Below are 56192 nucleotides of genomic sequence, written 5' to 3' on the forward strand. Positions count from 1 at the left end.
GATGTGAAACCAGGGATGGCCACCTTGTGCCAGGTGAGTTAAGTTTACCTGGCAGGTAGACCGCAGAGCTCCTGAGAAGCAAGGGTTGGAATTTTTCCCCTGGGTGCCCCTTAGGTTCTGTGACTTGACTAATTGTGAGTCATGTTTCGGGAAAGACCTGGTCACAGGAAAAGGGTGGGAATAGAGTGATTTGGGGAGCAGCTAACAGCATTCATCACGGCTCAGGGCCTGAATGAATTTTAAAGAAACAGGAAAACAAATGCTTCTCATGGAATCAGAGAATGTGAGGGCTGGACAATCCCACAAAATGAGGAGCACCCGTTCCATTTTCCAGATGAGGAAACAGAGGCCCAGCAAGGTGAAATCCCTTACCCAAGTTGCACCCGTCTCTCCTCCCCACTGCATGGTTCATGAAAGCAGGACTCTTCCCGTCTTGATCACTGCTGAACCCCAAAAAGGGTCAGGTATCTAGCAGCTTCTCCAAAATTTTGGTTGACTGTAGGAGCAATGCTATTTCTTTCTTTCTCACTCTTATTCAGGATTGTGCCAAGAACTCCCCAGTTTTCAATGTAATTCGATAAATGTAAATATGAATTGAGTTTTGTTGTGATGAGGACTTAGGCTTTGAAGGTAACAGACTTGGTTCAGATCCTGGTTCTGCCACTCAATAGCTGTTTGGCTTTGGGAAAATTACAAAACCTCTCTGAGCTTATTTCCTCCTTTGTAAAGTGGGGTTAAACTATCTGAGCCAGCAGAGCACCTGCATGAGAGATGTGGACTAAATATTCGTCTTTCTCACTCTACCATGCCATCTCTATGTTCTTCCCAGAGAAGTTGTACAGAAGGATATAGTACTTTAAAAAAATAATAATTAATTAATTTTTGGCTGCGTTGCGTCTTCGTTGCTATAAGCGGGCTTTCTCTAGTTGTGGCAAGCGGGGGCTACTCTTTGTTGCGGTGCGCGGGCTTCTCATTGTGGTGGCTTCTTTTGCTGCGCTTGCTGTGGAGCACCGGCTCTAGGCGAGCAGGCTTCAGTAGTTGTGGCCTGCAGGCTCAGTAGGTGTGGCACGTGGGCATACCTGCTCCTCGGCATGTGGGAACTTCCCTGACCTGGGCTCGAACCCATGTTCCCTGCGTTGGCAGGGAGATTCTTAACCACTGCACCACCAGGGAAGTCCGGTATAGAACTTTATAAAGAGGGGTTTTACTTTATGTCAGATAGTGTACATGTTTCTTGTAGAAAAGATTATTCCACTATAGAAACATTAACACGCCATACGACTACAAATGCAGTATTCTATGGGCTAGATCTTATCAGTAAATTTCATAAGTAATTGGGCAAATGACAAAGTACTAGGTACTAGGGAGTAAGAAGACTCAAATCTGGGGTTCCCCCACCCCAATTTAAAGAGCAGGGTGTGTTTTTCAAATTCATGTTTCATCTGGTCTTTGTTTCTCATCCATTCTCGGTGTCTGCCTTTCTCAAGAAGGCTCAGATCCTCCGCTTTCACACCTTCCTGGCTGGCTGTGCCCCAGCTCCCGTCCTGGACCCTCTGCATGCCTGGGTGTGCCTGCTCTCCCTGTGCATCACCAGCTTTGCCAGGGAGCTGCTGTATCGTGCACTGCTTGCTGCACCCCAGGGTACCTAGACCCTTCTGGTACATGAAGTACACCCTCATCACCATGAGTGCACGCCCATCCCCTTACCTTATATCCTGCCTCTAAGCCAGGCTTGGGGGTGACTACAGTGTGCATTCAGCTATGTGAGCTGCTGGGATAAAAGCGAAGTTCCCAACTTTAGAAGTTGCAGGCTTGAGGGGCACACAGTGATTTAAAGTCGGGTCACCTGACTTAAAGGGGGGGCTGATTGATTTAAAGCCAAGGCAGCTGACTTAAAGCCTGCGTCCCTCAGCTGCAGGAAGAGACCAACTTTGGGGGTGCTCGGGTTCGCTCCAAGCCAGCACTGCTGTTCAGGAAGAGCTTCCAGTAGCGTCTTAGTGCATGGGAACTTGGTGCCTTGTCTTGCCCCTGCCCTCAGAGGGGGGCCACCTCCTCTTCTGGAGGAGAATCAGGGAGGGGAAAGTGCAGAGTCCTGGCTGGAGTTGCGGCACCCCTTGTCTGATGGCAGGGAAGCGGGGGCGGGGCTGTGTGGTGTCCTGGGCTTGGACTCACCAGGTCGACTCAGCGTCTCAGCCTCCTAACCTCCCCACACACACCCCACAAAAGTTTCCAATAATATGTAATTGTGCCTTAGGTTCTCGGTTTTCAAACTCATACCCAGGCTCCCAGGTCCCTTGATTCATCCAATTCCTCTGTGCTCTTTCTTCTACTAGATACAGTCCGAGAGGGAGGGGCTGGGGGATGGGACTGGAGGGTCCCCGGCAGCACTGGCCTCAGCTGACTAAAGAGATCTGGGGCCTGTGCTCTCACATGTGTCCGAGGACCCTTAAGGCGGAATCGAGGGGGCCAGTTAGAGGCAGTCTTTGCTGCCTCAAGTGAGTATGGATCACCGTCCGTTAGGGAGCACGCTGACCCCTGAGAAGTACTGTTAGGAGGATGTGTTCCTCCCTCGGCTTCAAGGACGTGGGTGGACTTCAGGGCTTCAGTTCCCCTCCAGGCCTCCAGGTCCGACTGCACCCCAGCGGCCTTGCAGATCTGGCTTCCTGTCCCAGAACTTTCCAGGCTCCAGGAAGAATCCAGACTGCAGAGATGGTGCCTGAGGGCTCCCGCTTAAGAAGTGCTGCCCCTGGGGACCCAACAGTGGAGGGAGGAAGGCTGAAAGGAGTGTGGGGGTGGGGTAGGGAGGGGTGGCTGACCTGGGAGTTGTTGAGAGAGAAATATTGCCTGCCACACCCCATGCCCCCTGCAGCTGACCCACTGATGCCATAGGATCTCAGGGCCGTTTAGTCAGAGATGCCTCTGCTTCTTTACTCCTGTGTTCAAAACTACGCAAAACCAACTCTTTATCCTCTTGCTGCCTTGCCAGGACTTTTAAAGTACTGTTCTTTTGAAGCACTCATTCCCTAAACTGCAGTTTGGAGCTGTCCCAGCTATTTAAAAGTGTTCTCCTTAAACTGAGACTAAATCCTACTCTTTTGGAAAAACGACCTTCACTTCAGAGGAGATCATCTTTTCTGCCCATTCCTTCTTTCTACTTCCCTCTTAAGCACCCCTGTGCTCAAAGAGCTTGGTGATTTATTTTCTGCTTGATGCCAAAAAGAAACCTTCCTCATGCACCCCAAAAAGCTTTCCTTGAACATAGGTGTTTCAAAACCATGACAGTGTTTTGCAGTTAGTATACACTGGGTAGACTGCCTAGCAATCCCTCCAAGAGCCAGAGGTGAGTGACACCTTTACTTATTTGATTGGCTGTCCTTCAAGTTTAGGAAGGTCCCATTCTTATGCCCCAGCAGATAAGAGAGAGCCCTGGATGGCTGTGGCTGTGATTAGATAACTTCTGATGATTTTATTTCCCTTGCTGAGCTGCTGCTTCTAGGTTAAATTCATTTTATTACCTGTCCTTTTTTTTTTTTTTTTTGCAGTACGCGGGCCTCTCATTGTTGTGGTCTCTCCCGTTGTGGAGCACAGGCTCCGGACGCGCAGGCTCAGCGGCCATGGCTCACGGGCCTAGCCGCTCCACGGCATGTGGCATCATCCCGGACCGGGGCACGAACCCGTGTCCCCTGCATTGGCAGGCGGACTCTCAACCACTGCGCCACCTGGGAAGCCCTACCTGTCCATTTTTAAAGAAAGGCTGACAAAGTCACTGTAATAGGTCAGGAGTCTAAGCTCAGGGTTGGTCAAAGGTACTCACAGGGAAGAAGGTGGTTAAAAATAGGTGGGTAAAATAGGAGGGTTGGCAAGTACAGCCAGGACAGCCGTGTTCACCGTGCATACTAATAAAGGCCAGAATCTCCTCATTTATCTCTGGTGGGAAGTTCTGATGGTTTCACAGGATCAAACTCAAATCATATTCAAACTAGGGGGCTTCCCTGGTGGCGCAGTGGTTGGGAATCTGCCTGCCGATGGAGGGGATGCGGGTTCGTGCCCCGGTCCGGGAAGATCCCACATGCCGCGGAGCGGCTGGGCCCGTGAGCCATGGCCACTGAGCCTGCGCGTCCGGAGCCTGTGCTCCGCAACGGGAGAGGCCACAACAGTGAGAGGCCTGCATACTGCAAATAAAAATACAAACTAGGGTATTTCCCCTGAGCATAAAAGTAAGTATCCACCCCTTGCAGGAGTCGCTACTGAGGAATAAAGAAGCAGATGTAGAGAACGAACTTGAGGACACAGAGAGGGGGAAGGGTAAGCTGAGATGAAGTGAGAGAGTGGCATAGACATGTATACAGTACCAAAGGTGAAATAGATAGCTAGTGGGAAGCAGCTGCATATAGCACAGGGAGATCAGGTCAGTGCTTTGTGACCACCTAGAGGTGGGATAGGGAGGATGGGAGGGAGGCGCAAGATGTGGGAGATATGGGGGTGTATGTATACGAATAGCTGATTCACTTTGTTATACAGCAGAAGCTAACACAACATGGTAAAGCAATTATACTCCAATAAAGATGTTAACAACAACAGCAAAAACCCCCAAAAAACTAAGTCAGTCAAGCCAAGGGAGACATTGTATGTGTTTACAGTTCAGGAAATCTAGAAGAGAATCCTTTACTCTGTATGTAATGAATGGTCCATTTGAAAAGAAAAAAACTTTCTGAAATGTTGTTTTTCCATTTATTGTTCAGAACATCATTTTTATACCTCTGCATTTCTTACTATTCAAAGCCAAGTCACGTGAGTTACAGGGAAGCAGCTGATTGATTTAAAGTTGGGTCATGTGATTTAAAAAGCAGTGGCAGTTGATTGATTTAAATCCCGGTCATGTGACGTGAGGAGGGAGTGCTAAAAACTGCTTTTTCATCTCTGGCTCAGAATATCATATTTACCTTGGTTTTTCTTATGATTTAGAAAACTTGAGCTGTCTCTCCTTGGAATCATCAGGAGAAAAATACAGTATTTCAGGTTCATTCTTGAAACCAACTTCTTACGGTTAAGGCGTATTGACTAAAAGATCTTCCTTCCAGAGATTCCGAACCTCTGTAGGACACTTCATTGTAATTGGGGAAAAAGGAGAATGAAATCAGGCCAGCGGCTGCAGAGGGCAAGGCAGCCCCCAGGACTAGGGAAGGAGGAGGAGGAAGGGCTGAGAGTTGCCATTAGAGAAGACAAGGTCCAGAGGGCGCTGAAGCACCGGCAGAGCCCACCTGCACTCCCACTTTGGCACTCCAGGATCAGAGTTGTGTTTGGAGATGGGGTTGTTGTAACCCCAAGGAGGTGAGCAGAGAGGAGGAGTTGATTACCGGTCTCCTCTGACTCTCTGGCCCACATTACCTGGCTTCACAGGGGGGACAGAGTTTTGCTTTCAGCAACTGAGGGGGCACTTCTAGGCTGGTGGGGTTGCCCAGTGGCCCGACAGCCTGACAGGCTGACTGCGGTGTGACCGCCCTTTGTTTCTCCAGAATCTGTACATCAGGAGGTGCATAGCTGCGGGAGCCCATTCACCACCCTCCCCCCAAGGGGGATGGCACCTTCCCTGGCTGTACCCTATGATCACCAGGTAGTTGAAATGAATGCAAGTGTTTTGACTTCAAGGAAGAGCTCACATAACCCCTTCTGCCTCATAATGTGTGGGATTTACTATAATGGAAGGACATTATAAAGAACAGATAGAAAACTCACCTGTTGGTCTCCACGTAGGAGTTTATTTTGCACGAATCCCTCCTACACGAGTAGATAGCAGAGGTTTATTTTTGTTCCTGTGTGTGTAGTTGTGGCAGAGTATGTAGGTATGGTGATTTGAAGCCCTGAAAGAAATATTCTCAGAATTCTCAAGACTTCTCTTGATTGGAATCGAGAGAGACCTGGAAAAGGAGGAAAAGAAAAGGAGGAGGGAGAACGAACGACTGTTTCTCAGTAAATTCACCTGCTTGGTTGATTGTTCTGTCTTCTCATTTCTTTTAAATTCTATGTATGTCTAATGGAATAATGTAGAAAGGCTGATTTTTATGGTTTAAAAGATTTTACATCACACACTAGAAGTGGCTAACAGAACTTATTCTAATCAATGTTACATAGAGACTTTGATATTAAATTTGTATACTAAAATTGGTTAATCCAAATTTTCTGTTTCTTTTTGAGTGAATATTTGGAACATATTTTTGTAGATAATAATTTATCTTAGGTGTACAGAATGGTGAGAATGGGTACCATTTTTTACCACTTAAATGATTTCTTTTAAATGAATAGATCGTACACTTTAAATGCCAATGTTGTGTCTTACATGTTGTTTTTTAATTCCTTGATTTCCAAAACTTGTGCTTATTTAATTGATTTCTATCTAACAATCTCCTCTTTATTGTTTCTTTATATTTTATTGATCTATAGTTAATTTACATTATTATATTAGTTTCAGAGGTACAACATAGTGATTCATAAATGTTTAGCTTGTTCTCCATTTATGCTTATTATAAAAGAGTGGCTCTATCCCCCATGCTATACAGTACGTCACTGTAGATTATTGATTTTATACATAGTGGATTCTTCCTCAGAATCTCCTACCACTATTTTGCTCCTCCACCCTGTCTCTCCCTGCTGGTAACCACTAGTCTGTTGTTTAATCTGGGAGTCTGTTTTGTTGTTGTTGTTGTTGTATTCAATTTTTTAGATGCCACATGTAAGTGATAACCTACCAGGCTTTTCTCTGCAGCTTATTTTACTAAGCATAATACCCTCCAGGTCCATCCATGTTCTTGCAAATGGCAAAATTTCATCTTTTGCTGAAGTCATCATAGAAAATCGTTTTTATCCCCTAACGTATTGATGAACACTTAGTTTGACTCTGTATCTTAGCTATGGCAAATAACACTTTTACGAACATTGGTGTGCAGTTATGTTTTTGAAATAGTGTTTTTGTCTTCTTGTTATATACCCAAGAGTGAAATTGCAGGATATTATGGTAATTCTGTTTTTAGTTTTTTGTGGAACCTCCATTCTGCTTTCCACAGTAGCTGCACTACTTCACATTCACGTCAAGAGTGTACAAGAGCTTCCTTTTCTCCACATCCTCACTAATCTTTGTAATTTGTGACCTTTTTGATGACAGCCATTCTGACAAGCCTGAGGTGATATATCTCATTGTTTTTTGTTTTTTTTGCGGTACGCGGGCCTCTCACTGTTGTGGCCTCTCCCGCTGCGGAGCACAGGCTCCAGACGCGCAGCCCCAGCGGCCATGGCTCACGGGCCCAGCCGCTCCGCGGCACGTGGGATCCTCCCGGACCGGGGCACGAACCCGTGTCCCCTGCATCGGCAGGCGGACCCTCAACCACTGCGCCACCAGGGAAGCCCCTATCTCATTGTTTTGATTCGCATTTTATTGCTGGAATAGCTATGTTTAGCATCTTTGTGAGTTCTGGCTGTCTCTCTGTATTTTTTCCTTGGAAAAATGTCTATTTAGGTCTTCTCATATTTTTAAAAAAGATTTTGGGTGTTGTTCTGATATTGAGTTTTATGTGCTGTTTCTGTAGTTTAGATATGAACCCTCCTTGGTCATCTTTTTGGTGTTAACCTCTTATCATGTGCAAATATTGTCTCTCCTTCAGCAGGTGGTCTTTTCATTTTGTTTTTGGTTTCCTTTGCTGTGCAAAATCTTTTAAGTTTAGTGAAGTCCCATTTGTTTATTCTTGCTTTTGTTTCATTTGCCTTAGTAGACTGAACCCAAAACTGTTGCAATCATTTATGTTGAAGAATGTTCTGTATTTTCCTCTAGGGGTTTTATGGACCTATATTTAAGTCTTTATTCAGTTTTGCGTTTATTTTATATATGGTGTGCTAAAATACTCTAATTTTATTATTTTCCATGTAGCTGACCAGTTTTCCCAGTACCACTTATTGAAGAGACAGTTTTTTCTCCATATTGCCTGCTTTGGCATAAATCAATTAAATATAAGTGTGTGGGCTTCCTTCTGGGATCTCTTCTATTCCAGTGATCTTTGTGTCTGTTTTTGCTCCGGTCCAGTTCTCTGATTACTGTCGCTTTGCAGTATAACCTGAAGTCAAGGTGCGTGATGCCTCCAGCTCTGTTCTTTTTCAAGATTGTTTGGCTATTTGGGGTCTTTGTGTTTCTATACATATTTTAAAATTACTTTTTCAAGTTCTGTGAAAATGCTTTGGTATTCCGATAGGGATTGCATTAAATCTGTAGGTTGTCTTTGGTAGTATGGTTATTTTAACAGTATTAATTCTTCCAGTCCATGCACCTGCTATATTTTCCCATCTTTTTCTGTTGCCTTCAACTTCTTTCACCAATGGCTGGTAGATTTCTGAGCACGTCTTTTACCTGCTTAGGGGTGTTTATTCCTAAGTATCTTATTCTTTTTGGTGTGATTGCATATGGCATTGTTTTCTTAATTTTTTTCTTTCTGACAGCTTTGAGTTTTGTTTTTTCTTCTTTTTCTAATTCCTTCAGGTGTAATGTTAAGTTGTTTATTTGATATTTTTCTTGTTTCCTAAGAATAAGCTTGTATCACTATAACTTCCCCCTGTGAACTGCGTTGGCTGTGTCCCATAGATTTTGGATCATTGTGTGTTCATTTTCATTTGTCTTGGGTATTTTTAGAATCCCTCTTTAATTTCTTCAGTGTTTCTTTCTTCCCCTTTTATTCCCTTCATCTGTGATGTGAGGACTATCTTTAATATTATGTTTGGATTTCTTTCAGGGGTGTGTGTGTGTGTGTGTGTGTGTGATTATTTAAGTTGCTGAGCTCTTAATTTCACATGGAGACTAACAACCCTGCACTGTTACACTCCTCCCCCACAGTTACTGAATTTGACCTTATATTTTACATCTGCTTGTTTTGTGTGTCCCTGAACTTCTTATTGTGAATATAGATGATTTTATCAGTGTTTTCTTTCATCCTTCCCATTAGCTATGTACATGGTTGATTTCCTGCCTTTGTTGAATATTGGCCGTATCCAATAAGGTTTTTCCTTTAGTAAGTTTCCTTTCCTAATTTTTAGGTTTCAGTCATGGCCTTTCCTTTTTTACTGAGAAAAGCCCCTTTAAGATTTCTCATAAAGCTGGTTTGGTGTTGCTGAGCTCTTTTAGTTTTGCTTCTCTGTAAAACTTTAGATCTCACCATCAAATCTGAAGGAGAGCCTTGCTGGGTAGAGTATTTTTGGTTATAGGCTTTTCCCTTTCATGACTTTAAACATACCATGCCACTCCTTTCTGGCATGCAGAGGTTATCCTGAAAAGTCAGCTGATAACTTTATGCAAGTTCCCATGTTTGTAACTTGTTGCTTTTCCTTTGCTGCTTTTAATAGTGTCTTTTTATCTTTATTTTTTTTGCCATTTTAATTACAGTGAGTCTTGGTGTGGTCCTATTTGGGTTGATCCTGTTTTGGCCTTACTGTGTTTACTGGACATGGATTTTTGTTTTCTTTCCCAGGTTATGGAAGTTTTCAGCTCTATGTCTTCAGGTATGTTCTACACTGCTTTCTCTTTACTTTTTTGCTCTGGGACCAGTATATTGCAAATATTAGTACACTTGATGTTGTTTCACAAGTCTGTTCAACGTTCCTCATTTCATTTTTTTTGTTTGTTTGTTTGTTTGTTTTCGTTTTGTTGCGTTACGCGGGCCTCTCACTGTTGTGGCCTCTCCTGTTGCGGAGAACAGGCTCCGGACGCGCAGGCTCAGCGACCATGGCTCACGGGCCCAGCCACTCTGCGGCATGTGGGATCTTCCCAGACCGGGGCACGAACCCGTGTCCCCTGCATCAGCAGGCGGACTCTCAACCACTGCGCCACCAGGGAAGCCCCCTCATTTCATTTTAATCTATTGTTTTACCATTCATCTTCAGTGATTGCCAGTACTCTGTCCTCAGTTTTCTGATTCATTCCTCTGTATCATTTAGTCTACAGTAGTTTCCTTTTAGTGTATTTTTCATTTCAGTTATTGTATTCCTCATCTCTCTTTTGTTGTTCTTTAATGGTCTAACTCTTTTTAAAAAAATTCTAACTTCTTGCTCTGGTTGTCGGTTCTTCTCCTGAGTTCTTTGATCATCTTTATAGTCATTACCTTGAACTCTTTGTTGAGGAGATTGGCTATCTCCACTTCACTTAGAAGTTCTTCTGAGTTCTTATCTCATTCCTCCATTTGGATCTTGTTTCTGTGTCACCTCATTTTTCTTAACTTGCTGTTTTTATTGCTATGTATGTAGTAGGCTTGTTACACTTGCTGACCTTGGAGAGGTGGCCTTTTGTAGGAGAGGTCCTATGTGTCCCAGCAGCCCACTGTCCCCTGGTCACTAGAACTGTATGTTCTAGGTGTACCCCCTATGTGGGCTGCTTGGGCTCTTCTGTTGTGGTGGGCTGACTACTGTGGGTGTTCTGGTAGGCTTGGCTGCCCCCAGAGTGCATGTTTGCCAGACTCTGCCTAGTATGGAGGCTGTCTGTGCTGCGTGGTGAGGCTAAATCATAAGGCAGCTGGCTGCACAACTTTGGGGGACACCACATCTAGTGCTGGATCATTTATGGGTTGAATTGCAGTCCAGGTGATATCAGGGCTAGTGCCCAGTCACTGGTCCTGGGGCTATGCTGGCTACTGGGAGTAAGACACAGGTCCTGAGTCTGGCTGCAGGACCCAGGAGTCACAGAGTTGGTGTTGGATCACTGTCCCTGACACAACTATCTGCAGGGTCTGGGGTATCCCTAATCTTGTATTGGCATTCTGATGGGCAGGGTCAGGACCCAGCTGAGTCCATGGCTGCTTCTGGCCTGCAAATGAGTGTTCTGGTCACACAGGCTGCTGGACGGTGGTATTCCTGAAGCTGGTGTGTGCCTGTTGGTGTATGAGGCTGATCCCACTGCTAGAGCAGGTTTGCTGTTGGGTAGGTCCAAGCTCCATCCGGTCCCTGTTCAGTAATCACCTGCTGATGGTGAGGCTGATTCCAAGGCCAGAGCAGTTAATCTGGTGATCCCGTGGAGCATGTTTTAGAAAGGGAGAGGGTAGAGATGGAAACAGCAGTCAGAAGACAGTTATACCGATCTAGGTGAAATGAGAGACTAAGCTGGAATCAATGGAAATAAGATAGTCAGCTATCGTCAAGAGTAGGTATTTTCGAATAAAAGTCAATATGATAGAAAGTGTAATCCTGGATTAACGTTACATATTAATGATAGGAGTAACATCCTTTCAAGTTTTGTGAAAAGGTATCTTTATTTCTTCCGGTAATGAATTGGCCTAGAGAAACGGAACTATACTGGGAAATGTGTAAATATAAGAATATTCCTTCTAATATTAGAAATTATGATATATAGAGATAAAAACGTTGAGCTCATAATCTAGAATTTGATAAGGTCACAAAAGTTGGAATCTAATCAATGCCTCTGCTCTCAGGAAAGATTACCTCCAAAATCTATAAAGATCTATAGTTGTATATTTAATTTATAAAGATCCTGAAGGTGAGACTCTTAAGAGAGATAAAGTCAGGGTTAGGGGCTCTGGAAGGTTCAAATAGTAATTCGTAAGGTTTGGAGATTAGAACGAAGCTTCTTATTTATTATTATCATTCTAACTTCTACTAGTTATTCCTACTAATTAGATATCTAATAGCTAATTGAGGCAATATTTTCCTCTTACCTTTCCTAGAGATTTATCCTGCAATAAAATACCGTCTATCAAAAAACATACATGTGAACCAATGCCTTTTTGGCAGTTTATGTAAGTTACAAATATAACTTCATTATATTTGGAATTTTTATAAAGCTTAATTTTTTATAAAATTAATTTGTTACTCATTTTGAAATATGATTAAAAATATTACTAAAATTATGTAGCAAATCCTTTTTGTCTCTAGCAAAGATTAGTGTGAGAATTATTACACAGATCAGAGGAATCTTTATGGAGCAGTGGTTCTCAACCCGGGTGATTTTTGCTCACAGGTGACATTTGGTAGTGTCTGGAGATATTTTTCCCTGTCAGAACTGTATATGCTACTGGCATCTAGTGGACAGAGGCCAGAGATGCTACTAAACATCCAACTGTTCAGGAGAGCCTCCCACAGCAAAGAATTATCCAGCCCAAAATGCCAAGAGTGCTACCTTTCTAGAGAAATAAAGATCACTTAACACAAGTATTTAATGAACATTTACTATTTTCTATCTAATGCACCACATATATAATCATGAAAGTATAAATCATAATATCTTCCACAGTGAGATTTCTTTAGTGTATATGGAGGGAGTAGTGATGTTATGTTTCATCATATATAAATTAGAATGATTGCCAAAGGATAAATGTTCTGAAAGAATACATATTTTTCTTCTTCTTTTGCTTGTGTCCTTTTTTGTAGAAATCTTGGTTGCAGTTTACTCACAGAACTGAGCTTTGGAACATCCAGGCCCGGCATGGAATGCAGTTTTTCCACAAGTAGTAAGTGAAATAGAAGATGAATACATGTAAGAAACTGTGTGTAAAAGCATCATGCAGTTATTGATTAGCTGGGTGTAAGGCCAGTATGAATTCTGGAAAACATGTCTTGAGAGCCATTTATTTTATTTTTTCAAATGAGGAAACTAGGGAACAAAGAGGCCAAGAGACTTGTATAAGTCATATATATGAAACGCTCTGCTTTCCATAGTACTGATCTTTGGCATGGGCAATAAAAGGCACCAAGCAAAAACGGTCAAATTAGCATTGTCATGGAAACCCACTGATGCCTCTCCAATATGCGAATGGTCCATGAAGTTCCACTTTTGAATTTAACTTTGAATCCTCCTCATGTGCGAAGTTCCTAACTGCTTAAAATGTATGCAACACAGAGCTGCAAAGAACTAAGTTTAGCACCGAATTCGTCAGGGAGCGAATGGTGTGGGTGCTTCCCCAAGCATTATTAGCTCTTTTAAATGGTAAGGCAGAAAGAATTCCTGAACACCCACCACAGGGATCTCTCCAGGCAACCAGAACATTATTTTTCAAAAAGCATATATCTCTGAAGTGAATTATCTGTGGCCAATGGGAACCTTTGAGGTATGGAAAAACACGTTGTTTGTGTTCAGCTGTAGTGTGAAAAATATAAAGAAAATAAATACATTGCTGTAGCCTAATTCAGTATACTTTCTTTGCTGACTACTCTTCAATAAGAAGTGTGGGTTTTACACCCCTTCAGCTCAAAAATTCTGTGATTTCTCATGACACAAATAAATGATAGAGGATATGTTCAATGGACCGAAGGTGATTTCAGACTCAAGGTAAAAACGAGCTCTTCTACACCTGGCTTTGAAAAAGACTCTCTTACCTGCCTTGTGGTTTAGAAATCCAGTTTCACACAGTTCACACATTTTGGGTGAATGAAGGTGTTGAGGCTGTGTCTGGAGCTGGATTAGCAATTCCTGCAGATGCCTATCTTTAGCGCCCTCCTTCCTTTCCCTTGTTAGTTCGCTGATGCCTACCTTGGGGAGATAGCACCAAGGGTCAGTTTTTCTTTTCCAGCACACCGGAGAGCAGGCTCATGAGGTCCCTTCACCAGGAAGTTTTAGTAGCGACAATACAACGTCTTAAACTCACCACCTTTCCTAAACATCCTATAACACCAAGAGTTCATTATAAGAATCAGAGTTTCACTATAGTTATGTAGGCAACACGGGAAAATACATTGTGGTAATAAATAAATAAATAAATCACAGTTTAAAAATTAATGAATTCATTCAAAAACATTCACTGAGTGCCATGCCCACTGTGTGTCAGCACTGTACTAAGTGCTGGGGATACAAAGGGCAGGGACCTGCTCCCCAAGAAACTTTCATACTGAAAGGAGAAAGATGGATGTTGATGGGAAAACATATGTGAGAGCTATTCGAGCATCTATGCAGCAAGGTAACAAGGTGAGGGATGGGGGTGATGAAGTAGAAAATGCGTGGTAGGTTAGAAAAGGTTTGTAATGGAAGAGGCACCAACTTGTTCCTTTTGAATTTGTGTTCCTCTTAAATGACAGAAAAAGGTAATGAAAGAATCAGATCTATCTGGTGTTGGAAATAAATTAGTACTGTACTCCTAAAACTCGTTCACAGTTACTTTCAAAAGATTGTCACAGTATAGTAAGTCTTTGTTTTGGGATAAGTCTTTCTAATACACAAAGCTAATTTGATTCAGGAAACATTTGCCATGGTGAGTTATAAACTTTATTGCATCTCTTTCCAAAGGCTAGCCACCAAGGGAAGATGCCACCCTCGAGTTAAGTCATTTTACTACCTATAATGACATATTACTGGGGTGTTTATAAGTTTCCTGCATTAAATAAGTTTGGGAAAGGGCCCCAGCTGAGGTGGATTTATCATGAATTCAATGAAGCTTAGGCTTCAGGGCTCCTGGCTTGCAGAGGTTCCTTCCAAGGTCTTGAGAAGGGTCCTAGCGATTTTTGTATTTACAATTTTGCATGTTTTTATTTGATAGGATTTTCCAAAGTAGATGAGCTTCAGGCCCCACAAAACCTTGATTCATCACTGGGCTGCAGGTAATTATAAGTCAGTAGATTACTGGAATGAAGCCTCTCTGTTATTGATAAATATCAGGTGAAGTAGTTAGCAGTGTCGTAGTCTATTTTATATCTGAAATCAACCTCAAAAATGAGCCAAGAGCTTATTAATTAATAAAGTACCACTTTTTGAATGTTGGTAGTAATCATATCTCTTTCAGATAAAATCAGGAATGAAATATATTATGGAAAAGGAGCAGTGGTTGATAATCCTAAATGTTAAGTATACTTTTTCTTTCTGACTTTATAGTGTTTCTCCTTCATTCACCTATGAAGGTCCAGACTGATGGCTTATTTTTAAAAATTCTTTTAGTCACTTCATTGGTTCTAACAATACAAGCTCCATGATTTTAGAAACTGTAGGACTCTACGATGTAGAAAGTCTATATAACTTAACCAGACAGAGCATATTCACATGCTGACTTCTCTGTGGTACATTAATATGGTACCAAGGGCTTCCCTGGTGGTGCAGTGGTTGAGAGTCTGCCTGCTGATGCGGGGGACGCGGGTTCGTGCCCCGGTCCGGGAGGATCCCGCATGCCGCGGAGCGGCTGGGCCCGTGGGACATGGTCCGGAGCCTGTGCTCTGCAGCGGGAGAGGCCGCAACAACGAGAGGCCCGCGTACCGCAAAAAAAAAAAAAAAAAGTAAAAATAATATGGTACCAAGAACATAAGCACTAAGAGAGAATAAGGGGAAAATCAAAGCCTTATCCCTATTGAATTATTTACCTCATTGTTGAGAATATCAATAAGGGAGTGTGGCCACACTATGAAGGCAAATTGAGCTGCGGTCACAGAGCCGCCCTAACGCTCCCCCAGTCAACTAGCGTTGGTTTCCTTTAGATAGCTATGTACACACAAAAGTTTATACACTTCAGGGTGCTGTCATCACTTTTTGCTATGTACTAGAATCCTGGCACCTTCTCAGATTTAGAAAAGCATTAACACTAAAACCAAAAATAACTTGGGTCTGCTCTTTGGGGTGATTCAGGGTGGCTGTTTTATTTGTAATAGTTCAAAATTTTGAGATTGTCACACCTAGCAACCACTATGCTTTTCTTCTCCCAACTGCCTCTTATTCTTCCCAACTGTAGTATTTTCTCCCATTCTATATGTTTTTTCACTTGCTTGATAGTGTCCTTTGAAGCACAAACTTTTTAATTTTTATAAAATCCCATTCATCTATTTTTCCTTTGGTTGTTTGTACTTCTGGTATCATATCTAAGAAACTATTGTCTAATGCAAGGTCATAAAGATTTACTCCTGTGTTTTCTTCTAAGAGTTTTATAGCCTTAGCTCTTACATTTGGATATTTGATCCATTGGGAGTTTATTTTCATATATGGTGTGAAGTGTAGGAGTCCAGCTTCATTATTTTGTGTCTGGATGTACAGTTGTCCCAGTATCATTTGAAAAGACTGTTCTTTCCACATTGAATTGTTTTGGTACGCTTGTTGAAAATCAATAGACCAAAAATATGAGGGTTTATTTCTATACTGTCATTTCTGTTCCATTGATATACATGTCTGTTCTTATTCCAGTACCACACTGTGATTGCAGTAGCTTTGAAGTATTGAAACCAGGATGTGTGAGTCCTCCCACTTTGTTCTTTACCAACATTGTTTTGGTTATTCTGTTTCCTTGAATTGCCATATGAATTTTGGAATTACTGGCAATTTCTGGAAAGATATCAGCTCAGATTTTGATAGGAATTGCAATGGAACCATAGGTCGATTTGGGAAGTAGTGACATTTTAATAAGATTATCTTCCCGTCCATGAATCCAGCATGTCTTTATATTTATTTAGATCTTCTTCAATTTCTTTCAACAGTTTTGTACTTTTCAGTGTGAATCTTGGACTTACTTGATTAAGTTTTTCCCTAAGTATTTTTTTTCTTGTGGTGCTGTTAACACATGGAATTGTTTCTTTTCTTAATTTCATTTTTGGATTACTCATTGCTGGTGTGTAGAAATAATATTGATCTTATATCCTACAACCTTGATGAATTCTTTTATTAATGCTAACAGTTATTTTCCTAGATTCCCAGGAATATGTCTTGTGGTCTTCCAGTTTCCCAGGAATACATTGGCACATTTCAAAGTCTCTGTGGACTTCTCATTCCTCAGCTTTTCTTTTTAAGCTTTTCGGTTGGGCTGTTTATTGCCCCAAACTGTTATCCATTGCCTCATGCAACCGCCATGTTAAAATATTTGCTTGAAAACGTTTTCCAGAAATGCAACCTGAGGAATGGCTTTTCTCACTAGACAGCTCTCAGTCAGGTCAAAGGGCAAGCCTTGCAAGTGATGTCTTCCAGGGGACCACCAGACATGTTAAACAATGACAGTTCTTTGGGAATGAGGCTTTGAAGGACCTCCCAGTCCATGCTGCTTCTTCTGGTACCAGGGATGTGGGCTGTTTTTCAAGACTACCACTGGCATGGAGAGCAAAGGTCAAGGACAAGTTCAAGCAACACAGATCTCATTGTTCTTACAGAAATTAATTTGTTTTCCTTGAATAAATTGCTCCCCAATGTGCAGTAAGCCTGTTGGTTAAATCTCCAGAGTTCAGAAGAAGTTGATTCTGACCATTTTTGCCAGTTTTGTTGTTGTTGCTGTTGTTACTGGTATTGTTGCTTCTATGGAGGGATGAATTTTCAGATGTCCTTCCTCCATCATTTTTACTGATTTTCCTGCAATATTTTTTTAAAAGTCTCTAAAGTCACAATGACCATAGACTAATTAAATATTTGTCATGGGAGATGATTAAGGAAAAAATAAATTAAAAGATAAATACTAACTAAAAAGAGAAAATATAATTCTCATAGAGGCTTTCCCAGATGGGTAGATGAAGACTGAAAAGGTATTTCTATATTTAGTGCTCTGAAAATTAAGGTTAAATTAACATATGTTTAACACACCCCCACTTTTTTTTCATTCAGGTTAAACACAGGCTTTACAGTCAGAAGTGAGGTCAAATTCCAGCTCTGCTTCCTACTAACTTGATGACTTAGGACAAGTTATGTAACTTCTCTGTGCCTCAGTTTCCTCATTCGTACAATGGGGTAATATATCTATCACATAAAGGTTACTGTGAGGATTGACTGTTAAATGCTGATCACAGATGCCTGGCAACCCAAAAGATACTAGTTTTGGTAATTATCTTTATAAGATTCTTCAAAAATACGCTAATAATTCTTGAGTAGAGTTAACCTAAAGTTAGATATTCTTTTCTTTCTTCCTGTGTCTTTTGGTCTTTTTTCCCCTATTTGTTTTAAAGAAGTAAGAAGAAAAAAAAAAAGAGAGAAGGAACTAAGAAGAAAATGTATTCCAGCATTTTGGAATACAATTTTGTTCCCCCAAATTTATTTGTTTATTTTATTGATATATAAACAAAATTTTATTTATTTATTCAGCAAACATTTATGAAATACCTAGTAAATATTAGGCACTGTGTCAGGCAGAGGAATAATAATGACAATAAAGTGTGGTCCCTGCTCTCAAGTTGCTGACTATCTAGGGGACTGACAAGTAAACAGGTGATTACATACACAGTAACAAAGGCTGTGATAGAAGAATACACATGGTACTATGTGATGGGAGTATGGCTTTTACCAGTTCCTATTGGATTTATCTCTCCTTCTTTCGCTCCAGAACCAAGGAATTAGCCCTATTTTTGTCTTTAACTGGGTAGTTTAAATCATGAAATTTTTAAAAATTTGTAGAGATGAAAGAAAAACCCCTTGAATTATGGAGGACACTAGGAATAGTACTTTTTACAGAGCAAGGGCTTCCTACCAGCATAGTCACTTCTTGGGTTTTGAACCTGAAAAGTTCTTTGGCATATTTTTTCTTTGCTAGCTACTTTTTGTTTTCTATTTTTTTGTTTCTTTCTCTTCTCCACTTTATCATCTAGAGACCTGGGTAGTTCCCAATGAAAGAGTGTTGTACAGATTTTTAGAGTGATTTATAGGTAAAAATAGAAAATGATTTTTTTTTAACCTTCAAGTTCCATACCAAAAAAAATGAATATAAGCTTTCATGGAAGTAATTGAAAATGCAGATAATTTTCATTCCATTCCATTTTTCAGAATTCTCAATCGTAATCCTTTGACAACAGGTGAAGATTCTTACCTTTTTAAATTGCCAGCATTAAAATATTTGTAAGTATTGCAACAGTTTCAGGCTCATGAGATAATTTCTGCTCTTTTTTGCTTTCGTCAAAGATTGAGTACTTTGGCTGAAAAGTCATAATTTAGATTTTAACTGGGTTATTGAAAATAAGAGTTATTGGCAAAGAAAAGGATTAAGGAAGAATATATACGGGTAAGACAGCCAGCAGAGAATGAGAACAGTGTTGAGGAACACATATAGTTATGAAGATGTAGATGCATGTAGGAATATTATTTATCCCAGAAAGCAAAAAGTAATAAGGGGTACATTATTTTATTAAAAAGAGTGATCAAAGAGGTAGATGCAATTGAAAATGAAAAGTTAGGATAATAAAGAATGATTGTGCTGTTCAGCACCAAGGTCATTCATTTGATGATGCAAATTTAAATTTCTTCAATGAGAGCTTTTTGGAATTACCATCTATGGCAAGTAAGAAGCCAGAATTGAAGTAATCACATGTTAAGTATCTTTTTATGTCTAGAATTTTTGTCTTTGGCTTTTATATCATGCATGTTTGGGCTTCTCCTTCAGAGACATGGGAACAACACAAGTGTCACTTACAACTATTGAAAGCATGCTCATGATGACCCTTGAATTGGAAAAAACTGTAAATTGATTTTTCTTACATTTATTTTCACTCAATTGTTTTTCTTTAGTTTTCTTTTATTATTTTCTTAAGTCAGGTTTATTTATGTATAATTTTCATTTCACAAAATTCACTATTTATAAATATACATTGTGATGTATTTTGACAAACTTATAATTCTGTAGCCACCACATTTGAGGTAAAGAAATCTTCTGAAATCCCAAAAGACCCCTCATGTCCCTTTGTAGTCAATCCATCCTCCTCCCACTACCAGCCCCTGGCAACCAACAATCTGATTTTTGTCCGTATAATGTTGCCTTTTCCAGAATATCTTATAACTGAAATCATGTGGTATGTAGCCATTTGTTTTTGGCTTCTTTCTCTTACCAGTCTCTTTGGAGACTCATCTGTTTTGTTGCACCTGTCAGTAGTTCATTCTTTTTATTGCTGAGTAGTATTCTACTTGTGTGGAAACACAGTTTGTTTACACATTCATCGTTTGATGAACATTTGAGTTTTTTCTAGTTTTCTGGCTATTATGAACAAAGCCTCTGAAAACACTCACATGTGTGTGTGAACATATGTTTTGTGCGAGCATATGTTTTCATTTCTTTGGGGTAAAATCCCTAAGGGTTGCATTGCATCATCATATGCTAAGTGCATATTTAACGTTTTGAGCAACTGCTGAACAGTTTTCTAAAGTGCCTGTACCATTTTGGTGTCCCACTAGCAGTCTATGAGAGTTGCAGTTGATCCACATCGTCACCTGATCATTATATTTGTTTTTAAAACAAATTTAGCCTTTCTCGTAGGTGTGTAGTTGCATCTCGTGGTTTTTGCCACATTTTGCATTTCTGTAATAGCTGATGATGTTGAGTATCTATTCATGTGCAAGTATCTTTTTAAATGAAGTGTCTGTTAAAATCCATTTTTAATTGGATATTTATATTGAGTTTTAAGAGGGCTTTATATAAAAAGCAATGGAAAAAGTCCTTTCTTTCAGATATGTGTTTAGTAAATATCTTCTCCCAGATTGTGACTTATCTTCATTGTATTAAAGTTTCTCTGAATACTAGAAGTTTTAAATGTTTGATGAACTCTAATTTAGCAATTTTTTTCATATTGATTTAATTTATTTATTTGGTTGTGCTGGGTCTTAGTTGCAGCAGATGGACTCCTTAGTTGCGGCTCATGGTCTTCTTAGTTGTGGCATGTGAACTCTTAGTTGCGGCATGCATGTGGGAACTACTTCCCTGACCAGGGATCGAACCTGGGCCCCCTGCATTGGGAACTGGGAGTCTTAACCACCAGGGAAGGCCCTTAGCAATTTTTCTTAGATGGTTTGTGCTTTTTTGTGTCTTATCTAAGAAATCTTTTTCTGAGACCCCATTGTGTAATCCAAAATCATAAAGATTTTCTCCTATGTTTTCTTCCGGAAGTTGTATAGTTCCATTTAGGTCTATGATTCATTTTGAGTTAATTTTCATATATGTTTTGAGGGAAGGGTCAAGTTTCTTTTTTTTTTTCCGTTAAAAAATATCTATTTCTGTAGGACCCTATTGTGACAGTTCATTACACAGCTTACTGCACCCTAAATTGTACCATCGCCCCTCCAGTATGGCAAGCTAATAGAAAGTTTCTGTTATGCCAAGGCTAGGTGAGGGGATTGCATGAGATTAGTATGCGGAAAGAACCCTGCATTTAGCAGTCTGTTCCAACCATCTTTGTCAGGTCAGCTGACAAATGACTGTCTTCACCACGCCATCACACATCGGTCACTGCTCTAGCCTCATCTTCCTCAGCCTCCAACAGCATCTGCCACAATTGTGATCCCTCTCTTGTCAGCTAGATGTCCTCCTCTCTGGATATTAAAAATTATTTCCCGGGGCTTCCTTGGTGGCGCAGTGGTTGAGAGTCCGCCTGCCGATGCAGGGGAGGCGGGTTTGTACCCCGGCCCGGGAAAGATCCCACATGCCGTGGAGCGGCTGGGCCCGTGAGCCATGGTCGCTGGGCCTGCGCATCCGGAGCCTGTGCTCCACAACGGGAGAGGCCACAACAGTGAGAGGCCTGCGTATGGCAAAAAAAAAAAAAAAATTTATTTCCCTATGTAACTACAATACTGTTAACACACAGTATTGGAGAAATTAAATTCCTGCACAATAATATTACCTAATAAAGAGTTACTATTCAATTTTCCCCAATTCTCTCTCATACAATATCATTTCTTTTAACAGCTTTTTGAGGTATAATTGACAGAGTAATCTGTGTTCACATACACACATACATACACACCATGAAGACATCACCACAATCAAAATGTCCATCACCTCAGAAAGTTTCTTAACGTTTCTTCGTAATTATTGCTTCCAGTCGTTCCTTGCCCTTTCCAGTCGCCATGCAACCATTGATGTGCTTTCTGTTTGCATTTTCTAGAATTTTATGTAAATACAATCATGCAGTGTATACTTTTTTTAACTGGCTTCTAAGCTCAGCATGATTATTTTAATCTTCATCCATATTTTTTTATATATCAGTAATTCATTTGTTTGTTGTTGTATAGTATTCCATTATACGGATGTACCCCAATTTATCTATTCACCATTAATGGACATATGAGTTGTTTCAGTCTTTGTCTATTACAGATAAGTTGGTATGAATATTTGTGTACAAGTCTTTGTATGGATATATACTTCCATTTCTCTTGGGTAAATACCTACAAGTAGAATGGCTGGATAATTGGTAAATGTATGTTTAAGTTTTTAAAAAATACCTATTTTCCATAGTGGCTTGATCATTTTACATCTCTACCAGCAGTGTATGAGAGTTGCATCTTCTTCACGTTGAGGCCAACACTTGCTATGCTCAGTATTTTTAATTTTTGATAGTTTAATAGGTGTGCAATTTTTTCTCACTCTAGCATCCCTAATGATTAATCTTGTCAAACATCTTTTCATATGCTTATTTTCCATATGTATATCTTTGAATCTTTCTATATTTTTCTGGAGTTTTGAGAGTTCTTTATATATTCTTGAAATTAGTCCTTTATCCAATGTGTAAGTTGCTAAGTATTTTCTCCCATTCTGGGACTCATCTTTTCATTCTCTCAGTAGTGTCTTTTCTAGGGCAGAAATTCTTAATTTTGATGGTGGCTTATGTATCTTTTTTTTTTTATGGATTATGCTTTTGGTGTTGTATCTAAGAAATCTTGCCTAACTCAAGGCCATAAAATTTTTCACTTGTTTTGCTCTAGAAGTTTTATAGTTTTATGTTATACATTTAGACCTTTGAACCAATTTGAGTTCATTTCTGTATATGGTTTGGATGGAAGTTGTTGTTTTTTTTTTTTGAACTGGATATTCAGTTGTTCCAGCATCATTTGTTGAAAAGACTATCGTTTCTCCTCTCAAATGCCTCTGAACCTGAAAGTCAGTTGTCCACATCTCTGTACTTCTGAACTTTCTATTCTGTTCCTTTGATTTTTTGTGTATCTTTACACTACTATCACAATGTCTTGAAAGTGTAGCTTCATAACCCTTGAAATCAGTTACTGTTCTTCAACTTTGTTATTTTTCAACGTTGTTTTAGTTATTCTGAATTTTATTTCCAGATAAAATTTAGAATTAGCTTGCCTATTTCTACAGAAAAGCCTACTGTGATTTTGATCTATAAATCAATTTGGGGAGAATTGATATCTTATCAATATTGAATCTTCAGATCCATGAATACGTTATATCTCTCCATTTATTTAGGTCTTCCTTAATTTCCCACAGCAATATTTTACAGTCTTCAGTGTGCAAGTCTTTTACATATTTTATCAGATTTATTCTAAGTATTTTATATGTTTGATTCTATTATAAGTAGTATTTTAAAAGTTTGATCTCTGATTGTTTGTTGAGATAAATTAATCTTTTTGTATGTTGATCTTGCACCCTGCAAACTTGATACACTCATTTATTAGTTCCAGTAGCAATTTTGTAGATTCTATCAGGTTTTCTACATAATCATGTTATCTGCAAATAAAGATAGTTCCACTTCTTCCTTTCCATTCTGAATATGGCTTATTTTTTGTTGCCCTATTGCACTGGCTAGAACCTTCAGTGCAATGTCAAATAGAAGTAATGAGAGTAGACATCCTTGCTTTTGTCCTGATCCTGGAAAGAAAGTACTTTGTCCTTCACCATTAAATATGATGTTTGGTGTTTTGTAGAAGTCATTTATCAGGTTGAGGAAGTCTCCTTCCATTCCTAGTCTACTGAGGGCTGTTTTTTTCTTTAATCAGGAATGGATGTTAGATTCTTTTCATTGTTTTCCTGCATCTATTGCAATGATTATGTCATTTTTCCCTTCTTTTCTTTTCTTAATTTGTTTATTTATTTTTGCCTGCTTTGGGTCTTCATTGCTGCATGCAGGCTTTCTCTAGTTGTGGCGAGCAGGGACTACTCTTCATTGCAGTATGCAGGCTTCTCATTGCGGTGGCTTCTCTTGTTGCAGGGCACAAACTCTAGGTGAATGGACTTCACTAGTTGTGGCACATGGGCTCAGTAGTTGTGTCTCACAGGCTCTAGAGCACAGGTTCATTAGTTGTGGTGCACGGGCTTAGTTGCTCCGTGGCATGCGGGATCTTCCCGGACCAGGGCTGAAACCCATGTCCCCTGCACTGGCAGGTGGATTCTTAACCACTGCCCCATCAGAGATGTCCTGATTTTTCTTTTTTAGTGTACTAAGTTGGGTAAATTGATTTTCAAATATTAAACCAACCTTTCATTCTTGAGATAAACCCAATTGGACATGATGTATCATCTTTTTATATAATACTGGATTTGATATGCTAAAATTTTGTTAAGAATTTTTGCCTCTGTATTCATGAGAGATACTGGTCTATAGTTTTCTTGCAATGTCATTGTCTAATCTTGATACGGTGAAAGTTGGCCTTATAAATAAGTTGGGAAATATTCCCTTCTCTTCAACTTTCTGGTAGAGTTTGTGTAGAATTGACATTATTTTATTCCTTAAATGTTTGGTAGAATTTATCAGCTAAGCCACCTGGACTTGAAGCTTTCTTTGTTGGAAGGTTCTAAACTGCACATCCAATTTCTTTAATAGCTGTATTCAATTTTTTTTTTTTTTTTGCGGGGCCTACTCTTCATTGTGGTACACCCGCTTCTCACTGGATGTCTTCTCTTGTTGCAGAGCACAGGCTCTAGGTTCATGGGCTTCAGTAGTTGTGGCACACAGGCTCTTGAGTGCAGGCTCAGTAGTTGTGAGGTACAGGCTTAGTTGCTCCGTGGCATGTGGAATCTTCCCGAAACAGGGACCGAACCCATGACCCCTGCATTGGCAGGCAGATTTTTAAACACTGAACAACCAGGGAAGTCCCTATTCCTGTATTCTTAATCTTTTATGTAGATCCATATTCCAATCTGATGTCATTTTTCTTCTGCTTGAAAATACTTCTTTTAACATTTCTTAAAGTGAAAGTCCACTAGTAATGAATTCTTTCAGCTTTTGTATGTCTGAGACAGTCTTTATTTTGCTTTTGTTTTGACATATTTGGGTATAGAATTCTAGCTTGATAGAATTCAATTCACTACTTTAAAGATGTTATTCCACTGAGTTCTCATTTACATTGTTTCCAACAAAAATTCTGCTGTCATTGTTATCTTTGTTCCTCTGTATGTAGTGTATAGTTTTTTCCTCTTGCTGCTTTTAAATTTTTCTATTTATTGCTGGTTTTGAGCAATTTGATTATTTTTTGTGCCTTGGTGTAGTTTTGTCCATGTTTCTTATGCTTAAAGTTCATTGATCTTCTTGACTTTGTGGCTTTATAGTGTTTACCATTTTGGAAACATTTTGGCTATTATTTCTTCAAATGTCTGCATTTCTCCTCTCCTTCATGGACTCTAAGTACACATGTATTAGGCCACTTGAAGTTGTTGCACAGCTCACTGATGCTCTATTAAGTTTTGTTGATGTTTAGTTTTGTTACTCTTTTTGTTTCATTTTGGATAGTTTCTCCTACTATGCCTTAATGTTCAGTGACCCTTTCTTCTGCAGTGTCTAATCAGCCATTAACCTTTCAATATCTTTTTCATTTAGACATTGCTTTTAATCTCTAGAAGCTCAATTTTGGTCTGTTTTACCTTTTCCATGCCTGTACTTAACATTTTCAGTTTTTAGTCTAGGTTTTTTCACATATGAAATACAGTTATAATAACTTTACTTCAGGTATAATAACTTTTTAAATGTTCTTTTCTGCGAATTCTAACATCTATATAGGTTATGGGTTAGTTCTCCTCACCATGGGGCATATTTTTCTACTTCTTTGCATGCTTGGCAATTTTTCATATGATCCCAGATATTGTGAGTTTTAGTTTATTGTGTGATATATATATTTATATTCCTATAAAATGCTTGGGCTTTGTTTTGGGTGAAATTAAGTTACTCAAAACAATTTTATTCTTTTAGGTCTAGCTTTTAAGATTCGTTGGGTAGGAGTCCAAGTAGCCTTTAGTCTGGCGCACATTATTTGCAACTACTGAGACAGGTCTTTTCTGAGTATCATGAGGTTTTCCAGTCTGACTTGTAAGAACAGGTACTATTCCTACAACCTTGTGTGATATCCAGTTATTCTTATTATTAATCCTTTCATGTGGTCCTTTTCCTGGCATCAAGTAATTCCTCCCACAAATGTACTGACAAATACTTTGTTGAATTCTCAAGAGATCCCTCTGCATATCTGCAGACTTCTTTGTGCACTTCTTTTGTCTCTGATACTCTGCTTTTTTTTTTTTTTTTTTTTTTGCGGTACACGGGCCTCTCACTGTTGTGGCCTCTCCCGTTGCGGAGCACAGGCTCCGGACGTGCAGGCTCAGCGGCCATGGCTCACGGGCCCAGCCCGGCATGTGGGATCTTCCCAGATCGAGGCATGAACCGTGTCCCCTGCCTTAGCAGGTGGACTCTCAACCACCGTGCCACCAGGAAAGCCCTGATACTCTGCTTTTTGAACTCTAGTTACCTTGGTTTTCCCAGACTGTCAGCTCCATTTTGTCAGTTCGGGAGTCCACCAGTCTCTGCCTGGACTTCTCTTCCCTGTACCATGACCTGGAAACTCTCTCAGAGAAGTAAGTTAGGGCAATTATAGGGATCACTTCATTTATTTCCCAACTCATGAGGATTACTGAACTTTATTGCCTGAGGTCCAGTTTCTTGAAAAGTGTTTTTTCATATGTTCTGTCTTATTTTTTCATTGCTTCAGGTGCAAGGTTAAATTGGTCCTTGTTACTTCATCTTGGCCAGAATCCAATAACATTCCTTAAATGTGTTTTGCTTTGATACAGGGTCCAAATAAGATTAGGCATTGCATGTCTTGTCTTTGTTTCCTTTAATCTACAATATTTCCCTGCTATTTTTTTTCTTGGTCTTTTATGACATTGGCATTTTTGAAGAGGCTAAGCCAGTTTTCTTATAAATTGCCCAACAATCTGGATTTGTCTATTTCCTCATTAGATTCAAAGTAAACTTTTTGGGGAAGAATACTATATAGGTGATGTAACCTTCATACTTCATCACTTCAGGTGGCCCAGTGCTAAGTTTGATCACTTGATTAAGGTGATATCTTCCATATCTCTCCATTGTAAAGTTATTTTTCCCCTTGGTAATTGAAAAATAATATGTGGGGTGAAAGTTTGGGATCAGTGAAGATCCTACTTTCAAACAACTCTTCACATAAATGTGCATCAATGATAATCCTTGTCTGAATCGATTATTACATTGATAGTTGCCAAATGACACTTTCCTAATTCTATCTTTCCTTTTCCATTTATTAGCTGACATTATTCTATAATGAAGAGCCCCCCCCCACTTTCATTTTGAGTATCATTATGAACTCATGTGCATTTTTTTAAGTTAAGTATGTTATAACTTATTATAATGATAATGTTATTCTTTGGAATGTTCCTTTTGTCCAGATTTGGCCAAAGCGACCTCTGTTATTGTTTAACCACACGATGCTTTTCTATTACTACTTTTCTATTACTAGAATAATTTCTAATATATTACTACTCACAAATAGGACCTGAGAAAGGGACTCCAGAAGGTGCGGTCTTATTCAGACTCTTCTTAGAAGTGTGCCTTCTTCCTGTGTACTCTCAACCCAAAGTGAGGCTTTCGGGTTGGAAAGAGATACTTCGGATTTAAACTACAGATCAGTGTCACCCAATTCTAATCCCTATTCCCTTTTTTCTAGGCATACCATACCTACTGCCATCCTAATCCTTCTGTTGGGCACCTCTCTCCTCCTCTATATTTATTTACAACAGTCAAGAGCAGCAATTGGCCAACCGGCCCCTATCCAGTTCTGCAGTCCATATGCCCCAAGAACTTCTTTTTGCACTGGTCTGTGGTGGCCTTGGCCTACCTCTTCTACCTTCTCAAGTAACTCTTTTACCACGAATTTAATTACCTGTGTTTCCATTTATAGGATCTTACCTAGCCGTATGGCCTGCTGCCTCTGCCAATTTAAAAATACCATTGAGGTTGTCTGAAAGACAGTCAAGCTGCGTTGTGACAGTGAATGCCTGACAGACGTCACACGTTGTGGTGAGTCTCAATTGTGGGATAATGAATTTTTAATTATTTAATATTTTTATTTTTAATCAATGATGATAAATGTTAAAATTCATGATGTAATTGCATTATTTCAATTCATACTTTCAGAGTTCCAGCTCCCTAAGTTTCTAAGAACTACCCCTTTGCTAAAAATCAGATTCTTGGTTACATTATTAAGCTAATAATAGCTCAGTGACATTGTCAGCTTAATAATGTAACTGATCCGCATACATAAAGGGACAAGAGAAAGGAATGGATGAGGGAAGGGAATTAACATTAATGGCCTCATATCCTATGCTGTGCTCTGTGCAAATGAGAACTTATTGATATAGTACATCACAGTTTGTAAACTGATTTTATATACATTAGGTCTCAAGTACCCTTTGTCTTACAGGACAGGTGTAAATATATTTTTGTTTGTTTCTGCAATTTTATAAAGAGTACAAGTGATGCTGTTTTATGTCCTCTTTGGAGCCTGAGAGTTTCTGGTTCCATAACCAGAAGCTGCTACCTAGCCCTTCTAATGGAATGGAGAGCTAGTTTATTCTTTGGCTGTCAAGCTCTGAACTTGCTCTGAATCTCACGCTTTTCTATCCACAAAACACTCAGGGGCTTTCAACTCTTTTTCTATATATTAGATTTATTGGCACTAAGTATTTGAAAAGCGCGTGTGCGCATGTGCAAGCGTAGTCCGCTTGCGCCCCGAGCAGCGCACGTGCGGTGACGGTGGATTGGTGCAATTGGTACTTTTTGCGCTTCCCATCGGGGGTGACAAAACCTTGCTGGTGTGGGAGCTGAGCTCTGGACCCACCCCCGAGGCTTTGCAATTGAGCCGAGCCGGAGGGGAGGGAAGGGTGGAGGAGGCCGCCCCGCGCCCCAGTAACTGGGCTCCCCGGGGTACTGCTTCAGTACCTCATCTGCCTGTGGTCTCCGCTGAGAGGAATCTTAGTTCTAGAGACGACCTGAGCAGTCAGCTCGCCCCCATAGATTTTTGAGAGTTAGTCCCCAACAGAAGGCATTGCCTCCTAATGCATCTCGAAGCTTAGGATTTCAGAGGGAACTTGTTCATGAAATGATAAGTGTTTGGAGTAGCAGGCTCATCACAGTTACCTGTGACGAAGGGCTGGGGGAATATAAGGGAATGGGCGGTTTGGTTTCCTGGGCCTGAAATTTACTGCACTTTCTTAGTGTGAGACCACCCTAGAGCATTCTCTCTTCACAGTCTTCTCCTGGTTTGGCCTTCTGTATTCTGTCTGAGTCTTCCCAAACGCAGCAGTGGGTGGTCCTGGGTTCTCTGCCATCATCAAGTTTTATTCAGCAAGGGATGCCCACAGAGCCCAAAAGGCATGGGACCAGAAGCAGCTTTTTCACACATCTCCAGTGAAGGTGGGTCCAAATGTGGAATTCCTCGCTCTACTGGGATGAAGTGCTGAATTTAAAACTAATAGGCCATCTGGAAATCCCTGGTGGTCCAGTGGTTAGGACTCTGCACTTTCACTGCTGAGGGCCCGGGTTGAATCCCTGGTCTGGGAACTAAGATCCCAAGGGGAAAGAAAAAAAAAAAAAAAAACGACTAGCATTTGTACAGCACTGCGGTGTACAGAATGCTCTCACATGCACTGCTCCACTGATCCCCCAGTTCCCCAGTTGTTTTTTTCTTTTATTTTAGATGAAGAAACTCGAACTCAGGATGGTTAAGTGACTTACTTAAGGTTCATGACAGTAAATGTGGAAACTAGAGGCCAAACCCTAACTTAACTGATGTTAAACCCTATGTCATTTTATGCTGCCCCTTAATTTAAGAAATCTTCACAAAAATCTTCCTTATATATACATTTATGTGGAATTTAAATGTGTGAGGTTGACAAAAATTTTTTAAATTAATTAATAAATTTATTTATTTATTTTTGGCTGCGTTGGGTCTTGTTGCTGCACGCCAGCTTTCTCTATTTGCGGCAAGCAGAGTTTGCTCTTCGTTGCGGTGCGTGGGCTTCTCATCGCGACGGCCTCTCTTGTTGCGGAGCACGGGTTCTAGGCATGCGGGCTTCAGTAGTTGTGCCTCACGAGCTCTAGAGCACAGGCTCAGTAGTTGTGGCACACGGGATTAGTTGCTCTGCGGCATGTGGGATCTTCACGGACAAAGATCGAACCCTTGTCCCCTGCGTTGGCACCCAGACTCTTAACCAGTGTGCCAACAGCGAAGTCCCGAGCTTGACAAACTTTTGTCAGATGTAAGATAAAGGAGGCTTCATCATCCTCATCACTCTCAAACTGCCTATTAAGAACTCACTTCAGATTCCAGAAAATGGTTAAATATTCTTTAATGCATTGTAGAAACCTTATTCCATATTAACATGCCATCCAATTTTAGTTCCCCAGAATTAACATTTCATTATGTTAAGGACCTTTTCAATTCCTCTGAATAAGTGAGTGAGGCTTAGATTTCCCAGACCTTTCCCTGTATAATTGTGTGTCTTCTCTGATTGGCTTCTTGTTCTGGCTACTTCCTACTGACCTTGCTGCCTCTTCTCATCCATATTTCTTTACTCACTGATTTCACCTTTATTGAATCTGAGAACTCTCCTCAGCTGGGACTCCAGGTACACTACCTCCCACTTCTGTACCCTGTTTAACACCCTCTTCAATCCTGGCTCTAGTCCCTGGGATTGAAATGATTTTGTGTCAGACATTCTTTAATTTGCGGACCCTGCTACCATTTCACGTACCACTCAGATATTACAGATGGTCCTGGAAAGATTATGAAAGAGTTACTTGGTATCAATTGTGAGTAATGAGTTCTTTTCTTATATTGGACATTAAGACCATTCCATAAGTGTAGGTTGTGAGGTTTTCACAGCATAAAGCCCGTCACTGATAGAGTTATGAAGAAAAGGTTCTCCAAGTCACTATAGAGTTGAGAGGAAAGGGCATTCGTATTAGATTTCTTTATTTAATGCAGAGCTTTAGTTTACTACCCACAACCCCAAAATTTTTCCCTACTTTACTTATGCGTTCTTTTTCAATTTTATTTATTTATTTATTTATTTGGTTGCACCGGGTCTCAGTTGCAGCAGGTGGTCTCCTTGGTTGCGGCTCAAGGGCTCCCCAGTTGTGGCATGTGGGCTCCCCATTTGCAGCAGGCAGGCTCCTTTAGTTGTGGCTTGCAGGCTTCTTAGATGTGGCATGCGAACTCTTAGTTGCAGCATGCATGTGAGACCTAGTTCCCTAACTGGGGATTGAACCTGGGCCCCCTACATTGGGATAACGGAATCTTAACCACTGCACCAGCACGGAAGTTCCAATTATGTGTTCTCTTATTCATTGGCAGGTATCTTCCTATCTTTTTCTCCTGTGTTTTTTATAAATACAGAAAAGAGAATAACATCTTAAAATAAAATGAAGGAAAGGCCTAATGTATTTGAGTTTTTCTCAGTAGCACGAAGGGAAAGGTTTGCCAGCAAGAACTGTGGCAAGGTTATCCGAGATGTCAACTGTCTCTACTACCCAGTGGCTCAGAGCCCTTCTGAAGACTCCTAATTGTCCAGGACAGCTCCATTATGACTCACCGCACAGGACATAGCCTCCCATGTGACACTCAACATTTAAAAATTAGTCTTCATTTCTCCTTCCCTGCAGGCAGCTTCAGTTGGAGAAAGTAACTTCATGTTCTTATGTACTCATTCCTTCACTCAGTCAACAGACCATCACTCCTCTATTATATGCCAATATGTATTCTTCTTTCTGGTAACAAGGAAAGAATAATATATGGTTCCTTCAAGCACTTAAGGAGCTCATAAACTAGTGACTGAGGAAGATGCAGAAACAAATCAATAATGAATTAACAGTGCTTTGACTTTATTTGTATTATTTGAATTTTTATGACTAAATTTATAGACTACACCCTGTTCAAAATGGAAATGGACCTTTAAGAAAGAAGTAGTGATGTAAAAAATCCACAGTAATATGTAAGTTATTTAGAGAGTTAAGACTGGAAATATTTGCACTCTCAAAGAAGCTTGTTAATGCAGATGAACCTCTAATTCTTTTCGTTGCTTCATTTACATTTATAAAGGTACACATATTCCCTCTTCTAACAGGGGTTAGTAACTTGGAGAGGGGGTGCTACAGGTTCAGGTCCTAATTCAGTGACAGGTCCGTCTTATCTCCTCTTCAGGTCATATTCTCAAGCCGGAGCTACAGGATGAGATGAGTAAAACACTCCATGCCTTTGCTTACCCCCAGCCCCATAATAGGCTTTTGCTGGGCTTCCTTGGTTGCTTTCATCATCACTTTCACCACCGGATGTCAGGGAACTTTCTGGTTAATCAGAGGCCCTGGAAATGATGCAGAAAAGTACTGACTTAAAAATAATAAATAACATTTATTTAGGGCTCAGTGTGAACTCATTGCTTAAAATGTCCTACTTAATCTTCACAACCACTCTATAAAATTGGTATTGATAAATCTCAGGTATATCCAAAATAAATCTCTATGTAGGGTTGTGATATTTTTAGGTCTTTTATGTCTTTAGGTTTGTCTCGGCACCAGATAAAGGCGGTTCATCATAATATGCTTGCCCTAAACAGCTCCAGATGCCAAGAATTGGCAAATTACTTCTTTGGTTTCCATGGGTGGTCAAAAAGGATCATCAAGGTAAACTCTGTAGACTTTCTTTGACTAACCAGACTCCTTTCAACATTGAACTCCTAGACTTTAGAGAGAAGAATAGAACATGGCTATAGGGAGGAGATGTGGGAGGCTTCCACATGGAAGTATCTGAGCATTGGCCTACCACCTAGAATTAGTGATAAACTCAATGACTTGGATGGTGGTGTCCATAATTTTCTCCAGTATTTGTATGGTATATCATAAAAAATACTTGTCCATATCTAGTCATTCATTTGCAAGTCTCAGTTGATTTTGAAGGAATAGCATATCTAAACTATTACCTGGGATTGCTGGAGTTTAGTTTTTATTTCTAACAACAGTATATGTTGAAGTCTAGCCTTTAATTCAAAATCCTAACAGCTTCAGGATCTTTCCAACCTTGAAGAAAGGGAAAATGAAGATATTGTGACACCACTTCAGAAGCAAAGCCTGAAGTTCTTCTGTGCTTTAGAGGTGGTGTTGACTTCCCACAAGTGCAGGAGTCCCTGAGCTGGCATGGCTGAGGAACCTTTGGATAAGTTGGAGGAAGGTCTGTTTTCCAGTATGTGTGTGTGTGTGGGGAGGTGAGGCAGTGGGATTTCTCTTTTTTCCTTTCTTTCTGAAACTCAACTTTTCAGATACATCCTCACCTTTTCTAAGCAACTAAAGCCCTGGGCAGAATTGTTCTGCCCGACAATATAGGTTTTTATCTTAGGCAATACCTGACAACACCTTAAACTTTAGAATTTTAGAACTCGCTGCCTGCCAAGAAGCTTAGGAGGAGGGAAAATTAGTTATTATTATTATATTTTTGGTTAATAATTTGTATTGTGCTAAAATAATCCTTGAAATACAGATGTCTTCTGTCCTTCAGTTATCCCAAAAAAATCATTGTCTGAAGATTGAAATAAACTCATGTGTAAATGTCCAGTCCTTTGCCTCCTATAGAATGGCCTGAGCAGAAAAATAAATGTAGATCCCTAGAAAGGGGATTCTCATTGATACTGAGATTTTTCCTAGATTCCATGGCACTTGGGCTTAGGGTTTTAAGTCAGAAGCAGGGCTGTTAGCGAATGGGGTGGAGGAGGCTCCACTATTCACCTGAGTGGGTGATGGTTGAGTAGAGTCCAGATCATCTGCACTACAACCAAATCTGTCTCACTGTATGAGTCCAGCCCTTGATGCAGAGGAGAGCAGGGTCTGTAGCAGTGCAGCCTCAGCTTCTCCATTTGAAATCTGTGAGTAATATGAGATTTGTGCCACGTTCTTGGTTTGCATTTCCCGTGTAGTATTTTAGGAACTTCCAGAATAGATCCGAGCCGTAAAAATGTGCCATGCCAGGGTATACCTACAACAGAGACATTCACCGTACCCCAGTGTTGTGCCTGCCCTTAATCACTAAGGTAATGATCTAAGAATCACAGATGCATTTTTAGTTTTAAACACATAACCTAGAAATCAGTTATTCATATAGGCATTTTAAATTCATCTGTTTCGGTTGGATTTAGGGTCATTATCATTCCTTATGAGAAGGAAGATAACCCAGAAGCTTGCTATTCAGAAAGCTATGACAGATGGATTCCAGAAATTGCTGATTGTGGTTTTAGGTAAGACCTTTTTGATTGTCATTGAAGTGCTTCAGTTTCAGTGAGCAAATAAACTTATTTAAAAAGTTAATTGGATGAAAATAATGGTTATCCAAAACATTACAGATTCTTTCATTCACCATATGCTTTCACAGCAACAGTCTTAAATTTGTTCTTTGTGGCATTTATGAGAAGAACGACAGCAAATATTATTGTCCCCAGTGTTTAGATGTAGAATGACTTGCCTCAATTCATACAGAAAGTGTTTGATCCAGTTCTTCCTCAGTTGCTTGCTTATCATACAGAGTAGTGTAGTGATTATAAGCCTTGGACACCTGTGTTTGAGTCCTACCATTGTCTCTTAGATTTTGTTGCTGTTGTTGTTGCAATTTTGGGTTTTTCTAGCCAGAGACCTTTGAAGGTATTTAATATCTCTAAGCTTCAATTTCTTTATCTGCATATAGGGTTAGTAATTTAGCTTACCACCAAATGGGGGATATTGTAAGAGTAAATGAGATGATGAATATGAAAAGCTTAGAACTATGTCTGAAACATAGTAAGCAGACAAAATGTATTGACTATTATTATTACCGCTGTTTTCTTGTTGAAGGGTTTATTTCTGATATATTGGGTGAATATGATTCTTATATAATAATCGGCTAAGTTTTTGTGAGCCTTGAAACTGGTCATGCTATTGAATAGCGTTGATTGTGTTCCCTATCCAGTTATACAGCGGTGAGAATGTCACAGGCTGTGCCCAAAGGAAACTTTATGATTAGTAGATTCCGGCAACAGAATTGCTCCCCTGCTTCACAGCCCTGCAGGCTTAGAGACTGAGAAATCCTAGGTAAGTTGTCAGCGACCTTATTGGCTTGTAAGAGTTGACCCTGGATTGGACTTGGCCTTCCAGCCTGGGCAGCCCTTCCAGTGAAGTTTGACTTCCCTGGTCATCAGGCAGAATCTCCATCAGCTGTCAACTCTGGGTAACAACCTTTAAGAACCAAACTAAATGCCTGGGTTGTTTGTGCCTAATATGCCAAGGTACTCCTTATTTGTACACGAAACCCCTTAGACCAAAAATCCTGGTGGCTCTAGCTTGCCTTGAGGAAAGCTGTATTGTCCAAAGGGTACATGGGCCAGTTTCTGCCAGTAGAGTGTTCAAATACTCTGTCTCTGTCTCCAAAGCTTTGTTCATTGTATCTGGTAGAATTTTGGTCCCAAGGAGTAGGCACTTGCCTTGCTTCTAATAGGAAGTATCTGTTATAGTCCAGTGGTATCTCTCCCAGGTTTGAACTCACTTTGACCCCCACCTAATGCCTTCCTATTTAATTGTATTGTGATTGAACATTTTTGTTTCCACGGCTTTTAATTTCTATGTCCTTATTCCTTAGTTCTTATTTCTAAGATCATAAAGTTTTTGAACCAAAGTTGATACTTCTTATATACGTTTTCACATATAATTATAATAAAAACTGACGTGTCAGATGAGGGAACGTCTACGAAAATGCTCTTATTTTCTGCTTTTAGAAGTCAAAAGAATGTCTAATTATTCGGTGCTACCATTGTATACAGGAAGTTTTAGAACAAGAAAACTTCTGAATTGATCCTTGTTAACTTTATTACAGAAAGTGGTAAAACACCTGTGTCATATAGACACTGTGAAGAGGTCACAGATGCTAGAACCGAAGAGGAACTATAGGATTTAATTCAAGTATGTGGAGATAAAAGCTGAAGGGGTACACAGCCAGTGTAGCCATAATTCAAAACAACCAGCAGGATTTGGAAGACTTCAGCATATCTACTCAGCCCTGTCTTCCTTAGGAAAAGGTGAAACTCTGAAAGTGCTTTTGAGGCAGGGAATTTCTAGGACTTTTCCAAGTCCCGGACCTTGTCTCTGGCCCCTTATTTGAAGTTTGGAGAGCAGGATTGAGGGCCACCAGTGTACGTCTATGGTTGTGGACACAGGAGAAGACACAGGCCTTTTAGAACTCCCTTCAAATACAATTGCAGGGATTTGGGAACAAGGTAACTATGGTCTTAAGTGTGATTATGCTACACTGTCTAAAAACTATTCATACCTTTCAAGTAAGGTATATTACCCAGATCTCAGCATCTCATATGTATCTTGTGTTAAATATTTTGCCAAAGAACCTTTCTGTAAAACAGTTATACGGATGCCTCGAATTACGGATTAAGTTGTCAACGTAATTTCTGAAAGAAAACATTAATGTACTGCATATAGGATTTTTATTTAAAAGGAGCAAAAAATGTGTTTTGTGTCATTGAGAGCTTAATTTTTGGCTAGATTTCTGATTATTTAACTCACCCCAATGTTGCAAAGTTTGTTTTGAAGGGAAGAAAGTAGAGAAAGAAAAGGTGGTTATGTTCTGAAAAATTTTGAAAGTTTTTTCCTGTACAAAATAATTATTTTAAATCAATTTAAATCAGTCAAGGAAACTTGAAACGTATCCATGTTTGGGCTTTAAGAAGACTAGCTTCCTATGAAATGTGAGAGGAAAGGGTTCCATATTGATACTAAAGATTCTGCAAACCTGATTATAACAACAGATCCACTCCTAAATGAGGCCAATTTTGGAATTAGTTCCATTTAGAAACCATCATGTGCTAGGCACTGGAAATAGGATGAAGCTCCTTCTCTCTTGGAGTTTAGGTGTTAAAGGTGTAGCAGACAATTAGAAAGGAGTAAAATTAAACAGATTATGAAAAGGACTGTGAAGAAAGTAAACTTCGTGCTAGTTAGAGTATTTCAAGAAAATTACTTAACATGCTGACTTTAACATTCTAACTAACTGTCTTCTCCATATGTGCACACAGGGTAGACCTCTGAAAAGTGACACTGTAGTTTTTTCTAGATTAATGCTCTGTTGGGACAAGTTGGGATGGGAGAAGTCTTCCCATGCTAATGTAAAGGGCCATTCACTTGGTTTTAGGCTCTCTTTCCCAGAATGAATCGCTCACCTGCCCCAAACCCCTCCTCCAGAAGTTCTGGAGTCATCACTGATTCAGTGGTGACCCCTAATAACAGAGTGGTGTATGAATAATGAGACGTGAATACTGAGAGTTTGGAGGAAATGGCAACATTTTCGCATAATTGTAAGGTGTGTCCCCCTCTCGCCACCCTAACTGGTGCTCAATTTGCAGGTCAGCTACTTTTCTTGTCAGCCATGTGGCCAAAGCGAGCAAGAATGTCTCTCAGACTTCAGCTTTGAGGAGGAAGAGTTCAGATTGCCAGAACTGGACTACCACTTTTGAATTTCCCAGAATGCCAGGTCCTTTGGTTTCCTCGGGAAGCTCTGTATCCTTCCCTCCCCCTCCACCCCTGGGCTGCTGGAGTTTGGGGCCACTCGGGTCTGCAGCCCAAATCCCGCCTCATTGTTTGGGGCCAGGGAGGGCAGGGCGGGGTTGGGAAGAGGGCCCGGCAGGAGGTAATTGTTGCCTTTGCAAGGGGAAGGGTGGCTTGCGCCCTAGGGACTCTGGGAAAAAGACCCACTCTGGTGGCGCGGATTGGATCTCCGCAGGAGCCTAATAACTGTGGCGCAACTAAAGACTTCATAAATAACGGGAGGGACGTTAGGCGGGGGCGGGGCGCGCGGTTGCTAAGGTGAGCCGTCGCGTCAGCGCTGGCATAGCGGTTCAGCTCGGATGCAGGATGTGCTTCCGGATCCTCCCTGGCCTGGGTCACTGCCCCTGGAGCCGCCGCATGTTATGTCCCGGCTGCGCCATTGGTTGCCAGGACTCTTCCTCACATGGCAAGGACGGTGGCTTCTAGTCCAGGCAGTTCAGGCTCTGGAGTGGGCCCTGGGCCCCGTCCAGGTGACCCCCAACCCCCCGCGGCTGACAGAGGCTTGGTCTTCACAGTCCTCAGAACCTCTTCCCAAATTGCCCCATGCCCTTACACCCCTGGCAGAAGCCGTGGGCTTTAATTACTTAACGTCCTTGTCTCCAGTCCAGATATTTGCCCCCCCTCATCAGGAGTTGACGGAGACTGAGGTTCCATACCCGGACACGGATTCGGTTGGAGAGATGCCTACAGGGCCAGATCAGTTTGCTGTTCCACATCAGGATCTGAATAACAAGCAAACCCAACATCAAAAGCTCCCACAGGCAGTTCCAGTGCTAGACTGGGATCAGAATCAGCCCTTCGTTCTCCATTCTCGACACAAAAGTAAGACTAAACACATAGGTCTATAGGAGGCTGAAGGTCACCAGTCATTTGAAATACTTGTTCCACCTCTAGGTAGTAACAGCTCAAAACCAATGAAGTTTATGGTTTCACCCCCAAACCTGAAGAAAGATCTAGTTCAGCATCAACGGCTTGACAAAACTATTGTTGGAAGTATAGGCCAATTTCAAAAAAACACTCAGGGTCTAGAACAACAGTTGCAGGGTGATTATTTAGATCCCAGTATGGATGCCATTTATCCTGAGGAGAGCATACCTAGGGATTTTTTGGGGTGCCCAGATGAACCTACAGAACCCCCTGAGGAAGCTGAAATTTCTCCATCCCAGCAGGATGGCCCAGTGCTAAGTTTGATCACTTGATTAAGGTGGTTTCTTCCATATCTCTCCACGGTAAAGTTATTTTTCCCCTTGGTAATTGATAAATATTCTGTGGGGTGATACTTTGGGACCAGTGAAGATCCTACTTTCAAACAACTCTTCACCCAACTGTGCATCAATGATAATCTGTGTCTGAATCAATTATTACATCGATAGTTGCAAAATGACACTTTCCTATTCTATGATCCATTTTGCATTTATTAGCTGACATTATTCTATACAGAAGAGCTCCCCCACTTTCCATTTTGAGTATCACTCTGAACTCATGTACTTTTTAAAAAATTAACTATGTTATACCTTATTATAATAATAATGTTATTCTTTGGAATGTTCCTTTTGTCTAGATTTGGCCAATGCGATCTCTGTTACTGTTTAACCACACAATGCTTTTTTATTACTAGAATAACTTCTAATATATTACTACTCACAAATGGGAACTGAGAAAGGGATTCCAGAAGGTGCGGTCTTATTCAGACTCTTCTTAGAAGTCTGCCTTCTTCCTGTGTACTCTCAACCCAAAGTGAGGCTTTTGGGTTGGAAGGAGATACTTCTGAATTAAAGTACAGATCAATGTCACCCAATTCTAATCCCTATTCCCTTTTTTCGAGGCATACCATACCTACTGCCATTCTAATCCTTCTGTTGGGCACCTCTCTCCTCCTCTACATTTATTTACAACAGTCAAGAGCAGCAATTGGCCAACCGGCCCCTATCCAGTTCTGTAGTCCATATGCCCCAAGAACTCCTTTTTGCACTGGTCTGTGGTGGCCTTGGCCTACCTCTTCTACCTACTCAAGTAACTCTTTTACCACGAATTTAATTATCTGTGTTTCCATTTATAGGAACTTACCTAGCCATATGGCCTGTTGCCTCTGCCAATTTAAAAATACCATTGAGGTTGTCTGTAAGAGAGTCAAGCTGTGTTCTGACAGTGGATGCCTGACAGACTTCACACGTTGTGGTGAGTCTCAACTGTGGGATAATAAGTTTTTAATTTTATTTTATTTTTAATCAATGATGATAATTTTTAAAATTAATTTAAAATTAAAATTAATGATGCAATTTCATTATTTTAATTCATTCATTCAGAGTTCCAGCTCCCTAAGTTTCTAAGAACTACCCCCTTGGTAAGAATCAGAGTGTTGGTTACATTGTTAAGCTAATTGTTGCTCAGTTACATTGTTAGCTTAATAATGTTACTGATCCACCTACATAAAGGGACAAGAGAAAGGAATGGAAGCGGGAAGGGAATTAACATTAATGGCCACATATCCTATGCTGTGCCCTCTGCAAATGAGAACTTATTGATATAGTGCATCACAGTTTGTAAACTGATTTTATATACATTAGGTCTCAAGTACCATTTGTCTTATAGCACAGGTGTAAATATGTTTTTATTTTGTTTGTTTTTGCAATTTTATAAAGAGTACAAGTGACGCTGTTTTATGTCCCATTTGGAGCCTGAGATTTCTGGTTCCATAACCGGAAGCTGCTACCTAGCCCTTCTAATGGATGGGAGAGCTAGTTTATTCTTAGACTGTCCAGCTCTTAACTTGCTCTGAATCTGAAACTTTTCTATCCAGAAAACACTCAGGGGCTTTCAACTATTTTGCTATATATTAGATTTATTGGCACTAACTTGGTGACTTCCAAAATGTGCTTTCATGCCCCTGTAGCTTGAATACAGGTCTCTATCACTGATGTAGAGCACATCATAAATAATAACACTTTGCTACTTATATAAAGACAATATTAAAAAAAAAAAAAGACAATATTGCTGATTTTTCAACACATTTTTTTTTTTTTTTTTTTTTGTCTGTGACACACAGCTTGTGGGATCCTAGCTCCACAACCAGGGATTGAACCCGGGCCACAGCAGGGAAAGTGCCGGGTCCTAACCACTAGACCACCAGGGAACTCCCCCAAACAATTTTTTTACTAGTTGTATTACTCCCTTCTCCCCCAGAAGTGGGCAGAAAAGGCATTTTTAATTTCCTTTTACAGGTGAGGAGAAACAAGATCAGAGGTGTTAAGTGCTATGACCCTAGTGCCCCGATCTCCTCTCCCCAGTTTGGGGCTCTCTGCAAGCCCATGCTCCTCCTTTCTCATGACACTTCCCTCCTCCTTTGACCCTCAGGAAAAATACTTTTAATCCTTTTGGAAGAGAAGCCCAGCTACACAATGGTATACATTACCTTCCCACAGTCAGAAGCTTTGGATGGTTCCCCAAGTAAAGCTGGAAATATTAGAAGTAAAATGAAATGAAAGCAAAGTAGCCATCTGACAGAAGTTGCTTTTTCCCTTCTGCATTTTGGACCTCAAGTATTATTCCATTGATTTGTCGAACATTCCATGTTGGCCTACAATTGGGCAAATCTCTTATACCCCAGATCCCTGCTTAATTTTAACAAAGAGCTCGGGCGGACATAGTGGTTTTTTTTTTTTCTGTATAGAGCCTTCTGTTTTGAGGGCTGGGATATGTGGAATCAGGGACTGAGCAAAGGACTCGGTGGGTGGGTGGAGAAGGAAATGTCCAGATGACGACCTGTTAATGGCGGTTGTTGTCGTGGTCATCTGTGATAGTAGCAAGGACACAAGCACACTAAAGAGGTGGATAGAGGAAGGCTCACACTCCTCTGCCTCTGAGGAAGGACAGGATGGGGTATATAAATTTGAGGAGTCACAGTAGATCTGCAGAGAGTCCAGCTGAGTAGGGGAATATTTGTCTTCCAGCCTTGGAGTTTCTTCAGTTCTGGCCCCTGGGAACCAGTGGAGTAATCCTGAATATAGTTAGTATATTTCATGCTACAGAATTTTATGAGTAGATAGCCAGTTTTTCAAGAGATATCTTTTTCGCATTTTGTTGTTGCCAGTCATAGGCTTAAGTGTGTGTTCTTTTTCTCCTAAGTGGCACTCAAATGTTGAGTGATTCCTAATTTATTTGGCTGTGGACTGACTAAAAGCTGTCCCATCAGTCTTCAATGATCAAAAACAGTTATTTTTGACAGATGAAGAAACATCTATAGGGAATGCAGAAGGATCATTGATAAAGGCGTTACAAGCCTGGAAGAAGAACAGCAGCGAGCTGACTATTGAGTCAGAGAGGGCATCCTCAGATAAAGTGCTGTCAGCTTGTCAGGCTTCATGAACGAGCAGCTGGACTTTAATAATAGAAGTGATATTATCAGTGCACTGAATTACATCCTGCCTTTTATCTCAGAGGGGAATCTAGGAGATGTGGAATCAACATTATTACCATTCATTCAACTTCTTTTTTCAAATACACAAGATGGAGATATGCCACTGGGCATTTTGAAAATCAATACAAGGAGCCCTTCTGTTAAAGCTGTACCCAACAATTCAACTAATAAAAATAAATTGAAGAAACTTCACTTTCTGGAAAATTTTTAGATGCAGAAACTGAAGAAAATTTGATGAGGTTATAAAGGAAGAAAAACCTGCCACGCATACGCATTCCAACCATTTAAGTACCATGTTTAAACTCTACATCTTTCAAAAGAAATTGGAAGCTGCCCAACCACAGAAAGACAGCCTAGCAAAGATTGAGATTACAGAGAAACATCTGCTGAGAGTGAACAGGGTCCTCGGGCCCAAGGGGCATACAGAAAATGCACCTCAAAGCAGTGGGAGATGAGAGCGTCAGGAGGAAACAGAATGCCCAGCAATCTGTGGCGAACACTGCCAAAGAAAGAAGGCTCAGGAGACCATCCCCAAGAAAGCTGAAACAGCTTCTCATGGTGCAGAGGCCCAGGAAGCTGGTGGGAAAGTCGTCCAATGCAGAGTCTTCATTCATAAAGGAACACAAGGCAGCAGGCTCCTCTTCCCTGAAACAGTACTTCAAGGGCAGGCCTTTTGCCTCCATCCGTCCAAAATCCCCATCTGAGGTTAAAAGCAAATCAAAAGACTTATCCCACACTATTTTTGTTTTAGAAGCTGTAAAGGCTAGAGTTAGAAATATTGAGGCTCCTGAACTAATCTCACCTTCTGGTGAAAAATATATCTTGCATAAAACTCAGTCTCATCGGGTCCACAGAAAACCCAAAGTCAAAAGGAGTCGAAAGTTCAGAAAGAAAAGTTCACTCAATAGAATGATGCTTGCAAGCTCTCCGTTCTCTGTAGCGAGGAGTCTCATAAATTCCCCTCCACGAGAGGCTGTTTCACCTTCAAGAGAAGTGACTTCTCAGGAAAATCCTTTTCTAGCATTATTTTCTCTGTCAGACCATCCTACAGAACACACTACTTCAGAAAACAATACTGCACAAAATGTTTCTGATGAAATTGTTTCTAGAGGAAACTCTACTCTGCCAGGAGGAAACGGCCCTGGAAACACTACCCATGGGAACGTCTTCACTGCACATTCTACTGTTGCTGCAGACAACAGTATGCCAGCTGTTCAACACACCAACAAAACACAATGGGAGTACCACAACACGGGCACTGAATTATCCTCCGAGCCCACAGACTTCACTTTCCCAGGGCTCACATCCCCAGGTGATCAAGTTGAAACTCAGCTAAACCAGCAGCTACGGTCCCTCATCCCCAACAATGACATGCGAAGGCTCATTTCTCATGTTATCCAGACTTTGAAAATGGACTGCTCAGAGACCCACGTGCAGCTGGCCTGTGCCAACCTCATGTCTCAAACAGGCCTCCTGATGAAACTTCTCAGCAAGCAGCAAGAAGTAAATGCTTCCAAAGCGGAATGGCATACGGACCAGTGGAAAACTGACAACTATATCAGTGAGAGCACAGAAACCCAGAGTGAGCAGAAAGAGCAGGAGTCAAGTGAGGTGAGGATAACCCTTGACACATGGGAGCTGGACTTTTACTCAGTTTAGGACATGCCATTAACGTGCCCAAGCAGGAATACCATAGGCTCCTAGTCTGTATCTTATCTTCAGCCATGAAACTGGCTAAGACAGTGATCTCCCACTTTGCTCGTTTAGAGAGTGTGCCACTATTCCTTGGGTAGATGAGAAAAGACATAACACAAGATAAATAATGTGTAGATAAATAAACTGTAGAAGAAATTGCTAATGATAAGATTAATAACATTCAATTTGGCTTGTTCTTATAGAAGCTAGTCGCCTGAAAGGATTGGGTTTTATAGTATTTTAAGAATAGTTAACTATCATTTAGAATAGGATTAAAAATAGTTAGCTTTCATCCCTTCCATCTCCTTGTTTTAAAAAAAACTGTTATTTATTATTTTTAGCTCACAAAAGAAGTTCCAGGATATGGCTATAACAACAAACTCATCTTGGCAATATCTGTAACTGTAGTAGTGACGATTTTGGTTACAATTCTCTGTCTCATTGAGGTAAGGATGATAATTAATTCAGATTCAGAACCCACAAACTGAGAATCAAAGCCACCTTTCCTCCTACTACTACTTGATTCTTCTCTTTAATCATGAGGACTGAATACACATGGTTGGGGATGTAGGGGCTCGCCTCACTCAAAGCTGACAAAAGGTAGAACATATGAGTCCCTTCTGTAATTTGGCAAGGAAACTTCGCTTCTCATCCTACTGCTTTTTATGCCCCTACTCTCTATTCCCTTTATCCAAACCTCATAGACTTTTAACCGGGAGAAACGTTAGACAGTAGTTTGTCTCTTCCTTTAATAATAAGGAAATGGAGAAGGAGAAAGGGAAAATATCTTGCCCCATGGTCATACTGCTAGTGATTATCAAAAAGAAGAGGGTCCCTTTCCACTGAGGACTTCTCTACTGATCGCACTGTGCTTGGGCTGTGAGCTACCTTTTATGTCACAATTCAGTATACACATACCATATGGACATAAGTAGTTTCTGAAACAAACTTATTGTGCACTCTGATGTTTTTCTCTTCTATTTGTATTCAAAAAGAGTATTTTGTGTTTCCCTGCTGGTCATGGCCTTTAAACTGATCCCACAATTCACTGACACCTCAGTGACAGCCTGCAGTATGAAAGTCAGAGAGGTATAGTAACTTTGCTCATTGGTTTCAGGTGTTTACTTGGTGTGATTCAACTTATAGGATAGAGCAGCCAGGAAAATAAAAGCACCTTCTCCCCACACCCACATCCCCAGCAAATGCTGCATGTGCGACTATATCCAAAGCGGACTGGTGTGAAGCGCATCTAGAGAGTAACGTGTTTCTGCCCAGCGCCGTTGTGCAGTGTTTTCTCTGCACGATGTCACTTGGCCAAGGACCGAGAAAGGTGAGGGGGGCTGAAAATCCTGCCTATACTCCATGCTAAGCTACATGTAAAAGTCTCCCCAGAGACACTAGAGGGCCATTTTGGACAGACACAGAGAACTGGAAGGACAGCATGCATGCAATGATTTTCAAGATCCCAGGTCTCTTGTGATTTTGGTCATTGTGATTATGGACTGAGGTACCCATTTAGTCCTAATACGACCAGAGATAACACACTGTGAGAGAGATGAAAAATGACATGTAACACTAACTGTGTGTGTTTTCCTCCAAGGGGCTTTTTTCGATTTCTGCTGCGTAAGAGAAGCTCAGGGGAAAGTGAGAGTCAGGTAAGTTTGAGGAGGAGAAAGTACTGTGGCCAGAGAAAGCAGGGGAGATGCAGAATTAATATTTCCCTTTCTGTTTCTAGGAGGGCTCTTTCGGGAGAACGCGGCCACTTTGACATAGGGATACGTATAGGCCTCTCAACACCACACGCAAGGAAAGTATGGCACAAAAGCTACACGACGGGGAGTCTTCTGAGGAGGATGAGATATTTCTCCATCCCAGCAGAAGGCCCAGACTCGTCATCCAGAGCTCACTGAAGAGGTAGAACCACCTCCACTTCAGCAGGAGGCTCCACCTCAGCCTTCAGAGGTCCCTGAGGAACTAGAAACTCCAAGTCCTCAAGAGGCCCTCGCCCGGCCTTTGGAGACACTTAAGGAGCTTGTAGTTCGACCAGTAGCACATCATGGGGTAAATGAAGCTCAGCAGTCAAACTTGTACAATTTCACTATTACACCTATGGATCTGGCACTTACCATAACTCCACAGGTCACTAAATAGGTTGATCCTTCTCCAGTCCAGCAGGAGACCCTGTCTCAGCCTCCAGAGAGCCCTCAGGAGGTGAACCTTCTCTACTCTATCAAGACGCCCCAACTCAGGCTCCAGGTCTCCCTACTGAGTATGTACATGAAATTCCAGTGAATGAAGAGGTAGCATCTCTACCTGGCGTTCAGCATCACGCTCATTCCAACTTGCCCAGTGTTACACTTCAACCTCTGGATTTGGAACTTAACCATCACTCCAGAGCCCACTACGGAAGCTGAATTTCCTACAGCTCAGCAGGAGGCCCTGACTCCTCCACCTCTTGAGCATCCTGAGGGGACAGAATCTTCTCCAACCCAACAAGAGACCTCAGCTATGCCTCCAGAGCCTCCTGGAGAGGTTGAGCCTTCAAGGGAGCAGGAGCAACCAGCTCAGCCTTCTGAGCCTCCTGGGGAAGTTGAACCTTCTCCAACCCAGCAGGAGCCCACAGGTCAGCCCCCAGGGCCTCTTGTGGACGCTGAGCCTTCTCCAAGTGAACAGGATCAACCGACTCAGCCTTCCGAGCCTACAGAGCCTCCTGAGGAGGTGAAAACAGCAACCCAGCAGGACATTCCAGCTCAGCTTTCAGAGTCTTTTGGAGAACCTGAAACCTCTGCAACTAAGGAGGAAGCCTCAGCTCAGTATCCAGAGACCCCTAATGAGGCAGAATCTTCTGCAACCCAGCAGGAGATCCCAGCTCTGTCTCCAGCGGAGATAGAAACTTCTGCAACCCTGCAGGAGCAACCAGCTCAGCCTCCAGAGCCTTCTTCAGGGGAGGTGGAACCTTCTTCGACTCAACAGGAACAGCCAGCTCAACCTCCAGAGCATCATGAAATGACAGTTTCACCTCCAAGTCACCCTCATGCTCAGCATTCAGACTTATCCGGTGTCACTGTCAAACATGCAGATGTGGAGCTTACCATAACGAAAGAACCCACTCCAGAGGTGGGACCTTCTCCAAATCAGCGCAAGCCTTCAGCTCAGCCTCAGTGCCCCTTACTAATGCAGAATTTTCTACAGTGCAACATGAGGCCCCCACACTGCCTTCACAGCCACCTAAGGAGGTTGAACTTTTGCCAGTTCAGCAGGAGGCTCCAGCCGAACTCTAGAAGACAGTACACGTAATAAACCTTCAGTACAAGAGGAGACCCCAGCTCAGTATCCGGAGCATCGTGGAGAAGAGGTTATACCTGCCACAAGCCAGCAGTAGAGTCCAGATCAGCTTTCACAGGCTCCTGACGTACCTTCTCCACCTCAGCAGGAAGCCACAGCTCAGCATCCAGAGTCTCATGGTGAGGTGGAATCCTCTCCAACTCAGTCTCCAGAGCTCTCTAATGTGACTGTAGTTTTCTCTGCAGAGCATCCTGTGACAACAGTTTCTTCTCTAGGTCAGGATCAAGCTCAGCTTCTGCAGTGGCCCGATGTCACTGTTAAACCTGCAGATCTTGCACTTACAGTAACTCCAGCGTTCACTAATGAGGTTGAAACTTCTCCACCCCAACAAGAAACCTCGGCTCAGTCTACAGTGTCCCCTGAGCAGTTGGAACCTTTGTCAGTCCAGCAAGAATTTTCAGATCAGCATCCAAGCCCCTCTGAGAATGTTGAACCTTCTCCAGTTCAGCAGGGAGCCCCAACTCAACCTGAAGAGCTTCCTGAGGAAACTGACCCTTCTCCAAGCCAGCAGGAGAGCTCAGCTCAGCATCCAAAGCCCACTGAGTGGGTTGGACCTTCTCCAGTCCAGTATCAGCGCCGAACTCAGCCTCTAGGGGCCTCTACAGATGGTGCAGCTCAACCTTCAGTAGATAATGAAGTGACATTCTCACCTCTAGGTCCAGGTGAAGTTGAACATCCAATGTTGCCTAATATCACAGTTAAACCCATGGATCTGGAGGTTGTCTTAACTCTAGAGCCCACTAATGAGGTTGAACATCCTCCAATGCAGCAGGAGGACTCTACTCAGACTTCAGATCCCCCTGGAGGGATAGAGCTTTCTTTAATCCAGGACGAGGCCCCAGCTCAGTCTCCGGTTCCCCAGGGGAGCTCAGCTATATGTCCGTAGCCCCCTAAGAAGGTGGTACCTTCTCCCACAGAGCAGGAGCTTCAGGCTCATTCACCAGAACTCCCTGCAAAGGTGGAACTATTTCCAGTCCCTCAAGGGACCCTCCTCACCTTCTACAGCCCCCTGAGAACATGAAATCTTCTCCAGTCCAACAGGCATTCCCAGGCCTACCTCTGGAACCCCTTAAAGAGACAGAACCTTCTCCAGCTGAGCAGGAGGCCCCATCTCAGCCTCCAGCACCACCTAAGGAGGTTGTAGCACAAACTCCAGTGCATTATGAGATGACAATTCCAACACTAGGACAGGATCAAGCTCAGCATTTAAACTTGCCCAGAGTCACAGTTAATCCTTTGGACCAGGGTCTTCCCACAGCTCCAGAACCTACAACGGAGGCTGAATATTGTGCAGCCCTGCAGCAGACTGCATTTCCTCCAACATAGCCCGAGGTGACATTTCCAAATGCAGAGCAAGTTCAGGCTCAGCATCCCACCTTGACAGAGGTCACAATTCAACCTTTGAACCTTGAACTGACCATAACGCCACAACCCACTAAGGAGGATGAACCTTCTCCAACCATGCAGGATAACTTAACACAGCCTCCAGAACCACCTAAGGAGGTTTTTGTAGCTCAGCTTCCAGTATATCAGAACCCAATAGTTCCAACACCAGAACAGGATCACACTGAGCGTCCAGCATCACCCAGTGTCACAGTTCAACCTTTAGACCAGGGGCTTACCACAACTCCAGAACCTACTATGGAGGGTGAACATTCCACACCCCTGCAGGAGACTATAGATCCTCCAACATACCACGAGGTGACACTTCCAAATCCAGAGCAAGTTCAGGCTCAGCATCCAACCTTAACTGAGGTCACAGTTCAACCTTTGGACCTGGAACTTACGTTAACTCTGGAATCCACTTTGGAGGTTGATCCTTCTCCAACCATGCAGCAGACCCAAGCTCAGCCTCCAGAGCTCATTAAGGAAGTCGTAGCTCAGTCTCCATTATACTCCAAAGTGACAGTTCCAGCGCCAGATCAGGATCATGCTGAGCATCCAGTATCACCCAGTATCACAGTTAAACCTTTGGACCTGGAACTTACCACAACTCCAGAACCTACTACAGAGTCTGAACATTCTGCAGCCTGGCAGCAGACTACAGCTCCCCCTCCAAAACACCCTGAGATGACACTTGCACAGCCAAACCTGACTTAACTCACAATTCAACCTATGGATGTGGAAATTACCATTACTGCAGGATGCAATATGGAGACTGTACCTTCTCCAATCATGCAGCACACCCCAACTCAGCCTCCAGCGGCACCTCAGTATGTTGTACTTCAATCTCCATTCCAACAGGAGGTGACAGTTTCAAATCCAAGTAAGGATCAAAGTCAGCATTCAACATCATCCAGCGTCAGAGTTCATGATGTGGACCTAGAGCAAACCACCACTCCAGAATCCACTATGGAGGCTGGACATTGTACATCCCTCCAGCAGACTACAGCTTCCCCTCCAAAACACCCTGAGGTGACACTTGCACAACCAAACCTGACTCAAGTCACAGTTCTACCTGTGGGCCTGGGAGTTAACATATCTCAGCAACCAAGGGCATCTGAGACAGTTCTTTTTCCTTTGACTCAGTATTCAGTATCCACAGGCCTTCCTGGTGTAAAATATACCCCAGAAAAGAAGCAGCCGGAACAGAATGCCACCACGAACATCAGCATATGTGAGCTGTGTACCTGCAAAAATGAGATGCTGTCGTGTGTTGGTCTCAGCCCAAAGCAGAAGCTCCACAGAGTGCCTGAGCCAGAGCCTGACGCCTACAACGGCACCTTCACCCTCATGTAAGATTGGCCTCTCCTCATTTGTTCTCTGCATCTTGCCTGACATGGCAGCCTTTCTTCAGGTCTTCCTGGGTCCTCCTTTTCTCCCCAATCCACATTGACTGACTTTCTGTTTTCACCTTTTGTTTGTCAATGATTCCTATCTTCCTTCTCCTCCTTACCATTTTTCCCTCTCCTCCAGTCTTTTACTTTTACTTGCCCTTATTTTTTCCTTCTCCATTTTTTACCCCATTATTTAATTCCTTAACACCTAATCTTCTCTCATCTTTATTCCATCGTCTTTACAGCAACATGTCCCTGTCCCCATCTCATTGGTGGTAATACAACAAAGTGGTTAAGGGTAGAAATTCCGGAGCCAGACTAACTGGGTTTGAACCCAGGTCTGTCATTTATTAGCTTTATGACTCAATTTCCTCATCTGTAAAATGGGGATTATGGTAGTCATCATGTCATAGTATGACTCCTGTGACTCCTCAATCTCCCAATGACTCCAATCTCATTGGGAGATTTAGTTGAGTTAATATAGGTAAAGCTCTTCTATCAGTGCCTAGCATATATTTTAGTGTAGCTATTATTATTATTCCATCCCTCAGTTATATCTAGAACTCAACTTTGTCCCCTGGCTTTCTATATGTAGCACCCATTTTGTGCCCAAGCCAGGGCTAAGTACTTTGGGAGCCACAGAAGTATATGGCATTGTCTCCAGAAATGACAGTGACAAGTTGGAAGAAAGGGGATATGCCTTAAAAGGGAGGTAATATATAATTAAGTATGAAGAGAAATACAGATAGGTGGTGTAATTCACCAGAACCTGTAATCACAGGGGTGTGGAGGTCATGGAAGGCTGCATGGATAAGCTCAATGTTTAGCTGGGACTTAAAGATTGGCTGTGATTTGTCAGAAAAATAATAGGCAGTACAGTCTAGGCAAAGGTGTGACTGCAGGGATGATCAGAATTTAATAGATTAGTCTGGCTGTAAATAATTGGGTTAGGTAACAATGAAAGATAGGATTATGAAAAACCTTGGCTATCGGCAATCCAGGTTTGAAAGTTCCACTGTAAGATATGGGGAGCCACTGCAAGTTTTCAAGCAAGAGAGACAAATGATGAAGACAAGAGGCTTATTTTAAACACGAAGATGGGTAAGACAGGATTCCTTTTAGCAACTCATGATCTCATAGGCAAAATAAGCATATAAGCTCAAACCATAATGACGAAGTGCTGTGGAGGCACCATGAAGTAATAAAACTACATTTCTTCTAAAACAGTCATTTCCTCCTTCTATCCATTCCCCAGCTATTTGTTGATTTTATAAATATTTGAGTTTGCTTTATGTCCACGCATTGGCTTTAAGTATGATAGACGATGCACATAAGCAGGACCTAGTCCATACTTTGAAGGAGTTTATACTCAGAGGAAATGGGTTGCAAAAAGAGCTATATTTAAAGAAAGAAATGAATATGGGCAATGAGAGCTACAAGTTGGTACTGGAGCGCAAAAGAAGGATAAAAGACTTCAAATTGGATCAGGGAAGATGTTACTAGAGCAATGCTGTTTAAACGGGACCTCGAAGGGCCATTGGGTATCAATGACAGACATCTTGGGAAGAATAAGGTTGCAAAAGGAAAGTGGGAGAAAGGCAAAACACAGGAAAAATACTCTGAGTACCTGCAGAGTACAAGTGGGAAGAGTAGGGGATTAGAGCCAGATCATCTAGGGCTTTGGAGGCCAAGCCAAGGATAACATGCCAAGCTAGCATGTTACCACAGCAATGCTTTAGGACAAGCATTAGCCTGCAACAGAACCAACCACTTGGAGGGCTTGTGAAAACACAAGCTCCACCCCCACAGTTACTGATTCAAGAGGTCCAGAGTAGGCTGAATATTTGTATATTCATTAATTCACAAGTGATGCTGGTATTTCAGAACCACTTCCGGAGAGTTAATCTGGGGATCGCGTGGAGGGTGGCTTAGAAAGGGAGAGGGTAGAGATGGAAACACCAGTCAGAAGACAGTTATACCCATCCAGGTGAAATGAGAGACTAAGCTGGAATCAATGGAAATAAGATAGTCAGCTATAGTCAAGAGTAGGTATTTTCGAATAAAAGTCAAAATGATAGAAAGTGTAATCCTGAATTAACATTACATATTAATGATAGGAATAACTTCCTTTCAAGTTGTGTGAAAGGTTATCTTTTATTTCTTCTGGTAATGAATTGGCATAGAAAAGCAGAACTATACTGGGAAGTGTGTAAATATAAGAATATTCCTTTTAATAGAAGAAATTATAATATATAGAGATAAAAACTTTGGGCTCATAATCTAGAATTTGATTAGATCACAAAAGTTGGAATCTAATCAATGCTGCTTCTCTCAGGAAAGATTACCTCCAAAATCTGTCAGGATCTATAGTTGTATATTTAATTTATGAAGATCCTGAATGTGAGACTTTTAAGAGAGGTGAAGGCAGGGTTAGGAACTCTGGAAGGTTCAAATAGTAATTCCTAAGGTTTGGAGTTTAGAACAAAGCTTCTTATTTATTATTATCATTCTAACCTCTACTAGTTATTCCTACTAATTAGATACCTAATAGCAAATTGAAGCAATATATTCCTTTTAATTTTCCTAGAGATTTTTCCTGCAATAAAACAGCATTTGTCGAAAAAATTACATTAGAACTACTACCTTTTTTGCAGTTTATGTAAGTTACAAATATAACTTCATTATATTTGGAATTTTTATAAAGCTTAATTTTTTATAAAATTGATTTGTTACTCATTTTGAAAGATGATTAAAATTACCAGTAAAATTTTGTAGCAAATCCTTTTTGTCTCTAGCAAAGATTAGTGTGAGAATTATTACACAGGTCAGAGTGAATCATTAGAGAGCAGTGGTTCTCACCCAGGGTGATTTGGCACGCAGGTGACATTTGGTAGTGTCTGGAGACATTTTTGCTTGTCAGATCTGTATATGCTACTGACATCTAGTGGACAGAGGCTAGAGATGATAGTAAACATCCAAGAGTGTGTAGGAGAGCCTCCCACAGCAAAGAATTATCCAGCCCAAAATGTCTATAGTGCTGCCTTTCTAGAGAAATAAAGATCACTTAACACAAGTATTTAATGAGCATTTACTATTTTGTATCTAATGCACCACATATATAATCATGAAAGTATAAATCATAATATCTTCCACAGTGAGATTTCTTCAGTGCATGGAGGGAGTAGTGATGTTATGTTTCATCGTATATAAATTAGAATTATTGCCAAAGGATAAATATTCTGAAAGTATATATATTTTTCTTTTTATTTTGCTTGTGTCTTTCTTTGTAGAAATCTTGGTTGCAGTTTACTCACAGAACTGAGCTTTGGAACGTTTCAGGCCTGGCATGGAATGAAGTTTTTACACAAGTAGTAAGTGAAATAGAAGATGAATACATGTAAGAAACTGTGTATAAAAGCATCATGCAGTTATTGGTTAGCTGGGTGTAAGCCCAGTATGAATTCTGGTAAGGATGTCTTGAGAGCCATTTATTTTTTATTTTTTTCAAATGAGGAAACTTAGGTACAAAGAGGCCAAGAGACTTGTTTAACTCATATATGAAACCCTCTGCTTTCCATAGTACTGAACTTTGGCTCGGGCAATAAAAGGCACCAAGCCGAAACACTCAAATTAGCATTGTCATGGAAACCCACCGATGCCTCTCCAATATGCGAATGGCCCATGAAATTCCACTTTTGAATTTAACTTTGATTCCTGCTCATGTGCAAAGTTCCTAACTGCTTAAAATGTATGCAACACAGAGCTGCAGAGAACTAAGTTTAGCAGCGAATTCTTCAGGGAGCAAATGGTGTGGGTGCTTCCCCAACCATTATTAGCTCTTTTAAATGGTAAAGCAGAAAGAATTCCTGAACACGCACCACAGGGCATTCCCCAGTCACCCAGAACATTATTTTTCAAAAAGCATATATCTCTGAAGTGTAATGTTTGTGGCCAATAGGAACCTTTGAGATATGGAAAAAGACGTTGTTTGTGTTCAGCTGTAGTGTGAAAAATATAAAGAAAATACATTGCTGTAGCCTAATACAATATACATTCTTTGCTGACTACTCTTCAATAAGAAGTGTGGGTTTTACACCCCTTCAGCTCAAAAATTCTGTGATTTCTCATGACACAAGGAAATGATAGTGGGTACATTCAATGGACCGAAGGCGATTTTAGACTCAAGGCAAAAAAGAGCTCTTCTACACCTGGCTTTGGAAAAGACTCTCTTACCTGTCTTGTGGGTCAGAAATCCAGTTTCACACAGTTCACACATTTTGGGTTAATGAAGGTGTTGAGGCTGTGTCTGGAACTGGATTAGAAATTCCTGCTGATGCCTATCTTTAGTGGCCTCCTTCCTTTCCCTTGTTACTTTGCTGTTGCCTACCTTGGGGAGAGAGCACCAAGGGTCAGTTTTTCTTTTGCCAGCACATCGGAGAGCAGGCTGATGAGGTCCCTTCACCAGGAGGTTTTAGTAGCGTCAGTACAAGGTCTTAAACTCACCACCTTTCCTAAACATCCTATAACACCAAGAGTTCCTTGTAAGAGTCAGAGTTTCACTATAGTTATGTAGGCAACACTGGAAAATATATTGTGGAAATCAATCAATCAATCAATCAATCACAGTTTAAAAATTAATGAATTCATTCAAAAACATTCACTGAGTACCATGCCCACTGTGTGTCAGCAGTGTACTACGTGCTGGGAATACAAAGACACATAGGGCAAGGACATTGTCCCCAAGAAGCTTTCATACTGGGAGGAGAAAGATGAAAGTTGATGGGAAAACATAGATGAGAGCCATTCTAGCATCTATGCAGCAGGGTAACAAGGTGAGGGAGGGGATGGATGAAGTAGAAAATGGGTGGTAGGTTAGAAAAGATTTGTAATGGAAGAGGCACCAACTTGTTCCTTTTGAATTTGTTTTCCTCTCTAATGACCGAAAAAGTTAGTGAAAGAATCAGAACTATCTGGAGTTGGAAATAAATTAGTACTGTACTCCTAAAACTCATTCACAGTTACTTTCAAAAGATTGTCACAGTATATAGTAAGTCTTTGTTTTGGGCTAAGTCTTTCTAATAGACAAAGCTAATTTGATTCAGGAAACATTTGCCATGGTGAGATAAAAACTTTATTGCATCTCTTTCCAAAGGCAAGCCACCCAGGGAAGATGCCACCCTCGAGTTAAGTCATTTTACTACCTATAATGACGTATTATTGGGGTGTTTATAAGTTGCCTGCATTAAATAAGTTTGGAAAAGGGCCTCAGCTGAGGTGGATTTATCATGAATTCAATGAGGCTTAGGCTTCAGGGCTCCTCACTTGCAGAGGTCCCTTCCAAAGTCTTGAGAGGGGTCCTAGCGATTTTTGTATTCACAACTTTGCATGTTTTTATTAGATAGGATTTCCCAAAGTAGATGAGGTTCAGGCCCCACAAAACCTTGATTCATCACCGGGTTTCAGGTAATTATAAGTCAGTAGGTTTCTTGAATGAAGCTTCTATGTTATTGACAAACATCAGGTGAAGTAGTTAGCAGTGTGGTAGTGTATTTTAAATCTGAAATCTACCTCAAAGATGAAGCAAGAGTTTATTAATTACTAAAGTACCACTTTTTGACTGGTGGTGGTAATCATACCTGTCTCAGATAAAATCAGGAATGAAATGTATTATGGAAGAGGAGCAGTGGTTGATAATCCTAAATGTTAAGTATACTTTTTCTTTCTGATTTTATAGTGTTTCTCCTTTATTCACCTAGGCAGGTCCAGACTGATGGCTTATTTTTAAAAATTCTTTTAGTCACTTCATTGGTTCTAACAATACAAGCTCCATGATTTTAGAAACTGAAGGACTCTACAATGTATACAGGCTATATAACTTAACCAGACAGAGTGCATTCACATGCTGTCTTGTCTGTGGTACGCCAATATTGAACCAAGAACAAGAGAGAATAAGAGGAAAATCAAAGCCTTATCCCTTTTAAATTATTTACCCCATTTTGGAGAATATCAGTGAGGGAGGGGGGCCACACTATGAAGGCAAACTGAGCTGTGGTCACAGAGCCGCCCTAACGCTCCCCCAGTCAACTAGCGTTGGTTTCCTTTAGATAGCTATGTACACACAAAAGCTTACACACTTCAGGGTGTTGTCATCACTTTTTGCTATGTACTAGAATCCTGGCAGCTTCTCAGATTTAGAAAGGCATAAACGCTAAAACAAAAATAACTTGGGTCTGCCCTTTGCCATGATTTAGGGTGGCTGTTTTATTTGTAATAGTTCAAACTTTTGAGACTGTCACACCTAGCAACTACTATATTTTCTTCTCTCAACTGCATCTTATTCTTCCCACCTGTAGTATTTTCTCCCATTCTATATGGTTTTTTTCACTTTCTTGATAGTGTCCTTTGAAGCA

General features: G+C 41.1%; 1 pseudogene across 1 annotated transcript; it reads left to right on the forward strand.

Moving 5' to 3' along the window:
- The first annotated feature begins 5131 nt into the window (after positions 1-5131).
- LOC309824090 (RAD52 motif-containing protein 1-like) lies at positions 5132-37457 on the forward strand (annotated as a pseudogene). The gene is made up of 8 exons: positions 5132-5331; positions 28637-28769; positions 29149-29337; positions 32483-32604; positions 32980-33148; positions 34107-34205; positions 35810-35895; positions 37347-37457. The product of its transcript is annotated as an RAD52 motif-containing protein 1-like (transcript).
- Positions 37458-56192: the final 18735 nt, after the last annotated feature.

This window comes from Grampus griseus, assembly GCF_964374135.1.
Source record: "Grampus griseus genome assembly, chromosome: 1".
Classification (NCBI taxonomy): domain Eukaryota; kingdom Metazoa; phylum Chordata; class Mammalia; order Artiodactyla; family Delphinidae; genus Grampus; species Grampus griseus.